This window comes from Chiroxiphia lanceolata, chromosome 4, assembly GCF_009829145.1.
Source record: "Chiroxiphia lanceolata isolate bChiLan1 chromosome 4, bChiLan1.pri, whole genome shotgun sequence".
NCBI lineage: Eukaryota > Metazoa > Chordata > Aves > Passeriformes > Pipridae > Chiroxiphia > Chiroxiphia lanceolata.
Genome location: NC_045640.1, coordinates 43,619,008 through 43,679,955, shown reverse-complemented (window position 1 = coordinate 43,679,955; position 60,948 = coordinate 43,619,008). Strand labels below are relative to the sequence as shown.

General features: G+C 37.6%; 1 protein-coding gene and 1 long non-coding RNA gene across 5 annotated transcripts in view; one reads left to right on the top strand and one right to left on the bottom strand.

Moving 5' to 3' along the window:
• Nucleotides 1-521: 521 nt before the first annotated feature.
• GLRB (glycine receptor beta) lies at nt 522-52,710 on the top strand. 4 transcript variants are annotated; one of them, XM_032685420.1, is made up of 10 exons: nt 522-618; nt 2,100-2,253; nt 13,046-13,152; nt 15,689-15,756; nt 21,654-21,883; nt 24,962-25,044; nt 27,705-27,845; nt 31,185-31,337; nt 37,174-37,466; nt 47,940-52,710. In XM_032685420.1, the coding sequence occupies exons 2-10, from the start codon at nt 2,132-2,134 to the stop codon at nt 48,234-48,236; spliced, it is 1,494 nt and encodes a 497-aa protein (XP_032541311.1). In that variant the 5' UTR covers nt 522-618; nt 2,100-2,131; the 3' UTR covers nt 48,237-52,710. The 4 variants fall into 4 exon arrangements, with proteins under 4 accessions (XP_032541311.1, XP_032541310.1, XP_032541313.1 ...); XM_032685419.1 differs by lacking the exon at nt 522-618 and adding an exon at nt 638-739; XM_032685421.1 differs by lacking the exon at nt 522-618 and adding an exon at nt 995-1,080.
• Nucleotides 52,711-57,079: 4,369 nt separating this feature from the next.
• LOC116785603 overlaps nt 57,080-60,948 on the bottom strand; it is an 8,064-nt gene continuing 4,195 nt past the window's right edge. Inside the window, exon 3 of the long non-coding RNA XR_004356608.1 lies at nt 57,080-58,741. This is a non-coding gene — a long non-coding RNA (uncharacterized LOC116785603). The remainder of the gene's footprint in view (nt 58,742-60,948) is intronic.

The following is a 60,948-nucleotide window of genomic DNA, read 5'->3' as shown; positions in this document are numbered from 1 at the left end:
TCACTTCCCTGGTCCTGCTGGCCACACTATTCCTGATACAGTCCAGGATGCCATTGGCCTTCTTGGCCACCTGGGCACACTGCTGGCTCATATTCAGCTGCTGTTGACCAGCACCCCAAGGTCCTCTGCCACCAAGGCAGTTTTCCAGCCACTCTTCCCCCAGCCTGTAGTGCTGCATTGGGTTGTTGTGACCCAAGGGCAGGACTCAGCACTTGGCCTTCTTGAGCCTTATACAGTTGGCCTCGGCCCTTTGATCCACCGTTCCACCGATCTGTGCAAGGTGGCATTCCATCTTCCTACCATCCTACTCAGCCCCTGTCCACTAATGTCCTCTTGTTCTTGCCAACTCTATCAGTATCTCTCGACAACACATCATCGAGCGCATTCTCCTCCCGCCAGAGACCGGAGGATGCTTCCCTTCCACCCCTTCCGCATCTCCCACCGGCCCGCCGGTGCCCCGTCCCCAGTGTCGGCAGTGCCGGTGAGGTGCGGGCGGTTCGGCCGCGCTCGCCCTCCCTGGTGGCGCGCAGTGCCCGCGTGTGGGCGGGCGGCCGGGACATGCTCACTGGGGAGCGCCGCGGCCGCACATGCTCACTGGGCGCGGAGGCACCGCCGGAGGTAGGGGCTCGCTCCGCCGGCGGAGGAGCCGCGCTGTCGCCCCGGCCGGGCCCGGCATGGCCCGCCGCCCGCTGCCCGGCCGCCGCCGGCGCTGAGCGCGGGGGGATCGCAGCGTCCGGCGGTGAGCGGGGGCTCGGGCGGCGCGGCCGTGGCGGCGGCGGGGCCGCGTGTGCGGGCGGGGCCCGCGTCCCCGGCGGGGCGGGCGGGGGAGCGAGGGTCCGGCCCGGCAGCCCCGTTCCGTCCGGCGGCACCTCCGTCAGCACCTCGGCCAGCGCCCGCGGCGGCTGGGCCGGGCCGCGGCGGCGGGGCCGTGCGGTGAACCCCGCTCGCCGCCTCCTGCCGCTGCCCCCCGGTGCTGGCGCCGGCAGCGCTCGGCTGCGCGGAGCGGGATCCTTTCCCGGTGCTGAGGGCGGGGGGAGGCCTGGGCCGGGCCGTGCAGACGGAGAGGCGGACGAGGGGCAGGTGGGGCAGGGGCAGCTCCGCGACCTTTCCCGACCGGGCCGAGGGGGTGGAAGGGGTGGAAGGGTGCTGCGGCTCCCGGGGAACAGGTTGCTGAAGCATCTCGGTGCCTCCCGGAGGTTGTGCGAGGGAGAAGGAGAGGTAATGCCTCTTAAAAGGAATGGGAAAAAAATCATCTAAGTAAATAGAAGTGGAAAATGCAGCAGGTTGTGAGGCATCTGCGAGATTTACGTTGGCCCAAGGAAGTGCCTGGGAATTATCCCTGGGATGGGAAACAAATGGAAAATATCGGGAGTGTCACGGTGCTCTGACCAGAGGCAGGCGGGGCCGTCTCTGGCCAAACACGAATTCAGCTCCTGGCCTTTGGGGTACATGCTTTGGCCCCCGAGAAGTTAAAACATTAAACTGAGCACTGTGCAATAAAGCACAGTATTGCAGGTTCTGTTTAGTCATCTTTGCAAGGCCCTTTCAGTGCTAGCTCTGCAGCAAGAATGCTTCATGCAAAATAGTTGTGTTTAAATTCTGTACTTAAAATTATATTTGTAATCCTTTCTCATAACTAGCATTGAAGCAATTGCTATCGTTATTGAAATGATGTGCAAGGTCATAGAGGGCTTGCAGTTCTTCACCTTGCTAGATGACTGGTTGACATTATATTTAATGCAGCTGATATGTGACATTTCTGGTAAGGAATCCTCTTTCCAAGTTTCTGAGTATTTTGGGTTAAGCAGCCTTTGAAGGGCATAACATTTCTTTTCATAAACACTCTGGAGCAAACTTGCATTTAAATCCGTTCCTCACTGTCAGTCTCAACTTTGGGAAGGTACTTGACTCTCAGAAAATTGGCTGAGTCAGTTCCATGCCAGAGATACACCTCAACAGACTCTCTCTCCCAAGGCAACTAAGAACAACAACAACAAAAAAACAGCCCACCAAAACTTTTGCTTACTTTTTGTAGGTGTGTTCCCTTTTGCCATATCTGGCCTTACTAACATAAACCTGTTTCTTTTCTTTTGCCACAGACTGAAGGTTTCTCTGAAGCTTAATCTTCAAGATGAAGTTCTTACTAGCGGTTGTATTTTTCATCTCATTCTCCTTATGGGTTGAAGAAGTCTATTCCAAAGAGAAGTCTTCAAAGAAAGGAAAGGGGAAAAAGAAGCAATATCTATGTCCATCGTATGTTCCTGGTTTCTTTTATGCTTTTGTGTGGTGACAATCCTGCGCTATTTTTTAACAGTGGAAATTATGTGGCAATTGAAGTAGAAGGTGATTCTTTCTGCCGAAAGAATGGGGTCAGTGGTGGCAATGAGAGGAAGAGGGTTTGACCAGCATCATAGCTAAATTCTGTCAAGTCTTTCTTCTGCAGAAGGTCCTCTGTTTTAATGAAAGGAAAGATCTAAACCATAGTAAATGATTTCTTTCCTTGTGGTGGATTACAGCACAGTGTCTTGCTGTTTATGGGGACACAGTAACATAGTACCATAGTGCTATGCTGTCCAGCATCATGTTGCAGGTGTATTGAGGAAAGCAAGGAGGATGCAAAACCATGATACTGAAATTCAGTTTCTGCTTAGCTAGTTATAGGAGAAGGTTTGTCCTATGCGTATTATTATTGCATGTTGAATAGAACTAAGGTATTCAGCACCTTCCATCAATGATTTATAGTTGTATAACTTTTGTGGAGGTGGATTGATTGTTGCTATAAAATGTACCCTTATGGAATAATCTCCCTGTGAAAATACAGAAATTAAAATCTGTGATTGCCCAGCTGAAAACAGAATGTGTTCTGGAAACTTATAATTATTTCCCTATTATTATCCCTTTTTTCAATGCCTACCATGTTTTAGGTTGTGATCCATAGGTTAATGCAGAAGTTTTATTTGTAAGTGCTGTTTTTATCGTTATCTTGGCCAGTCTTGCTCATTTTTTAGTCTTATGTTGTAAATATCTGAGGAAAAGATTGAAGAACTATGAGGAATTGTTAGTAAGTGTAGAAAAGCACTATGTCTGAAATAATAAAATTGTTTAGACAAATGTAAAACATGTTTCTTCTTTGACCATAAAAGAATAAGTATGGACTATTAGACTGGCTATTTAAGATTAATCAACTTTTTCCAAAGAAAAAATAAAGCAACCCAAAAAGTAGAATAATGAAACAGAAGCATTGTTCAAATAATACTTTTTAAACTTCCCACCATTTTTAAATATTGACAGTGATGTTTATTTGTAACCCAAAATTTTTAGGAAGTTTCTATTTCTACATATGATCCATGTTTTTCTTCTTTTTTTTATGTCAAACCTAAAAAATGAAATTTGTCTTTGGATTTTAATATATTAAGATACAAGTCTCAAATGTGATGACTTATCTGAAATGACTCCTACCCATTCTTTCACCTTTGAATAGTTGAGTTCTGAATTAGGCGTTTGGTCTGAGTTACCATGAGGGTTTATAGCAAGGAGAAAAATGTCATAGTTCCCGGGACAGACATCAGCACAAAAGCCCTTGGAAAGTGAGTTATGCAGCTGAATCCAGATTTTCCATGGTCTTGTTTAAGCAGCCAGCATTTCCCCCTGCTCTTGACTTCATCTTAGTAGAATTCAAAACATCGATGTCATTTTATCATAGTAAGTAAGTAGATTTTTTTGTTTGTTTTTCTTTTAAGCGCAGTATTTCTTGGTACCCATTAAATATGATGTCATTTGTCACCAATGTACTTGAAAAAAACATGGAGTAAATGCTATGATTTCAAAGTGATACTTTTGCCTTCCATGCAGTTGAAGCTTTCTGCAAAAATACTAGTGGAATCCAGTATTTGTCTGATGTACCTCGTGTGCAGTGTTGCTAACTAGAATTGCTGTAGCAATAAGTCCTGTTCAATTTCCTGAATAATGAACAAGTTGTCTATATCTTACTTGGCTGAAGTTCACAGCTTGAGAGACAACCACTTGTAATAGCAGGGTTGCAAGACTGCTGTTTCTGTAGCTGGCATCTAGAGGACCTCTCATGTAACTGAGCAATGAAAGTCAGTTCTATCTTGCAGAGAAATTATCTAATGCTCTTTTAACTCAGGCTGCTGTTGGCAAACTTTCAATCATCAGCATTTTTAAATGATCTTTCACAAAACTTCTTGACTTGTTGACACTCTGTGTTATATAAAAGGCTGCCTACTTTTAATAATTTTTTCCTGTGTGAAAAAAGTGTAGAATCTTTACTCAGAAACAAACCAGAACACAATGCGGTGGAGTGGGAATTAAGCGACACTATAAGGGTTGACTAAAAATAATCAAGGAAGTGTGTGAATGAAAAATTTCCTAGAAAAGCATAAATGAAATATTTTAGAAGAATGCATTGTATCCCTTTTAAATAAAAGAAATAGGATTTTGCATAATTTATAAAATTGAATGGTACAAATTCCTAATGGAAAGGTACATTTATAAGTTAAAAATCTTAATCTACCTTTAATTTCCATTGGCTACTGGTGCAATAGAATTTAAAGCTTAATTGTAAAAATTATTGCCTTTTATTTCCTTACGACATCTGAAAAGCGAAATTTTACTTCCTCAAGAGAACAAAAAAGCAGCACTACTAATTGTATAAGGAACAGTTTTCTCTTGCGAACTTGCTAAGGAAATTCAAATCTATGCAAATAGCTTTCCAGGAAAGATTTATACTGAGTCTGATGTTACTACCTGAGCTCCTTAATTTGACGTTAAGAAATTATTGGCTATAAGACTGGTTTGGGACTTTAGCATGAATGTGTTTGTATGAAAACTAAGCATACTTGCACTTGTCCTTTTATGGCTCTGAGAATACGAGGCTTTTGCCAAATGCGCCCCTCTGGCATGAAATTAACCACTATTAGGATAGGCTGAAAACAAGCTGATTAGAAATCCCATAAAAAGTTCATTATTGTGTCATAAACAGACACTTACTTCCTTAAATTAGGACAATTCTATTTTGTATCTTAGAGCAAAACCTTTTACTTGTGATTATTCATGATGTTGTACTTCTCAGTGCATTGTGTAATAGTGGCTCGATTTGCCATCTTATTTTCATTTATTTCTGAAACTGTTTTTCCCAGCTTTTTTATTGAAGGGTTTCTTGAAGCTGATGCTTAATCAGTCGGTTCTTACTTTGATTTAATGCTTGCTCAGAACAGATGTAAGATTTCACATCTTATATTTAGATCATTTGCTTTCTTACCTTAGGCTTTCCAAATGAAACATGGAGTAATTATACTTGTGTCTGATTCCCGAATCTTTGTTGACTAACAAAGAAATTTACATAGCTGGCCTAAAATGCTGTAGTAGAGTTTTGCAGCACAAATCTGAGAAACTGGCTTTCACAGATGTGTGGTGCAATGAAGTATAAACCTTTAGTGTAACAAAACTTTTGCCTTTTATTTCTGTGGGAAATCTTAAAAAACCCCAAACAATCAGGCCCACGTCTTCAAAAAAAATTTTATGGATTACATTCTTCTGTTTACAAAGATTATTTTGAAATTTTATATACTGAATACAGATGATTTTGATATAGCTACAGATGGATTTAGTCACTTGATCTCTTTCCTCCTCACAGACTACCCATACCTGTATTACCTTTGTTACTTACTTCTTATTAACTTCTTCGTAATTCCTTCTGATACCTGTTTCTGTTAAATGCATTGGACAGTTAGCTGTGACTTTTTCTAATAGCATTGCTGAAAAATATTTTTCCTTTTCTTACACCACAATAAATACTTCAGTTACTTTATAACATTTGAGCTGCTGCTGTTATCCACACAATCCTTAGTAGCCCAGAAGGTCTCTACTCGAAACTACTTGCAAGATCTCCAGACAAATGAAATTATAAGGAAAGGGAAGTTTGGTTATTACAGTGTTGTAGAAGTAAGAGTGTTAAATAGCAACTAACAAAACCAGTTATGACCGTGGTCATTGTCACAGCTATTCCTGTTAATTATAGTTTTAGTATGACTCAGCTGTTCACGTGCACAGGGTTCATTTCTGAAGATCCCTCAGCATCCCTAATGCTACGGCAATGCTGAGAGCATAACCTCGGTCACTAAATGTCATTCTTTTGTCTGGATATCAAGACTGTGCTTTTAAAACAATATCCCTCTTCACCTTTATGCATTTGTCCACATGGAGATTTATATCCATGTAGATGATTAACTAAATACTGTATGATATCTATAGAGACTTTTTTTACCCATGAAGTAGGAGTGCAAGTCATATTTTGGCTTGTATTCAATAAAGCATATCAGCTACTTCAGAAACTGTGAAATGGCCCTCTAAGCCCTCCAGAAAACAAGGCTTGTGCCATCTGCCAGGGCAGAAGCTTAGAAAGGTCACAGATGTGAGGGTTCAGTAAACAGCTTCTTTTAAAAAACAACAACAAATACAGTGGAACTAGGGAAAAAAGCCTTTGATGTGTTTTAAACATAAAGTTGTATGAAAGTCTGTCTTGGAATTTGTCTCGGTTAACTTTCAGCTTCTGACATGCCCTTCCTTTAAAGAGTAAAGTAGAAGTTCAAAGACTATCTTATACCTTGGATCCTCTCCACTTTTCCACAGACTAGAATTTTTTTTATTGAGTGTTTGGGTATACATGGCATCTCTATCTGTGGTATGTGATCATCCCCAAAATGTAAATGATGAGAAAGTGGAATCATGTCTGTCTGCATTCCCGTCATGCAGAAGACACTGCTGGTAGTCTGTGAATATTTTCATTTGTAGGTATGATGGGAGAGTTAATACAGTTTATGGGAGAAGGTGGAATCATGTTGAAAGAAAAGCCTGAATTTGGTTGTGGAGTAGGCTACATCTGAGAGTCATTCTGCTGATAAGTACATTGTAGAACTCAGGTCTGGTTCCTATAAAAATTCTTTTGCCCCATAGTAACAGCAGCTGGTCAATGGTTTAATTATTCTCTATCATGTAACTCTCATGGAAAGCTGTGATCCCAGACAGATAGGGCCACATTCCAGGAGGTTTGGGGATTTGTTTTCAGAGTGGATAAATGTGCTGGGGAGTAAAAGATAAAGCTATATAAGCAAAACCTAAGTTCTCTTGTAAATCAGTAATTAAGTATGGTAGACTGGTTCTCATTCAGTAATTTTCCCTCTCAGTGAGCAGTGTTTACTCCAATCTGAACAGCGTAGTGGTGGGACATTACAATTGCACAGAAAATTACAGACTTGGTATTTTGTATACAGCTTCAGACTGAGAAAAAACTTGGATCTGTAGATTAAATTGCACCACCTAAACCTAAGCCCAAAGAAAACTATAGGTCTAAATCCTGTTGTCAAGACAAATTATGTAAATTGTATCTCAACTTATACTTTCCTTTTATATCGCCACTTATACCACCGTGCAGGTGTTTAGATTTTAGCAAGATCCATCTATTGTCTCCATACTTAGCACATTTGGGAAAAAAAGACTGGGACAAGGACCTGCTGTGGACAAATTATTTTTAAAATTTCTGTAGTTTTGCTTAAACATTTGGATGCTTATCATGTTTCATATCTGTGTGCTATATCAGGACACAAGAGGATTCCCATTATGCACAAGGGTCACAGGTGGTGGCTTTGGCAGGATGCAGAGAACTGCAGGAAGGTTATCTACATGTCCAACATTAGGAGACTATGCTCTTTGGTCTATCTTCAGCATAGGGTGAAAGATGAGTTATTTCACCATTATAACTCGTGGTTCACAATTTGGGGTGCCTAATCTGGTTTTGTGTTTCAAAATTTGCTATGAAGGAACCTCTCTGTTCATCACACTGTGTTACCTCCAAATTTAGGTACAGAAGCTACATGTCTAATTTTAGGTGTTTAGCTGTCAACTGCATTTGTGAAGACACATAAATGGTGACTCAGAGTTCTGTAGTTTTAATGTAATTAGTGATACCACTTTTCATTGGAGGAATTGTAATTAATCTTCCTAGTAATAGATGTGTCACCCAGCACGATTTGAAAATGTAGCTGTTAAACACAGAGAGATCAGAGTTCAATCAGAAGAATTATATAGTGTGTCATTGATCTGTATTAACCTGTTGTTATGCTTTGAGTTATTGCACTCAGAAAATAAAATGCCTGCAAATCAGAACACTGATAGTTTGTATCAGGAAATAGTACTTAAAATATACGGTGAGATAATAGGTATTATGTTTCCCCAAACTTATTTTTACCTTTCTCAGATATACACAGCTGTGTTATATGATTAAAATGTCACTTTCCATGATGTGGATTAAATAAACTGCACTGAAATCTCTTGTTTCAATATCATATAGGAAATTTTGCTGGAGGTAACAGTGTGAGTTGGAATACATATTTTTATCTGTCAGACAGTAATCTAGAACTATGCAAAGGTTTTCCATCCCACTTTGTATAGAATATTGTTTATATTCTTTTCTGCAGTCTGTAGAACTGCGTGTGGTAAGGACTCTTGTAACTTCAGTGAGCTCTGAGAGACTAAATGTCATGATGACCTATACAGATATAATGTCTTCTGACACATTTACCTAACACAAATGTAAGAAACTATATAAATTTCAAACTAAGTGTAATATATGCTTCATTTTGTCACGCGTGTCTGCTTATCTAAAATTCCAGATTTTGATTAGTGAATTATGAAAATAACTATCTGTTGCCATCAATTCAAAATGTTGATTATGTTCTTCAAAAGCAGTGATAAAATGTGTCAAGCTGCAGTGGAAGAGGAGATGGACACCTTACCTCATATCCCATGAAATATAGTATTTTAAGTAATTCTTGTATTCATCAGTGACACCAGAAGTAAACTCCCAAAGCCCAGAGAGCAGCCAGTCATATCACATGGAGATGTTATGCCAGAAGACTAACCATAGTTTGTTTTCTTTCTGGCTTTTGATGACACTGTTTGTAGAAGCAAGAATACTTTTGAGTACACAAGAATTCCATTTGTTTTCCTTTTTTTTCATTCAGAAAAGGAAAAATCCTACTTTGGGTATGGGTGTTTTGTGTGTTGGTTGTTTGGATTTTTTTAATTGTTACTTAGGTAAGATTTTTGTTAAAGCAATTTCTATCTTTACACTTACTTGCTTTTAAATTCCCTTTATAGCAACTGTGAGACTTCTGTTGCCTTACCTTTTGGTATTCACCATATGTTGCTTAGGACTCATCAATTACTGTGAAGAGCGCTACATTTCCATTTCTTAGTGCTTTCCATCAGCTCCTCATATGTTCAACACTAGTTAAAGTAAATGCATTAAAATTTTAATGTGTACTGCAACTGGTGGAAATCTAAGTTACCGGCTTTTTTACAAGTGGGAAAACTGTAGGTTGAATTAGAAAAAGTGGTAAGGAACTTCTCAGCTGGTGTGAGTCTTGTTACATGGGATCTAGACAGCCTTCAGCACGCTGAAGTAATGCTCTTCTAGGAAGGCAGATCTCAGCTCAAATCCTTTTTCTCTTATGTAGTCTACAGATATGCCTTATATCATTCATTCATTCCAGAATGGCCAGTTAAGCAGGGGTGGTTGTAGCTTTAGGTAAGTATCTTACCATAATAGGCCCAGCTGCTTTATCCAAGCACCTAGCACATGCCATTTACTGTTCCATTAAGTTTTTCTGCTCATCTGTCACTCTGAAAGTGTTATAACTTCTTAACTCATCACAAGGAACACGTATGATGTGTTTATTTGCAGGTGAAATTTTGGTGTTTTGGTCAGCAAGGCTCTCAGGAGGAAATCCAGTTCTGATGATGTTGCATTGCATGTGTGCTGATGAGTGATGGGAGTTCAATGACAGCATGCTGTAAAAGACCTCAGTGAAAATATGACTGATACTCAGCAGAGCTTTTTTTCCCAGTAGCTATTTCAACCACTTCATTCAAAGTGACCTTTAAAAGTAGCAATTACTGAATCCCTGTGCTCCTTCTCCTATCTCAAAACAGCCAGTGCCATTGTATTTCACTTAGTTCTTAGATAAACAAGGATAAATGCACTAATACACTTCTGTAAGTCCAAAACACAACCCAACAACTTGCAGAAGATATGATTGTGGTGCTCCTTACCAGAAAGCTGTGCTGCCACCCTTCTTCCCATTGCTGACTTTCCAGTGCTATAAATCTCCTTTGCCCCATTCATGGATGGCTTTTGAACAAACAGCTTGAACAGATATTTATATTTAAATACTTCTGCAGTGCAATTCAGATCTCAAAAAGCTATTGCTTTACTCCTCTTACTTGAAGAGACAACCTGTCTTATTGGCTTTCTTTTGCTGTTTGTTACTCCCTCGTTTAATTTCTCAGACTTTTTTCCTGTTTTCCTCATTGCATTTTATGAGCATCTGTGTTTCATTTATGTGTCCATGTTATCCTATCTGGTTCAGATTACTGTTCTCACTATTTAATGAACTTCTTTATATAACCCCTAGCAGAAATTTAAAAAAAAAGGAATTTAAGTTTGATCATTAGTTGTCGCTTTGTTTTGTTTTGATATTTCATTATATTGAACATATATAATTTAGAAAGAAATCCCGTTGTGTGTATTAAGGACATTCTTCTTTTATAAATGCAGTTTTTGAAGACATCTGATATAGATGTTTTAGATGTTAATACGTGTGACTTGCCATGAACCTTTCTGTATCAAATAAAATAGTATACAGTGTCTTTTTAATAGCTAAATGAGCATTCTTTTCTGAATTGTTCCTGCTACAAAATGGAAAATAATCTTAACTTTATGGTTTTTTGTTGTCCAATTAGTGGTAACTGCAAAAAATGCATACAAAGCTGGTTTATGATATTTATGTAGCAGCCTTTTCATTGGTAGAGATTGTCACTGAAAACGGAACACAAATCTCAAAATTGAAGGAATAGAATAGCATAGAATAGAAGAGAATAGAGTACTTCAGCTGGAAGTTACTTACAATGATCATCTAGTCCAACTGCCTGACCAAATAAGGAAATAAATTAGTTCTTTTGCATAATGATCCACTTCGAAGTCAAATATAAACTCAACTCTGTGAGAATTGTTTGAAGGTGAATTTATCAATTATTCAGAAGAGTTAGAACACATATTGCTTTTTAATTTCTCTTACATTAAATTAGCAGAGGTTTATTGTACACAGAACATACTAGTGGAAGTTAACATATGTTACTAAAAGTAAAAATTTCCTTATTTTATTAGAAGACCATTTATCTCTGGATAAGTTCTGCTGGAATAATTAGTTCACCTATGTCGTCATGACACGTCACAGAGGTTTTACTGTGTTTAGTGCGAAGATGGGTGGGGAATTATATACTGCAACCACTTAATGCTGCTCCTCAGTTCTTTTTTCTTCCTGTATGTTAGTTTGTGCTATTGTCATGGATGCAAACTTCCTGGTAGACTATCTCTGGGTAGTCCTGAGAATGCATACTTATGCTGCTAATTGCTGAGGAGTAGCGCAAAATTTCAAGGAGGGTCACGTGGTTATTTACTGCCATATTTTTTTCCTTATTTATTGCATCAAGCAAATACAAGAAAATAGGTAAACAGATATGCAGCTTCGAGTTTCAGAAATTTCCCGAATGTAACAGAGAAAACAGAAATCAGATCTTTTTTTTCCTGAAGGATAAAATGCTCAAAGGGTATCATGGAGACTATAATAAATACGGTTATGTTATCAAAAATTATTGACATGTTTTTAATAATAGGGAACTCCTTCACAGTTTTGTTTGTAAATGTTTTAGCTGTTAAATGAGGAGATTCAATCTCATTGGGAAGGCATAGTGAGTGCTACCAAGTCAGCAGATCTTATTCATTTCCTCCTGTTTCCCGTATGGTCTGAGTAAAACTAGTTGTTTTTAAAGGCGACGTTATTCATGAAAGCTTTTCAAGGGCTGGGATCTGGTCTGATCTCCACTTTTCAATCAAATAGTGGTATCATGCAATGCTGACCATTATTTATTAATTAATTAATTTATTTCCCGGTAGTCCATAAGAAAGATGCTGAACAGGAGCTGCTATAGCTGGACATCTTAAAATCAGGAATTCTAATATATTCATGCAACTTTTTTTTTTTTAAACTGGCCAAAAGCCTTTTGAAGAATTAATATTTCTTCAATAAATATTTAAATAAGACAGAAATCCCAGAGGACATGAAGGAAACTGAAGGATGAGAAGAAAAAGCAGTGAACTGAGATGTTTCAAAGAATAACTTGTAGATCTGTCAAGCTGACATTGGTATGAGAGAGAATAAAGGAAAAAAAAGAAATTAAACAGGGTAAAGTGCTAGGTGTTTAAAATACCTGGGGTGGGGACTGATGAACCCATATTGCTTTTTATTGCACTCAATTTCATATACTCTTGTAGCTACATTTACCTGTCACAGGTTCTTTTTAATTGTAGCAATGGTTTTAATTTAACACCCAGCACAATATTAGCAAGGTAATTGAAGATGTTTAAATTCCCCCTGCAAAAGCAGAGGAGAGTCCAAGGCCTTGTTTTTCTATGTTTAATAAAGCTTTTATTAGCACTTGACAATGAGGTTATGCAATCCTCCAGCTCTGGGTGGAATAGCTGGCACTGGCATGTGAGAGCAGGAGACTGCCAAAAGCCTCTGCATGGTTTGGCACCTACAAAGTGGCTGTCAATTTACTGAAGTTCCTAATCTGACAGTCACTAAAAATAGATCAGGTGACTGCTTTCTACTGATGAAGAAATCCTGCTGGATATTTATGTTAGGAGGCAAGGGAACAATTTGTGAATTGCAGTTTATTTGCTTCCAAGATTATAGTTAAGAGTACATAGGAATTTGTGTTTATTACAGTTTCTTGAAAAATACTAAAACATCTCAAGGAAAGGAAGACTATACAATGTGGAACCTGAAAATAATGAACTTATTTTGCTTGTGAAATGACATTTATGACATTACTTTAAAATTGCTTCAGTTTAAGCACACAGTCGTTTCTGTCTTGATAGTAACTAATGAACATTTTTTTACAGGCAACAATCAGCTGAAGACCTTGCAAGAGTACCTGCTAATTCAACCAGCAATATCTTGAATAGGCTATTGCTCAGCTATGATCCCAGGATAAGGCCTAATTTCAAAGGTTTGTCAGATATTTCAGCCTTTGCTTTAATCTTTGGAATTTAACTTTTGCTCTTTTTATACATAGAAAATTTATGTAGAGATAATATTCACAACCTAAAGTTCTGGTTTGGTTTATTTTGAATGAAAATTTCCCTAGATAGTATAAAACTGCAGAAGATATTTACTCTTTTGAGCTGAAAGATACCATGTTAGGATTTCATTATCATAATAGCCTGGGATGCTTTATTATTATTATTTTTATAAGAGACTTTTTAAATGGAGGAGTAGATTTTACAGAATAAGTTTTAAAAATATCCTTTTTATGCTTACGTTTTAGTTAGACTTTTTGTAGTATCTGTGCTTTACAGTATTTTAAAACATCAAATTTTTCTATAGACATCCTTTAAGATAACTGTAAAAAGTTGAGATCAACACTATAGTTATTAAATCTGTTAAAGATGTTTTAGTTATAAAGCTTATGCACTTCAGTAATGCATTTAAACATATTCTCTGCCTTTAAAACATCTCTCTGGTCATCAGTGTTGTAGGATTCTTCCATGTAGGCAAGTGTGACTTCATTACATATGCAGAAAAGGTTGGAATACATAGTCTCTGCAAAACCTCTGATAACTCATAGAGCTGTAAGTTACACTTTCCAGGAATTATTTCCCTTCTGAAAAAATACATTTTATTACATACAATTTTACTAAATACAGACTATGCAGTTTGCATAAATCAGTTCTTTAATTTTAAAACTCCAATATAATTATATGTGCACTGAGGTATTTAAATATGCATATTACTAGTATGAAAAATTTGGAAATCTTTATTGTGCCTTTGAAGAGACTATTTTCAGATGTTCTGTTTATCTCTTTTATTATCGTATTAAACTCAGTTTTCAGCAAGTATACTGCTTCTTTCTTATTCTTATTACAGAACCATATTTATACATTTTCAGTACTGAACCTTGTCACAAAGAATAAACACCCAACCTCTTCACTACCTGTTCTTCAGCATAATCAGCTTGTAATTGCAAAGCATATTGCAGATTTCTTTATAATTTTTGATAACCCTGCTGGCAGCCTGGTAAGAATCCAGACAGAAGGAAAAAGGAGGACACGTAATGTTAACTCACAGGGAGGTGGAAGAAAAAGAACATTTTCTGACAAGTGGTTTGCCCACGTTAAAATGTTCCTCACGCATGAGTGATTTTCTTGGATGGCACTTTCTATTGAAATCTGGAAGAGGGAGTACACTCTTGGCTACTAGTGATGTGATGGGTACTCTGTCACATGCATCAGGCATTAAAAAAATTATTATGCTTATTGCATAACCAAAAGCATAATATTCAAGCAGTCTGATTAAAAAAAAAAACAACAACAACAAAAAACCCACAAACTGGTTTAACTGAAAAAAGTGAAATTTTATCTTTGTACATTTCTGGTGAACCACAAGAATGAGTTTGAATTTATATATTAAATGTACAACAAAATATTTTATGCAGACAAGCAAGCTATTGGAAGAGGCATATATATATTACTTTGCACTGTATCTGCTTACTCTGTCAAAACAGTCTTCATATATTCTTGTTTATCTTTTGTTGCTGAAAGAAGGAAGAAACCCACTGAATTAAGTATTTGTAACAGTGTAAATGAGGTCAGATCTAATGGATATACTGATACTCACAACATAGATAATAAATAAAACTAGTGAGCCACAATTAGTTCTCACAACCGTCAGGCCAGTTCTCCTTGCTTGGTGATAACTCTCTGTTAACACCATATTAAATGACTGCCAATCAATTCCTCCAGGGTGACAGAGGGCAGATATAGCAGCTGTCACACCATCCTTCTGCAGCTACAGGAATCCTGGCTGTGGAAAAGAGAAGAAAATCCAGGCTATCTTAATATCTTCACAGCTGCTGGCTTCTAGAAATTTTTCTTGGCAAACTGGTAACCGTTGTAAAATGGAGCAGCTTTCCAGCTCTCTCGCACCAAGACTAGACAGCTGGGAAAGCTGCATGCAATAATTTTTACCTGCCTGTACTCGTACTTTACCGTTATGTACTTGACTTGCACAAAGAGGTATCCTCTTGCAATATGAATAAATGTCTCATCATAAATCATAAACAGGTAATTTGGGATGATAGAGCATCATTATGACCTTGACAATTAAAAGTGTCTGCTGCTAGAAATGTGAATTGCCTCTATCGATTACACTGTGTGCAAAAGTAATACTGGCTTATGCATTCTGTGATAACAGAAAATCATGGAATTCAAAAATTATTCATTTAGATATATGGTCTGTGAAACTCTTTAAGATTAGCTCTCTAGACTAAGGATTTTTTTTTCTGTTTTCTTATCACTAGGTTGAAAAGAGGTTTTGTGATTACCCTTGGTTTTGAAAACTCTGTATATACTAACTTGAAAAGATGAAGTTGTATGACCCTATAAAAAACATTTTACATTGTGATACCAGTATAAAGGAGCTTTAATTGAAGGATGACATACCTTTACTGGATTGTGCAGCTCACTAGTATTTATTTTTTTTTAAAGGAATTCCAGTTGATGTTGCAGTTAACATCTTCATTAACAGCTTTGGGTCAATTCAAGAGACAACTATGGTAAGACTGAAATGAAATTGTTGTAGCATGCATTGAGATTTTCTTATTAAATTTCAAGTTGAGGATTATGAACTATAAAGTAGAAATAATTGTTGTGGTTGTAGGCACTGAGAATTAAGTTAATGGGGTTAGTGATTGACTGATGGTGCTTTATGCCGTAAAGCTATTCATCTATTCCATTTTATATGTGTCCACAGATTATTGTAGCTTTAGAATCTGATTTACATGAAAGGAAATCCATAGTTTCTGAGATTCAAGAGATACACTTATTTCCATAAGTTATTAAGTTCAGTGGAAGAAACCAATTGGTGGTATGAATTAAATAATCTTCCTAAGAGTTAGTATATAGGTTGCTTGGTGTATTATTCAAAAAAGTACACCAGGACATTCTGACTCATAATGGCAGAGAAGCAATAAACCGTAATACCACTATTAAACATTAAAACACATTTTGTTGTTTTTGTAAGTGCCCATTTAAAATTCAGAACCAGCTTACATGTTACCTTAATGACATTTCAGTAGGACTGCAGAGCTGCTCAAAGTTGTACATACATTGTAGCTGAAACAACTTTTGAATAGCTCGACCAGAAATTTCTCTTTCTTTAGCTAGCAGTGAATAAAGATTTAAATTTGATTGCAAAGGATTGTAAGTCAACTAATGGCATTACAGGGAAGTGATATGAATACAAAAAAATTCAGTTTGCTGAAGATGCCCTGAGGTTTATTTCTGAAAACAAAAGGAGGACTCAAGTTTAAAGAGGGGTAGGGAGGAAGAGCAGGAAAGTAGCAGTGAGATAAGTGTCTAAGATGTCAAGTATATTAGGCCAGATGGTGCTTTCAAGTTTCTGAAATTTATTGCATGCTTTAGAAAGTGACTTTTACAGAGGCTGTTTTACAATTCACCCAGATTCAAATAGTAACAAAACATGAATGTAAGGGATGTGCTTCCCCTTACCCCCTCCAAAAAAAAATAAAAAAATTAAGTATGCTCTCTCCAGCAGTGTATGTATGCCTGCCTGTGACTCCCTGATAGGATCACTCACAAACTTACTGGGATATTCTGTAAGATAAGTCATACTCTCCTCCATATTTCAGAACTTCAGACACCATCCTTATTGTAATTTATGCTTTTATTTAGATTTCTATCTCCAGCTGAGATCACCATGATAGCTAAGCATGTTTATGTGAAATTTGGATTACGTCTTGATGGCCTTAATATTTCACAGGAAGCACTGACAAAATAAACGGTCAATCTATTCTTCCATGTGTCACTTGGAAAACTCTTCCTGCTGCAGTGGGAATTAAGTCCTGTGGACAGTCAGGAACCACTGCTCTCTTTGGGAATAGGTTGGTACTTGTCTTCAGAGTGGGTAATGCACCAGACAGTAGAAGTGGGTCCCTTAGACTAGGAAAAGACTTGTACCTTCAGAATCGTAGGAAAAGTATTTCCTGGAGCTGAGGCACCGAGTCTGTGAAGGACCGGGGGGGCCTCTTGCCTTGAGAAAAGGAGACATTTGCAGGAGTACCAGAACTACTGAAAAAAATTCCTCGGTGTTGGAGAAGAGAGTGGCTGTCTCCAGGATTGGTGAGAATAATGAGGAATGTTGATTTCTTGACTGTCTCTAAAATTAACAGAAGCTACTAAAGTGGTTGGAGTGATATCATTATTGATACAAAAAATCAGTGAAATTTCTAAGTATTTCAGTCAATTAAGTATATTGTGATGATTCTTGGCTCTGTAGCCACTTCTAGTGCCAATGATTGAATTAATAAGTTTTTGCAAAATCTGTGTGGATTTAAAGCATCCTGTTATAGCCATGCCAAAGCAGTGATTCCTTCTCTTGGGTGATGGAAGTGTGGGGAAAAATAACCATGGGTGCCAGATGACCAGAACTGAGGTGGTGGTAGAAGGCCCAACAAACATGTAGAGTGCCAGTGAGAAAAGGTCTTGTTTGCTGTCCTTCTGGTCACGTGATAATTGCATTCTTAGTTATGCAGTTGGCTCATCCTCAACAAAAAAGAGTAGAGGTTACCTCCTATGAAGGTAAAGTCTACTTAGTTTTAAGAGAGAAGGGAGTTTATAGAAAAGCATCAACATATTTGAAGTTGTATTGGTTTAAAGCAAATAGTACCCATACTGTGGATCCTGTGCCGAGAAGCCTGTATTGCTTTAATCAAGCCCTTGTGAAAAATATGAAGGGCAAATGTTTGCTCTGTGTCTAGAAAGAGTAGTGTTGTTGAATACTCAAAAGAATTGCAATGTTTCCACACAGTTAGGAGACAAGTTACCTGGAAAAAACTAAACAAAAAGGTTAGTTAACTAACCTTATAAGAAAAGCTTAAGCCAGAGCTACCTACTAGTAAGCTCCCTTTATCTTGAATCCTGTAATTTGTTTCCTTCTAAATCATTAGACCACTTGTCTAGTATCCCCATGCTAACTCTCCTTCTGATTTTGCACATTTTTTGATAATGCAGATCTGTGGGATAATATGGTGGTTATGTCACATTTAGAAACTGTTTTAAACTGGATGACCAGTCAGGGATTCCTAGGGATAGAGAGTTTCTGGTATAAATACCGACAGGACTATAATATTTTAGCTGTGATGGTGATCTGACTGTCTACAGAATCTATATTCAAGGTTTTTGCAGTGTGACCTTTCTTCACTGACTCAAATGACAAAACACCACTTCTTCCTTCTCCTTTACTTTAAAAGCTTGCAGAAAGGTCTTTGTAATATTTATCTAAATAAACAAAAATTCAGTTTTATTATTTTAATCTTAAAAATTAAATTTGCTACTTTGTCAAAAAAATATACTTTATCAAGAAAAAGCACTATTATTCTTCCTTTCTTTGTGTGACTGCAGTTTACGTAGAAAGTCTTTCATGATCTGCTGTGTGCTCCATTTTGCAGAGATGTATAGGCAATGCGTGATTTCTGGCCTGAGGAGGTTTTCTGGCCACATGCCCACTATTTAGTAGGCTGCATTTGAAATATTTCCTAGAATGCCTCCCCTTTCAACCTTCCTGAAAACAATTTGCCTTCTGTTGAAGTTACATGGGAAAACAAAGCCCTGTAGAATACTTCTGTGTTTCTTTCTACCTGACAGGTCTCCCAGCTCTAATGCTGATGAATATCTCTTCCACCCTCTGCTCCTAGTTTCAGGCTTTTTAGTTCCTATTTGACTCTCCTTTATTATAAAATGCCAATCACACTGCAATATTCAAAAAATGTTTGTACAATATACAGCAGGAAGACCAGTTGCTTCATACAGACTGCTTCTTCAGCCCCTGTTGAATCTAATCGTAGTGCACTTACTGAATCTTAAAGTCCATGGTGCAAATTTGAGACAAGTGGTTGCAGACTTCTTTCAGAATGGATGTATACCAGGTCGTAGTCTACACTGCTGCCAGATGCTGTAGTAGTTCATATTCTTGTAAGAAGCAGCCCTTCTGCACATTGTTGTCTGGTTAGCCAGTTTTTTACCGTGACATCTCTTTACTTCCTTCTACATTTTCTGTATTGCCTCAAGTATGTGGTGGCCTTCCTCTCCAAGTACCCCTCTCACGAGTCTCTAATCTAGGCCTGAACCTACCTATTTTAGATTAATGGGATTTTTCTTCCATTGAGTTAAATGGGAACAGAATCAAGTTCTTGAAATGTCACGACATCCCATTGTTTGGTCTATTTAAAGTCATTTGTAATAGAGCAAGAAAGGAAATAAACTACTATCTTTGTAATAGAGCAAGAAAGAAAATAAACTACTATCTGCCTGATCTTACTTCCAATTCTTATTTTGCCAGTGCATTCTGCTTTTCAGTGATGTAAACAATTCCTTCTACTGAATGGGTAAGCTGAAGGCAAGTGTTGGACACTGCTTGTCATTTGCCTATGGCTTTGAGAAGGCATCTTATTTTGTTAAAATTAGGGTAATGCACTTGTTTATGGGGAAATTGACTTTTGTGCAACAAACAGTGTAATGCTTGTGAGCATGAATGATATGCAGTATTTCTCTTATATGATTTAGAGTAATTTTTTTCATTGAGACAAGAAGTGCATATGGAATGGGAACTTCAGTAAGAAGCAAGTAAAGTAAATTTTCAATTATATACATATAATTGAAAAGATGCTTTCTGAGATAATTACCTGAATTCCCTCTGGTTCTACAGCTTCTCTGTGAGAACCTTCCAATACAAAGTCACTTCATATTAACTATTATTTTTTGTTTCTTGTTTGCTTTGGCAAGACAATATAGGTCTTTGTATAAATAACAGTCAGAGTACGTGTATTTTTTCCAAAAGAGGCTACCAACAAGTAACAAGTACTTAGTTTTGATGTTCTGCTTTTTCTTATAATGCAGTAAGGAAGAATATTACACAGTATAGTGTAATAAAGAAATGTTTGGACCGATTTGACTGGTGGACTGGACATGGAAAAATGAGCACTGTATTTCAATTTACAGCATAAATCAACAGGCTAAATTATTCTGCATGAGATCTTAGCCAGGTGAACTCCTTCCTGTTGAAGTTAGCATGACAGTCTCAACATGGCACCTGCTTTGGAATGTAAATGCAGTAAATGCAACAGAATACTTCATGTTGTATCAACAGCAACAAAAAAAAGTATAATAGGGCATTAACATGTAAAATAAACAACTTCATAAAAATAGTTTCCATGCAGATTACTTTCACAAACCAAAAATACTTTGAGAACCTTCACTCACAGATTTCTAGCATTTCGCTATAATTGTACAGCAGTAACAGTATTTTCACTACTGAAGGAGGCTTTGCACGTGATAGACAATTATGCAAAACCAAAGCACACTGTAGAAAGAACTAGGAAGACTGGAGATAGAATTTATCTTACATATAGAATTTTGGTTTATTCGGTTGGGTTTTTTAACTTTATTTCAACAATACCCTTATTCTTTTTCTATATGTGATCTGCCTAGTTTACATATACTTGAAAAAGGAGGCACTGGCTTAAATGTAAGTGTAAAAAGCAAGAAGACTTAGAGATAAGACTGAAGAATCATGACTGACATGCTGGGTCATATTTTTCCTTTGGATTCACACAGCTTTCACTAAGGACAGAATGCATGCAGGGTATCATTCTGCCTTGAAACACATACTACTCCAATTCCCGAAAGCAAAATTAGGTTCTCATTGAGCATGGCTCTACTACTACTGTCCATCCTTCTGCAAGAGTCCTGCTGAATCCAGAAGGAGGTTTCCTCTGTAAAGCCTTGATTTTTTTCTCTTAAAGACTGATTCTGTTTCTCCTTTCATACCTGCTACCTCAGTACTTATGTTGCAAGCTGGCATCAGTTTTCCTGTTACCAAAATAGCTCCAGATCACTGTTAGAAGGTCTGAGGCTGTATTCTGGGTGTGTAGTGTAAAACCTGCTATCTACCTGGTCTCTTTTCTGCTTTTAAAGTGTGATATTTTGCCATCAGTGTACCACTTAACCAAATGGAGAATAAACTGGAATTGGCACTCACAGAATATCCTGATAGAAGTGATATTCTGTGCTTACTGCCTGCAGCCATTTAGTATAGTCAAGCTATGGCCTCTCCCTACCCTGCTGCATGCTTCTCTATGCCTAAGTAACAGGTGGCCACTATCGAAGGGATGCAAAAATTCTTCCAGGGGGACCAATTTGGTCCTGTACTTAAAGAAAATTACTATATTCAAAGCATGAGTGAGACATAATCTACCTATTTGTAGTGAAGTCTATTAAATGTAACACTTATTAATATCATTGGAATAGTGATTACTGTCTTTGTGATAGAAAAAATCAGGGCATAAATTGTTTTTCTGATAGAATGGTATTCTTTCTCTGTGGTTTTTTTTCTAGAATTTTGACTAGTCTAATATTTATTTATTCTTCCCGTCAGGATTACAGAGTCAACATCTTTCTAAGACAGAAGTGGAATGACCCCAGACTCAAACTGCCCAACGACTGGAGAGGCTCAGATACACTGACGGTGGACCCGACTATGTTCAAGTGTCTTTGGAAGCCAGACTTATTCTTTGCAAATGAAAAAAATGCTAACTTCCATGATGTCACACAAGAAAATATCCTTCTTTTTATATTTCGGGATGGAGATGTCCTAGTCAGCATGAGGTATTTTATTTACATCTTTCTACTATTTTTTTAAATGACTTCATATGAAATGTGTATGCTTATTAGACTTAGTAACGTAATATGACTTATGACTAATATTGAAATTTATATGACAGTTTGTAAACAATACTACAATAAATTAAATATGTGTAAAGAAATCAGATGAAGATATTTTAAAGCATGTCAGTTGATAGCACTGCAGGTGCAAGAAATTCAAAGTGTGTGTACTTTTTCATGTCATGTTAAGTTAACACACCAAGTAAAACTAACATTATTGGAAACACAATTTAAACCCCTTTTTTGTGGTTTGAGTTGGTTTATCAAAGGTATACACAATGCCACAAAGATAGTCATCCACTGAAACCAGCAAATTGATTGATTAAAAAGGGTATCATAGTGAATTACAGATCCGGAGAGTTTAGAGAACCAATGGTTTGTAGAGATCAGGCTCAATTTTCTAACAGCAAATGAATTTTCTTCTTGTGTGAACTGGAACATATTGCCCTGATAGAGATAAAAATGATTATCTGAATATACCACAACTTTAAGAAGGAACTACTTCAGAAGTTAGGGCCACATGAGCTATTTCTTCATGTAGTAGAAATGGATAGAAAAAGAAAGAAACAAGATGGGAGAGTCTGTGTTCTTTCTTGCCCATTTCAAATCAGGATGAGAAAAGTCTCAAGACTATTGCTGACAGTGATCAGAAAAGAAAATACATTGGGCAATCAAAGCATTTCATTTGGCTTGCTCTGAAAGTCCTGGTTTTGATTTCAGTTCCTTCTGTAGAAGGTTTTGAAGTGTGTAGAAATTAATATTTCGAAGTAGAAAATCACTTTCAGCTATGAAAAAATCTTCTCATTTGAAGCAGCAAAAGTTAAATGAAACACTGAAACCTTTTTCAAACGTTGCAGCTATTCATAAATGAGCTCAATAGGTTAGGTTAATGATTAATGAATATTGAGTGAATACTAATGGAAGTGTTTCTGATGGAAAAATTATTCTCTGAAAACTTGCAAATAACAAAACCAAATTCAATAAGTTTGAAATTAGTGTCATCCTCTAAAAGTACACTGTTTATTTTAATAACACACTATGTTCTTAGATGATACATACGCAGATAAGAATAATTTTCTAAGACCTTGTGCTTTGGCGACATTTTTAAAATATATAATTTCTATGTCTTGTATTTTTAGTTTACATAGGTATTATCATGTATAAATTAAAGAATCTCCAGTTATCAAACTACTTGAATGACAAAATGCATATGAGAGAAAGCTCTTGTGCAAATAGTTAAGAATTAGAAAACTGAAAACAGGAATAAACAGCTAGTGCTCACATCAGAGACAGTAAACAGTGGAGTCCCACAAAAAAAGTTTCAACTAGGTTTTGTGCCTTTCAACATAAATCATCTGGAAAACTGTGAATTTCCAAGTGCTTTTGATGATACCAAAATATACAGAACAGTAAAGGTAAGAGACAACGTAAGAACCACAAATTAATCAAATGACCAGGCAACAAAGCATGAGATGAAATTCAAAGTAAATAACTGAAAATTATGCACGAGGAAAAAAATTATTGTGACATCACATAAAACCTGATTGGTTTTGAGGTGGTTATCAGCTAAGAAAATTATCTGTGAGTAGTAACAGCTGATTGTCTGAAAATGTCAGCTTATAGCTCAGTACTGTTTGAGAAAGTGATTTAAATTCTAGGAAGTATTAGGGATGAAAGAGAATATTATGCCACTTCATAAATGAATGCTATACTTGGATCATGAATACAAAGTGCAGTTCTGATCTTCCCACTGGGAAGAAGGGAGGCAAGGATGGTCGAAGGTACGGAACAGCTGACGAAGCAGAACTTTTCACGCCGGAAAGAACGAGATAATTGAGGTGGTGACATAGAGATCTCTAAATCACAAATGGCACAGAGAGAATGGATGGACATTGGTTTTTTTGCCTTCTTTTCCAGTAAAAGACCTATGAGACAGACTCAGGATATATGTAAGGAGATTATTAGAGTGTGTGCAGCTAAGCTATGATGTTCTTTGCTGCAAGATGCTGTGCATGTTAAAGGTTACGTAGTGTCATGCTTTAACCCCAGCTGATAATTAAGTACTACATAACTGCTTGCTCACTTCCCCGTTGCCCCTGGCCCTGGTGGGATGGGGAGGAGAAGCAGGAAAAGAAAGCCCATAAAAGTCTTGAGTTGAGAACAGTTTAACAATTGAAGCAAAGTAAAACAAAATAATAGATGTCATAATGCTAATATTAATTGTAATAAAAGGAGAGGGAGAGAGAGACATAAAACCCAAGAGAAACAAGTGATGCAGAATACAATTGCTCAACACCTGCTGACCATCCCTTCCCTGCTGCCTCCCATCTTCTTGTGCACCTGCTCACTGGCAGAGCATGGAAACTGAAAAGTCCTTGATTTAGGGTAAGCACTACTGAGCAACAACCAAAACATCAATGTGTTATCCACATTATTCTCATACTGAATCCAAAACACAGCACTGTGCCAGCTGCTAGGAAGAAAATTAACTCTGTCCCAGCCTAAACCAGGATACAGATTCCAGAAAGCAACCAGAATCAAAATAGCTTCTTGGAGACAAAAAAATCTGTCAAGGTCCCTTAAATACTGAAGCATCACTTCTGGTTTAGGGAGTCCTTGAGATGCAATTTTTGAGATGTTGCTGAATATCTGGAAAAATAACATTTACAGATTGCCCTGGTATCATATTCTTTTTTAGGAGTCTGACACTGGCCACTGCTGGAGACAGGACTCTGCTCTGTATGGACATTTGGTTAGGTTATTCTTATGACCTATATGTATTTCGTCTTGTATTAGTAGTTCTCTAATTTGTGAACTATTATGTGTTTAAAGCCCTCTATAATTTTTTTCCCTATTTTATACAAGAGATCTCAATTTCAAACTGCTAATTATAACTTTTAATTTTGTTTCTGCTATTTTAGAAGATGAAAATCAAATGCCTGTGATTTTTTCTTTCTTATGGCCATCTACTATTTACATGGCAGCTCACACTGTTTTTAAATACCATTTCTGTATTTTCAGGTTGTCTATTACTCTGTCATGCCCTTTGGACTTGACCTTGTTTCCTATGGATACACAGCGCTGCAAGATGCAATTGGAAAGCTGTATGTAAATTATTCTGTGCATAAAAACAGTTCTCTTCTAGGCATGCATGAGAATCAAACAAAAATTATCAGTTCTGTATTGTTCATGTCAGCATTTTTAATGAACTGTGAAACTGATACTCACTGGTTCCTACCAATGTACATTTCCCTATCAAAGATATTTCTTACAGTTATGGCACTGTGCACTCTTGGTTTTAGCTTTTGCTATCAACCATAATGACAATTGAGGAGTTTTATAAAAACATTTACAATAAACTTAGTCAAATGGAAACACATATCATTTGGAAAAAAGAATGGCTTCCCCAGGTAGTTTTAACTTCCACAACCTGTGCTGCTTTGGAGGTTGTTAGGACCCAATTTATCCCCTTGCATTGATGATGCATGGTATTGCTTGAAACCCTTTTAATATGGTACCAAAGGAAAAGTATTTGATGCCAAAGCAGTGATATCATTTAGGGTGAAATGTTTTGAAAGTGGTTTCAAGATGTGTTGTGGCTGTAGTCAGGCATCTGTTCCTTACCAATCCTACCCTGGTCTCCAGGTGATTTAGTCTTATGATGGGGCATACAGGTCTCATCTCTGAAGGGCATCATGCAGACAAAATGTTTCTGAAACCCATCTTCTTTCTCATGCCCCAAGTACACGAGTGTTTACTCAACTATAGCCTTTTTCCAACACTTCAATCCCTGGTGATCCCACTTTCATAGTAATTCTGTTTTCCTGAATAAGGATTAGTATGGAGCAGAGAGAAGGAAGGTGACTTGCTCCAGCCTGTTCCTGCTGGAACGCAAAAACTTGTTCAACTTTTACTCCACCAGCTCTGGTGGGAAAGGTGAGGTTAGGGAAAGGAAGTCACAAGTGAAGAAAGAGCAAGGTTAATCAAAACTGGGCAGGGTATCCCAGTGGGGACGAGGGTAATAATAATAATAATAATAATGATAATAATAATAATAAAAATAATAATAATAATATAATTGTATTAGAGTTTTCAATTTGGTTTTTGATTTCCAGCATTTATCTTTAGAATTGTAGTATGTCCACAGTAGTTTTGCTCGTCACTACATGTACATTAGCTGAAGTAAACTCTTATGGTAAATGGAAATTAGTTTAGGGTTAAATTGGAATTAGACAGTAATATTAATAGAAGTTTGCTCAAGCTTTCTCAGTCCAGGTTGCTTCACAAGCATTTCAAGGAATAGTTATTCAAGAATGAACTAAAATGCATGCTATGTTGATTTATTCAAATTCAGCATGAATTTACTTCTTTAGAAAGACAGTGTGCTTTCTTCTAACTTTTAATTCAGTTGTCAAAAGTAAGAATGGCACCTACGACCTCCTGTCTGCCCCTCCAGTTCTTTCCCTTTTAGCATTTGGCAGTTTTATTCTTCTTAGGTTATTTTCAAATCAATGTTTTGTTTCTACTTGCTAGATTTCAAAATCAAAAAAGGCCATCAGTTTTTACTGAGCTGTTCTCATACCCACAGTTATGATCCCCAGTTCTACACATTCTCTATAGACACAAATTTCACTGTCCAGTAATTGTTATCATAAAGGATCTTGGCAGTTTTGTGATATGCTAAGTGTTGGAAGGGGATGAGACTGATTTTATGAATGAAGCATTAAAACAACTCATTTTTTTTATATTATCTTACTTTATGGAGCTTTGGGACATTTTGATTTTCATTAAATTGTTAGGAATCATAGAGACACAATAGAAACCTTATGAACGGTTTCACTTTTTTAATTACAGCTGCTTTTAAAAAGTTAAAAAAAGTAATCTAATGCCTCCAGGAAAAGAATGGCTGTTTAAACATTTTTAAGGGCTTTGAACTGCAAAAGGCTGCATTCCAACTCCATCTTTTTTATGTTTCCTCATCTCTGTTCCCACGTAACACACATTATCTCTGTTTGAATTAAGTTAATCTTTAATAAACAAAAGGTAGCAAAAAATGGCATGTAAAATCATGGTTCTGATTATGCACATTTAATCAATATTGCTTTATGCTTGAATATTGTGAGTCTAACTTCCACTACCTCTTGCTCGATGGTGGTGTATATATCATGATTTAGACACTCAGAGGTGTGCTGAAGTCTGTCCATACTCAGGAGGTCATGAAGGCACTGAACTGATTTCTGTAGGACTACACATCTGCTCAAATTCCTGATCAAGTATTTCCTGAATGGAAATGCTTTCATGAGTCAGGGCTTTTAGTCTGAAAAAATAAGCAGAGAGGCTATTTTACACAAAACCCAAGATCCATCACAGTAATGGAGTTGTTAAATTCTTTTGAAGTTACTTGGATTCGTGAGTCCTGTTAAAATTCAGTACATTTTTCATGCTTTGCTGAAGTAGAGTGTGAATTAATATGGAGGCTTGAAAGATGTGGAGAGTAGAGCTTTGCTTTCTTTGTTTAAACAGTACGAACTGTAACAAACACCTTTTCGTCAGCTGATAATGTAATGTTCCACCCATCAAATCCTAATTTAGGCCTATGTAAAAATTCAGCTGTGAATTATTTAATTTTTGTATTTATTTATTTATTTGAACAGGAACTAGAAATAAAAAGACTGAAAGGAATATGCATATGCTAGGTTTTCTTGCAGAGTTTAGTCTGATTGAGGTGGTTTTTTAAACAATTATTATTATTTTGTTCTTGTAGTTGGTTACACAACTGATGACTTACGGTTTATCTGGCAGTCTGGAGATCCTGTACAGCTAGAGAAAATTGCTCTGCCTCAGTTTGATATTAAAAAGGAGGATATCGAATATGGTAACTGTACCAAGTATTACAAAGGCACAGGTAGGTAATCTAAGTGATTGCCTTGGTAAAACCCTTTTAAGCTTCCTTCAATTACTGTTTATAATTAATGGTTAATATTCCAGTCCATGTCTTACATTTCATGGGATAAAATAGATTGCTTTTAACTAATAGGTACTTCATATAATGGTAACTTTCATATGTGATTACTACAAACTGATTCAAATATAGAGACATCTAAACTGAAGACAGGATTAAATGTTTGTTTTGGTTTTGTTTACATATCTTATCATCTTCTTATCAGCATTCTCTTTTTATAGTTCTATTACCTGTTTATGCTGGTAAATGTCTAACCTTTCTGAAAGAGTGTTCACACAGAATCATGCCAGTTGCAGCAAAGTGGGTAAATTTTGATTTTCTGGTTCAAATTTTGTTCCATAAATGGACAGTATTAGAGTGTAACTTCAGGTGCTTCACCCTGCAGGTTCTTCCTTTCTCTAAGAGTTCTGGAAAGTCTGTCATTATAGAAAGCTGCTTAAAATCCTCTGCCTGTATTTATTTAATCCTACAATTATTTTCTGAATGTGAGCACAGATTTATCCAATGGTTTCTGTACTCTGGCTTTTAATGATTTATCTTTTCTACTTGGATTCGTTCCTGCTTATGATTATATCCAAACTACTGACATACTGTGGCAACCACAAAACTTTCTACAAGAATGGAAGTCAGCAGGTGTATTTTAGGCAGTGCCCTTGCATCATATAAATAAATCTCCCATTAAAACTTAGTGAGGGGAACTGTGGTGCTGCAGCTTCTGAGGACCCTTTGCAAGTTTCTTGTTGACTGTTCAGCTGAAGTGGAGAGTCTGTTACTTGTGATTGCTCCTGAGCTTGATTTCAACTCTGAAGAGATCTCAAGTAACCTTAGCAGATCTCAGATTTAAGAATTTAACTTGAAGAGATAATAAAAATTGAAGTGGAGTTTGTCTACAAAGTGCAAAATGAGTGAGTTCTTAGCCTAACTACATAATTCAGCATCTCGGGTTATTTAACATTTGTAAATAATAAGAAATTAGCTCTCTTCAAGAAAATTCTACATTTGTGAAAGCACATCCAACAACTGGCAGTGATTGCATTCAAATCTAAGTCAGGATATGGTAGAAACTTACTTAGTAATGAGAAAATGTTTCTTTCTTAATTAAACAATGAATTTACTGAAAATAAATAGGCTATGAAGTAGTGAAAAATTAAGGAAATGGATCTTGCATTTCCTGAATGAAATCCATACAAATTAGATAATTGTAAAACTTGCATTCTATTTGAGGCAAAAAGAAAATACTCAAGATTGCTATCTTGTTGTTGAAGTTATCGTGATCATTTTGAGTTTTGCCCTAGATCTGAAATTAAATGTCTAAAAAAAATTAGATATTTTAGATATTTTTAGGAACCTTAAAGAAAAAAATGTAAGAAAAATCAGTGGTGTTCTCTCAAGTTTTACCAACTTGTGACCACAAGTTAAAATGACACTCTGCAAAATGCTCAGTAAAATGCTCACATTTTGTATGTGTGTGTGCTTTGGAACATTGAAGAAAGAACATGAGAGAACCATCAGTTAAAAAATTAATTTTTTAAAGTTTTCACAACTGTTTTATTGCAAATCCTTTCTGTTAAGAATATCCATTTAATCTCATAATCAAAACTGGAATTAATACTTCAGTAATGTGAAAGGAATATTTAATATTTTAATACTCTGAAGTATTTTTAAAGGTGTTTTAAATACTCCATTTTTATTTACTTTAAATTCTTATGCTGAAGGTATTTTAAAAATACCTTCACATACAGAGTTAAAATTAATTCAGCTATGGATTTTGCCAGATAATCAAGAGAAGTGTTGCATGAAGGAGCAAATTTTCAAAATTATGGCTTATGTAGTAGATTCCTGCCTATTGCAAAGAACTCAATCTTTACTGCTTATTTTTGTCAACTGACATTTTATCATAACTAAGCTGAAAGAGAGTCACCAAATTTGGGGAGATTTTGTGGCAATAAATTGAATATATATATTTGCAAATTGCTTGTTATTCATCAGTTGTGTGACAGATTCAGAAAGGTCTTTGTGAGCTGAATGGTGAGGGCGATAGATAGTATACTCTGTCTGATGAAAAACTATTTAAATGAAGGCATACGGAATACATTTCCTACATAACACAAACAATGATTTTGAAGGTCATCCCTCATTTGAAAATAAAACCTAAAAGTATCTGGAAACTATTCAGAAATTATAGAGGGATAACTTTTCAGCCAACAGATCACTGAAAATGATAGAATGGACAATAAAATACAGCACTGAGAAGACACTAGTCTTCTACACAAGGATGTTTTTCTTTAATGTTTTATTATTTTGTTGTTTTGGTGTTTGTATGCCTGAACAGCTCTTTTATGTCATTGTACAGCACTTACTTGATAAAATATGGAAGATAAATGGAGAACTTTTTGACAGATTCTAGCTTCTAAATTAGCTTTGCACCAACTGGATTGATAAATATGGTCCAATCAGAATTTTGAAGTTGTTGTAATATAACATAGGAATACTCTTTCTTTGTGATAGAATAGTTTCTGAAGGTTTTTTTTTTACAACACTGTTGTGTTTCTATTAATATAAAAATGCCAGTTCTGCTAATTGAGTGAAAATATGAACAGAATTTATTTTCTGGCTATCAGATTTCTTGATACATTTGTTATCTCCAGCAAAACCTCTTGTACTACAACTTTATTTTTTATTGAATTATCTTAAACGGATATCTTCTGAAATATTTAAAATACTAATTTTAAAAGATTTTTTGCAGTATTCCTTGTTTGCAAAATTTACAGCTTTTCTAGAACCTGTTTTAAAAAGTCTGTACCTATATCATCTTTCAGTATAGGGGAAATCTGATTAGAATCACATTCAGATCCCCTCTTTCCATTCCAAACTTTCTAGACTAAGATTTCCAAATTCCACCTTTTGCACAAATTAATGCTGAGTAGGATTTTCAGGTGAGCTTAAGCTAGTAGGACTGCTAGACTCTGTGGTTTTTATCTGGATTGCATACTGCATCTTGAAGCCAGCATCAAGACGAGAGTCAGTTTGTCTTCCTGCTACTGATGTACTTTGAGAAGATGGAGGGTTCCTTATAGAGCACAGATAATACTGCAGCCTGACCACACTTTGTGGTTATGTAGATCTGCGTTTTAAATTTTTTTTTCAAATTAAACTCTTTGAATTTATAGAGACAATTGAATTATTGAACTTTTGGTCTTAAATAGAAAAAGGCCTGGAAGATATGAATCAGAGGTTCACTTGCAAAACACGTTAAACATTAATGCATTTATTTCTTTAAAGGTTATTACACTTGTGTAGAAGTAATCTTCACTTTAAGAAGACAAGTTGGATTTTACATGATGGGTGTTTATGCTCCTACACTGCTAATTGTTGTTCTATCCTGGCTGTCATTTTGGATCAATCCTGACGCAAGTGCTGCAAGAGTCCCGCTGGGTAACCTGTGTTTTCACATATGTCACAATCCGCTTTAACACCGTTCTGAGTTGCTTTGACTACATGACACTGGACCCTGAAAGCAACTTCACTTCCATTATTTGCTCATCATTTTCACCGAAATCTCCTCATTCCTAGTCTTCTAAAATCCACCTCCACATTAAGACTTCACTTGACAGTAGTTCCAGCATTTGTGTGACAAGCACACTGTGTCTGCTCCTCTCAACCTGGACAAATCTGATCTTATCTAAGTACAGGTGATGCTGCAAACACTGTGGCAATATGCGGTTTATAGGAATTTGAACATTTGAATAATCAGTAGGAAAGCAGGATGATAAGTAAGGCTCTAAAAAGCTACCTATTGGAACAACTTTTCTGAAGATTAATAGAAACATAATGATGTCTGGAACATAACTAGTATTCTTGTTACCTGCTTGGCTTTATTTCATTAGAGACTCAGTTCACGAGAGTACTTCAAGCTCATGTGGTCATGCTGCTCAGCACAACATAGTAGGCAGACCCTTAATTTATTACGAAATAGTAGGACACAGAGTTACTAAAACCATTATTATCTTGACTAATTGTATTGTACATGGGACTCCAGTTCTAAGGTGGCCAAACTTGCTGACCCCAGTGAAATGAGGAGCCAGGCTCTTCCATCTTGACCCTTCTATTTGGATTCCATTCCCCATGCTCTGACCTCCCCGTGCTCCCCTTTTCCCTGGCACTCTCACCTGCCCAAGCCCATACTTTCCAAATCTTTGCCATGTCCCAGGAGGTTTAGTACATCTGTTTTTAAGATCTCAGTGGTGCAGTTGCAGAATCCCTCCGTCTGCTTCCTCAGAAACCTCTTATGCACACTGGAATCTCCACAACCCCACAGGATGTGACTCCTGTGCAGCCTCGTATGCATTGAATGTGTGCCAATGAGCTCTGGAGACCCTTGGAGTCAGGACCTGCCACATCACTTTACCAATTTGTGTCTGTGATCTGCAGAGTCTTGCAGCAGTGGGTAACTAAAATCTCTGTGTTAGGAGTGAGCTGGAGCAGGAACAGAGTTTTTTATGTGGAAAAGCATCCACATACCTCCTGGCCTGAGCTCCATTGCTCTCATCTCAGGTAATCTGCCATGACTCTTCTTCCAGTGATATGACAGAAAAACAGAGCTGCAAACCCCCCCAAAAATAAGAAGGGCGTGAAGGTCCTTGAATATGTTCAGAGGAGGACGATAAAGTGGTGAAAGGACTGGAAGGCGTGTCCATGAGGAGTGTCTAAGGACTCTGTGTTTGTTTAGTTTGGAGAGAAGGAGTCTGTGGAGCAACCTCATTGCTCTCTACAGCTTCCTGAGGAGGGGAAGTGGAGAGGGAGGTGTTGAAATGTTCTTCCTGGTGTCCAGTGACAGGATGAGTGGGAATGGTTCAAATCTGCATTGGGGGAAGTTCAGACTGGATTACTGAGAAACAGTAAAGAACAGGCTTTCTTGAGAGGTGGTCAAGCCTGACAGGGTTTAAGGGTCATTTGGACAATGCCCTTAACACACTTTAGCTCTTGGTCAGCCCCTGAATTGGTCAGGCAGTTGGCCTGGATGATCTTTGAAGGTCCCATCAAACTCAAATAGTCTGTTCTATTCTAAAATCTGGAGAACCGTAGTAGGAGCTCTACTTCTGGTTTATGAGCCACAATTGGCTACTTTGCTGTAAATGAAGTAAACCACATTATATTCAGTCTATCTTTTTTCTAGAGCTCTATTTCAGAATACAAAGAAGCTTTTTTTCTTTTGACCTTTAAAAATATTAATAGTTACTTGGAGAGGAGTCTCAATCTGTTTTTAGTTTCGTGGCAAGTAACAAATACAATCTTTTACCTTGAAAAGTCGCGAGGATGCATTCCATAATGTGAAACATTAAGAGAGCATTTTAAGAGAAGAAGAATGGGGAAAATGTAAGATGCATTAAATTAAAAGGAATGAAACAGGAACTGGAAATATTTTTCACATAGGAAATTCAAATACGATTGAAACCAAGCTGTATTGCCACTTCTGTGATACCATGCTTCACATAGCAAACCAGGCAGGCTTATTAATTACGTAGTAGATTTATAAGAGTCTTAGTGCTGATTCATGTCACACAGATGTCTTTGTGACTAAATATGCATGCTTATTTGTCTTTTATTTGTTTCATGCATTGTAAGTGTTTATTGGATCCTTTTATGTATTAGCATTTCTGAAATACTTCATTTTTAACAATACTATTGGCCTAGTTATGTGACTTTTCCTGAATCCCCAGAGAAGCAAATAAACCCTCTAAATCTGACCATTCTCTGAGTCAGTATTTAGTAATGAAGGTTGTTAATACTTTCACTGGGGTAAGATTTATGTTTCTCCGGTGTTCAGGAGAGCAACAAACTAACTCTTCTAGCTACATCCTTGAAGATAGTTGACCTTGAAATATGGCAAGATTAAGATTTGTGTGTCAAATGAATGCTATCTAGCCCAAAACCATTGTTACCAATGGCTAGATACAGATCTCATCTTGTGAGAAGCTACTTCAGATTTACCTACTAATATCTTAATGCAGTCATCCCTAGAATTAAGTGCTGTGGGCTACTGCTCCCCATGCAAGCCCTATTTATACCTGTTTCAGTTCACCCAACTAAATCATCTGGTGGTAGAGAAACCCACGAAGGACTGGGGTCTGGACAGCTGTGGCTGAGCAACATAAAGGCTGATATCACTGAATGCTTCTTTCTAGTTCGATGCTGGTGTTTCACCTTTTAGTGAGCCTGACACAGGACTCTGCTGTTCTTTACAGGTGGAAAGGATGCCAGCATCCTTTCCTTCCTTCACTGCTGTGTTATCCCCAAAGGGAGTAAGATCTTCCCTGGAGCTATAGGGATCTGAGGGATGTCAGACTTCTGTCCACCCACAGTGGCCTGGCAAAATGAAGCATTGGTCCAGAGTGAAGGTGGGGGTACAACAGGGTAACTAAAAGCTTGGAATAGTGATCAATGGTGTGTTCCCCCCATACAAAGAACAGCTACATCTGCGGCCAGGCACAACCCACTCGCTGCTCATCACTCTTGTCCTCAGGTCTGTCTTAGTTCTAGTCATTTATTTTATCAAATTGTAACAACTGTAGGGTTTCAAAGGAAAGGCATAAAGATATATGTTACAACTCTAATATGAAGATGGATTGGCAAGATGATGTCTTTTAGTTTATGGAGATTAATGAGAGAAGAGAATGTACTGGAGATATCAAATTTAACGGAAAGCAAGTCAGAATATTAGCTTTTTCAATAACATTAGTAAGATGAACCCAGGCATCAAGAGGGATGCCACACTAGGGGAAAAAGTGCAGAGGTATTTCCTAAAAATGCCAGCTTTCCCTTTACTTTGCAAGTGTGGAGGAAGGAGCTCTAGGTCCCTTCTCTTTAGTGCTCTCTAAGAAGAAAAGGGGATATTTTTTTTGTTTCCCCTTTTTTTTTTTTTTTAATAACTAATCTTTCAGTTTATTTCTTCATGCTCCTCACTCACATTTCAGCGTTAAGCTTTGGACTGTGCTAGGTAGGCACCTGCTGCCAGAGGCGTGACTTACAGCTCTGGTACTAGGGTCTCCAAGGCCATGCCAACTCTCATCAGGCAGCAAATGGTTGCTTAATAGAATATTTATGTGTTTCTGTCTCACTTTATTGTTACCTTGAAAACCTAGAAGCTTCTTAGACTCTGAGAATGAACCTTTCATTGTAAGAATCCAGGAAAATGGAATTAGCTGCTGGTCACCATGACCTCAGTTGAAATGAGTAATGAAAATTCATGAACAATGAAAGCACCACAAAAATATTTTCAGCTACTAGAACTTCTAAGTTAGTTCTGTAGAATTCAATCCAATAATATAAGATATAGTATTTTAAGGTCTAAAAAGTTAGTGTACAATTTTTTTTTGGCACCAGGCATGATAATAAAACTCACATATTAAGACAGTAAACACTTCTAAAGTGAGTAGGAAAAAATAGCCATATCCAAGATGTTGAACCAGTCCATATCATTGGTTAATTTGGTTATTCTGAGCAAGGGTTATTCAAACAGCATGCTGGGCATAGGCAGATGTGTCATGTATATGTTAAGAGGCAGTACAGCCTTATTTGTATTTGTTATTGAAGTTTTTTTTGTGATCCATCCCCAACTAGCAGGTGTTGGCAAGTGAAAATAAATTTTTTTTTGAAAGAAGTATTCTATGCTTACTTTCTATCCTTATAGGCATGCTTCAGATACAATAGATGGAAAATAAGCCAGAGTGGACACTGAGGATTGTCTGTTTAGTATTTACCATATCGTTCTGTTCTGAGGTAACGCATCTGCCCATTCTGTATTATCCCCATGGACAAAAAAAAATCCAGCTTTGCAGTGGATCCATCGATACTACACATTTATAAATAAAACATCGTAAAATTCTGTGGTTTAAAATTGCATGACTGTAAACATTTCTTTACGCTTCAGTGTTTTAGCAGGTAGTGAATTGCTCATTTGAGATTAATGCCAAATAAAGTATCATGTCAATTTTACTGAAATCCAAATAGGAACAGTAGCAAAAGAATGTGTTGTTTATGATCAACTAGAATTGAATATTTTCATAGGCAAATACAGATATTTTCAATATAATTAACATTTTCACATCCTCAGTTACTTAAAATCTATCTGAAGAAAATTATCTCCCTATGAATGACAAAATTTTTTATGCTTTGGATAGCACATGTGACCAGTATAAGAAATGTAGTTGAGACTAACTGAATATCTCTTTTTGACCAACATTTTCTATGGATGTCAATTATATTTCATTAAACTGTCCACTCATAAGTAAAGCTTTTTATCATTAGCATTCACAAAACCAAAATGGGACATTCTGAACTTGGAGGTTGAACTAAGTTTTCCCCCTTGACAGCCATTTCTAAAGTTAGCTTCTTCCAAAAGTAGCTGTTCATACTACTGTTCTCTTTTCATAGGACCCTGTGAGAAATCTTTCTGTGAGATCAGGCTTGTATTTTATCTCTTGGGATGTGAGCCTTTTGTGGATGATGAAGCCTTGGAAGCCTTATTAGGAGAAATGCTTGTTGAAATCCACGATGAGTGTGACCTTTCAACAGCCTTTGCACATGTGCGTTTTTGTACATGATAAGGGCTTCATGAAATGCCCTTTATCTAGAAAGCTTCCTCTAGATCTTGGAAGCTCAAATAGGAAATGATTGTAGACCCTCAGTCACCTCGGTGTTTTCATCTTCCCAGTGAATTGGGAACACAGACTTTGTGATGTGCTCACACAGCTCTGCTCTTCAGCAAAATTTCCCTTTCACCTAAGGTTTGAATATCACACCCGTGAACAGGTCATTCAGAGAATTGCTCCTGCTGCAACACAGTTCAGGTTTCTGGGACAATGGTAGTCTAATTTAAAGGACTTGGAGTGTTTTGGTTTAAGAGTCATATATTTCTTTTCCACCTTCCCAGACTTGCACATTGTAAGATAAGTCTTTGGAAAGCCCATTTCCCAGCTGTGTGTTGGGGCACAAAAACCACAACAACCAGTTAGCCTCACTTACTTGTTTCTCTATTTATAAAATGAAGATACTTAATAATTCACCATTAACTGCAATATCCTACATAAGTGTTCAGTTTAATATGTTCATGAACCGAAGGCATGTGCACTTTGTACACCTGCTGCACCAACCACATTGTGAAGTCCCATTACAAAACATCATTCACTATTGTCTGTTTCAGAGGAAGAGCACAGCCAGTATCACTGAGAGGAAGTTTTCTTAATCAATATGTTGTTTTTTCTTTTTGTAGGTATTTTCTCAGTGCTCAGCTTGGCATCTGAATGTACCACTCTTGCTGCTGAACTTCCCAAAGTGTCTTACGTGAAGGCCTTAGATGTCTGGCTGATTGTTTGTCTTCTCTTTGGCTTTGCATCCCTGGTGGAGTATGCTGTGGTTCAGGTAATGCTAAACAATCCAAAGAGAATTGAAGCCGAAAAAGCAAAGATTGCCAAGGCAGAGCAAGCGGAAGGGAAGGGTGGAAATGCTGCCAAGAAGAACACTGTGAATGGCACAGGGACTCCTGTCCACATCAGCACTTTACAGGTAGGAGCTGCAAAGATCTGTACACAAAATCAGCATTATCCTCTATTAAATTAATTACTCTGGTAATAGTTGTGAATAGTGCTTAATTTTAGAAGTGGCCAAGACATTAAAAATGTGCTGGTAACTAATGACTAGAAACGTGACCAATTGGTCCCTAGTGATTTGGGGTCAGATGTACTAAATGAAAAATTTGTCTTTTAATATCCTAGCACCATGGTTGCTACTAAGCTTCAGGTAAATAAAGTAGCAAGCAACTTTACAGTTGCTGTTTTTCTCATAATAAATAGCAGCTGTCAAACTGTAACTATTCAGAGGACAGGACTCTTAGACAGTATTTGCTGAGACCATACTCAAATAACGCCCAGCTCATTGCTTTCCCCAGGATAGCCACAGCTGCACTGCATTGTATGTCAAGCATCTATGAAGCCAGGAATCCAGAAGTCTTTGCATCTATAAACAAAAGTCAGGTCTGTTTGTCTGTCAAGCAGTTCCTGCATTTCTTTTGTAACCAGATAGCATTTATGCGTAAATCAGTCAGATATCATTATAAGGACAAAGATGACGTACATCTTTGCTCAAGCCGAAGTTTTCTATCATGTTGCTGTATTCCTGTTATTGTAGAAGTCCTTGTTTGTGCTCCAAGAGTTATCAGACATCCCAGGCCAACTGCCCTCGGTCCTCAGTGATATTTATTTGACATTTATTCTGCAGAAGAAAATACATTATGCTACAGTATGTGTAGTATGAATTTGGCTTGTCCTTTTCAATGACTCAGCAATTTTTTTTTATAAAGTAAAGCTATGAGGCCAGATCCAAGTGATACTATTGGTACAATTTAACTTTTATCTTTCTTTAAGGAAGAAGTGGTTTATGCCAGAGTGGCCAAAACCCTGTCCTAGTATCAAGCTGGGATTGATAACTAATTACCCCCAGTCCAGAAGAGCTGCAGGTATTGCAGGGCAGTGCACTTTACCATAATTCTCATCTGGCAGAAGAATCTCTGGGAACTGTTTTGGCAGGCAACTAGACTCAGCTCAGAGAAACCCCATGACTGCTTTGACTTGTGTCACAAGTAATTCCCCAAGCCCAGGCAACATGGGAACTGAGTAGAAGGATGACTTTGCTACAGATTTGCTTTCCCTGAACTGAATGTGATATTTTAGTGTTCAGCAATTTGCAGGTCCCAAATTCAGCTGTTTCTTGTGACAAAATAGTTGCAGCAATCCAGCAAAGCAGTATAAAATATATTTTTCCTATTTCAAGTATTTAAAAAGTGCTAAGTGTTCAGCTTGATCAATGGCAAATTTAACAAAAAATTATAGTTTTTCAGTAGTGCGAACAAAACGAATTGCTAAATTACTGATTCTCCTTGGTGTGTTCACCCTTTCAGGTGCTGTTGTCATACCTATACAGGGAACAAAACTATATCTTTTATTATGTCTGTTGTCCTTTCACCTTTTAATTTTTTTTCAAGAAGGCACTGAGTGTACAGTGCATTTTAAGACTTAGAGGAATCACTGTCCACAGAAGTTCAGCAACATTCCCCATGACTGGTGTCTAGCAGCAAGCTGAAGGTTCTGAGAATTTAGACTTCAATCTGCCTTCCAAGATCTCATAGTGTCTCCCCTCCACAATCTTGAAATGTCAGTGTCAGCTTTTCATGTTTGACCTGCCCTTTTCAGGGTCTTCCCAGTTTGTTATGAGAGACCTTTAACATTCCAATACCTTCTGATGATCTTTATACAGAGAATTACAAAAAAATTGTTTACCAAGACATGGTGAAAATACGTATTCATTGCTATAACAGTCAGTCAAATGGCTGAGTGGCTCATAACTAGTCATCCAGCTGGAATTCATCCACCTGCTTTGAAACACAACCTACCAAAGGAAAGGTATCCTGGGCTGATAATTTCTGGGAAGATGACCAGGCTGAGATAGAAAAAGGTCCCAGACCAATGAATCATTTGACATCAGGATGTGATAGGATGGTGATGCTACATTTTATATAAAGCTATAAATCTGCCTAGCTGAAAATTCCCTGTCTGAACCAGCTACCGCGTAGGAGTACTTTGAAAGTTCTCAGCCATGCAAAAGACTATACTAAAGTCCTAAATCAAAGCAGGTGTAAATCTTTTGGTAGTTCTGACTCCTAATCCAAAACTAGGCCTGCCTCAGAAAATTTGGATTGCTCCCATACAGACCTAGCAGTGATCAAGTAGAGAATGCATTCGTCATATGGCAAATATGCAAGGGACAGAAATATTAAAGAAACAGGTAATGGAAAAAACCTGTATGTTGAAAGGTATAAAGAATACGAAACAAAAAGAGGCCAGAGTGCTGTACCAGAATTTCAGGAGCTGTTTCTCATCAGGGTCATATAGGATTGTGTGGGAGGAAAGAGAAAATACTTTGCTAAATGTCTGGAAAGACTTGGGTGACCTGGTGTGTAGCTTTAGGACAACTAAAGAAAAAGGACAACTGAGAACTGCACCCTGAAATGAGTATGCATCCTGTAGAAATATTCAAGGGTGTTCATTTTCCACATAGGAGATGGTACTTAGGCAAAAGTGACTGAGGGTGTATCTGGAAATGTCAGCTTGAAACAGTGAATAGACCAGATGGGACTCAAAAGTAAAGCCAACAGAAAAGACATAGAAGCAAAAAACTTCAAGTGGGAAAAAACAGAGAGTATAAATAATTCCATTTGTAAGTGTTTCTGCAGTTTAAATGAAGCACTTACATATTATGAAACATTAACTGAATGGTACTGATATATATCTGTAAGTTATTAAAGGGGAACCAAATTTTAAAAGAGAAATTGCTTTATTTCTCTTTAAAATGTCCTCTATCCCAATGCCGTGGCAGTTTGCTACCAGTCCCTGAGCAGCAAGTTGGGCTGTTGCTGCTTTTGCAGCATTGCAGCGGTGATGTCTCCGCAGGAGATTTGGGGAAGGGGCCTGTATGTAAGGTACAGGGGAGTTGCTGGGTTAGGAAGGCCCTAGGTGGGAGGGGGATCAGAGGGAGCGCAGGGAAGCAAGTGGAGTGATCAGTTGTTCCTGATTCTAGCCTTCATGAAAGAACTTGTTTTCATGTGCTTGGTCCATCTGTGAAAGTTAAAATGGCATCTGATTTGGAGACCTGGCATGTTTGATTAGTAAAAAAAAACCGTAACAAAACCACATGATAATACTTAAAATGCAGGCAGCTATTTTTCCATATTTATGACAAGAAATTGGGTAAAGGGATAAAATTTTCAGTATATCCTAAACATGAAAGGTTAATGTAATTCGTGATGGAAGGCTAGGAGAAGAGATCCTGTGTAGCAGAACCTGTAAGGGTCCACTGGAAGTTTTCACTTTCGGCACTGTGTCAGTAGAGTCAGTGCTCATGGTCACCAACAGTGGCAGTGAAGATGTCAGGGTGAAAACAGAGCTCACAATTTGCCAGTCACCTAAAGATCGAGGAAGGCTTCCATGGATGTGTACCTGCTTCTCCTCTACACCAAATCCTGGGTACTGGCTTATGTAAAAGCTGCATGTTGCTAGTGTTCGCCAACACCCCGAGTCCATGCTTTATGAGTCATGCTCCCTGCAACAGAAACCCTTGAAATGTCAGTGCCATTTTAAACCTAGAGGTTTATCAATATGACTGTCTGATTAAAACCAAGTGGTCTGTCTGTCAAGATCACCCTGAATCTGTAGAAAAAAAAAAGAGAAAATTCAACATAAGCACTTCTGATGTGTTTTTCTAGAAGCAGCAATGGCTATGCATTTACAGACAAAAAGCCATGAAAAAGTACAGCTTGGCTCCCTTAGCTCATAGCGGCTGCAAGTAGATGCTGTTCTAAGCAGAGGAGAAAATTATGCAACCTGGTGATAACTGCTTTCAGTTGAGGCTTTTTGTTGGGAAGCCTCAGTAGGAGTTCGCATGTGTTTCCTAGCAATGCAACATCATACAGTGAGAAAAACAAGCAAAAAGGGAAATGTTTTGAAGATGAATCAGTTTCTTTTTGCTTTCACTGCTGACGTGATTACAGGGAGAGATTGCCCTGTTAACTATAACACCCCTCGATTTGAAAAGTCACATTTTCATCAAGCCCATTTATAGAAGCTGTCCCCCACAGATAATGTGCTAATGACTGGAGAGAACATTTGCTAAAAGAATGGTTCTGGCAGATGATGAATAGCGCTATGCAAGTGGTGGTAATAGCCCTAATCCCAGTTATTTTTAAAAAGAAGCGGTTCTATTGCTTGCTTTGTCTTGTCAGAACCACATCTAGGCTCTGAAATCTGATATGGGTTATGTTCATCTCTACTGATTTATAATACACCTGACCATTGGTGTTGAATTGTGGTGACCTGATCTTCCTGTATTGTCTTTTACCCTTGAGTGGCACTCCAGACTCAAATTTTTATTGCAGAACCACCAGAAACCCATTTTACATTTTACCTTGTACACAAAATCACAGGCTGCAGCCTATTTTAATAGTTCCTGACAGCATTTCAGGTACAGAGTAGGTACTTTCTGCTCCAGTGACTCATGTATTCATCCTTGGAGATAATTCCAAACATGGATGTAAAAAGACCCCGAGCAGTCTGCTTTGAGCTGGGGGTTGAACTAGATGGTCCCCGGAGGTCCCTGCCAACCTCAGCTATGCTGTGATACTGTGATATTTTATGCATTAATATTTTTTCTGCTGTACTTTGCAAGGAGTGTTTGGAATGTGGTAGCAAATTCTTGCTGTGCTGCACTGGAAAATATATTCAGTCTGACTAAACAATCATTATATTATTGATGATCTACATCTATCATTATGACAAGAGCAGGAGAAGAGCTCAAGACAAGTGCAAGAAAGATTAATGACAGAGCTTGTTAGAAAACTCCTCCTTTATCTTGTATGGAAGACTCTTACACAACTAGCAGGATTTGTCATAGATCTGCATGCCAAAAAGAGGTACAACAGCAAAGGTGGCAAGGAAGATGTGCTGTGTAGGGCAGAGAATGCAGCATTACAGTAGGAAAGCACGTCAGCCCGAGAACATGTGCTGAGCTTGAGAGGCTGCTGTAGCATGTCTGAAGCTTTGCTGGGAATAAAGGACAATACATTTCTGCTCTCAAAAATTCTTGAGTCGAAAATTAGGGCTTTTTTATTACACTTCATCCTGATGGATGAAGAGGACTTGATCACAGGAGGAACAGTCAGTTGAAAAGGATCTTTATTCTAGTTGCACAAAACAAATTGAGTCAAGTCCTGGTATTTTTGGTGCTGTGAAATGTCAGATTTCACAAATTTGAGAACTATCTCATCTAGCTGGAAGAATTTAATCAAAAAATATGAATTATGCTGGTGAACTATCTAACACTGTTCAAAATAGCTGCAGACCAGAAGTGAAGCTATACTAATGGAAAAAAAAAACCCAAGACCTATCAAACGGCACAATTGAAAACAAACTGCCCAAATTTTTTAAACTAACTCAGCTTCAAGCATGTCTCTTTTCTTCTCACTGGCAAGTGGAAGGTGATAGCAATTAATGTAAGTTGAAATCAAGAAAATAGGTGTAGATAATAGGTGTAGGTAAGAAAAAAGATATATGCTTGGCATAACTGAGGACAATAGGAAGTTACTTTGCATATATAGCAGGAATACACAACCTAGTAAGAAGAGTAATGGTCCTATACTAGGTAGAGATGCTGTAAGAATCAAGAATTAGCTGAAAAGGGAAAAGTGTTGAACAAATATTCTGCTTTATGTTTGTGGAAAAGCCAGATATATTCAATCCAATAATAAATAGCTCTCATTCACAGTAGCTAAAGAGAATGTTAAACAATAGCTATTAAAGTTAGATGTTTTACAATCGAGATTTCAGCTTAAGTTGCATCTAGGATTTTTTGAAGAGCTGGTCTATGAGTACTGTGGAACATTAAAGTTGATTTTTTAATAAATCCTTTAAAACTGGGAGAGTTCCAAAATACAGCAAGAAGCTAACTTTATGCCAGTACTTTTAAAGGCTAAGTGGCAAAACATGAATAATTATAAGTATGACATCAATCAGTGGAGAATATTGCATAGCATACCGGGGGCTGACTAATAATTATTATTTGTAAGTATTAATTATCTTTAATATTACACATCATTCGACCCCATGTTAGCTAATAAATTTAAAATGGGTCAGTGAAATTAAAGCTGATATGTGTGTTTATTGATTTAATCAAACTGAATATAATTTTTTAAAGTATTATCAATTAGGTTTACAAAGATAATGATGTGAAGGTAAGAAACTCTTAAGAACATTTGACTTGGCTTCATATGTCGGCCTGGATTCATCATCTGAATTATGCAAAATCAAGGTTAGATTTGTTACCATCTGTAAGTACCAGCAGTTAATAGACTAACTATAGTCATGCCTCATGACTGAATATTGAAGCCAAATAAATTCAGGTTAGAAATAAGGTACATATGTTTGTGGGGAACGAGGTCATGGAAAAAATTCTCCATCCTGGATGTTTTTAAAGGAAAATCTAATGTAACTAGTTTGGGCAGTAAATGTGGGAAGTGATGAGGAGCACAGAATCAGCAGAGGCAGCGATGGGGAGTTAATTCCCTCTGCTTGCCACTCTGCATGCACAGGCAGCAGGTATTCTTCCTCCTCTTTCTCCATTTTCTTCTCACATTATTCCCCTGATTTTGCAGACAAAGCCTTTCTGAGCCCCACTGCAGAGGCACACACGCTGTAGCTCTGGAGCAGTGGCAGGTTCTGAGCTTGGCAGTGAGCACTGCTCAGCCTGAATTTTGTAAAAGGTGAGAAAGGATCATCACATTTTTAGGTACTTCGGAGGTCTTCATCAAAAGACAGGTGTCCTGTCCATCACTCCAAACCTAGACAAGGTGGCCCAATCCTGGAAGAAACAGGGAATTAGGTCTGTGTTTTGGTCCAAGCCCCAAGAGTCACATCATGTTCCTGTGTCCTCCTCGGCCCCCTCACCTCCATGCCAGATGGACAAGTAATGGATGCTGAATTCTTTCTGGGGCATGGGATGGCCCTACAGTATCCCAACAGCCTTCCCTTTCCAAACAACTGCTCCCCATCCCCTGCAGGGGAAAACCCATAAATCTGGTGGAAGCATCAAACCCATGGGTCTGCCCACAGGTCATGGGCAGGATAAGACAAACAATATCAAATATTTTCTGTGTCAGGATGAAGTCAAAAGGATATATCATTTAACAACACTTTACTTTCTTTACACATATTCAGTGCAGTACTCTAAAATCAAGCCCTGCAGTATCATTTTTCACAGAAATGGTTCCTGTAGCCTTTGCTAAGTGTTTGGGCAGTAAATGTGGAAAGCGAGGAGGAGCACCAGAAGCAACAGAGGCATTGTTAGGATTATTATTAGGCTTCTAGCACAGACTAAGACAAAATGAATAAAAGGCAGATAAATATATGTTATCTATACTTAATATATATTAACTGACTTTGTTTAGGGAAAACTGTAGGTCAACTGCAGCAAATTTAAATTAAAACAACAGAAATATTGGAGAGTTGAAGAGATGTATGAGAAGAAATTTGAAAGTATGGCTAGGCAGTAGCTGAGTGTAGAAAATGGAAGCATGACAGATTTGTAAACCCAGGGAAATGAATTAAATTATTTTCAAAAGTAATATATACTTATTAAAGAAAAATTTGGGCCAGGCTGCTCTTACAAGGAAAATTGTGTCACCCTGATAAATCGGTACTCCAGCTGACACTGAACTAAGCAGAGTTCTGTGTGAACATGCTGTGAACACTTCTCTGCTTATAAGGCAGAGGTGACCTAGAATTCATTCTCTCAGGCCTGCAAGTGAATGAGAACTGACTTGTAACAGCCTTTAGGGGAGCACTCTCTAGATACTGCAGTTGGAACAGGAATATTCTGTGTTGTAAATGAGAGCACTTAGGCTACAATTAGCATCACTGAGTTTTACAATTTATTGCTGGTAGTATGAGGAATGCATTACAAGTTTACAAATCCAAAAGGAGGCTTATAATTTCATACATGATTCTATTTCTTGTAGTGGCCTTACTAAATCTTATTAGTTTTGACCATGGAAAAAATGTAATATTCCTGTGACTCTTCAGTTAACATGCACCGCAATCTTGCAAGTTCCCTTTTCATTGCACAAGGGTCTGCTTTACATCTTTATTACCTATATCCTGGGTTATGATCTGATTGGAAGGAACATCCTGGATCAGTGACAAACAGCATCATGTCACCCAGGGCCACATAATCATGTTTATCTGTGTGTTAGTGACCACCTTAATAGACAGTTTGCCCCTGCTACTTCAATAATGAACACTGTCCCAGGCTGTCAGCTCTTTGATGATTGGAAAACAGTTGCAGGAAATTTGTATGTATAGTTTTGCCTTACCATCAGGGAATACCTATCTTGTTTTTATTTTTTGTGACCTGGAATCTTAATTTTGTGTGTAACCTTGCTGAGGTTTAGGAATGGTATTCTTCAACTTAGTAGTCCCACTAAAACCATGCACCACTCCCCCTCCCCCCTCCAATTGGAGGCACAATTGGAGGATCATGGGTTGAGATAAGAACAATTTACTGGATACAGCAATGAGATAAGAAACAGCAACAATATTAATAACAAAAGGTATAAGAAATTATTCACATGGAAAACTTCCTATGACGCTCTCTGCCATGTTTTGTCGACCAGAAGGAACCTCTTCTTCCCTTTACCCCACCCCCAGCAATGATGTGAGGTGGTACAGAATAACCTTTGTGCCCTAGCTATGCCCCCTCCCACATACTGCAAAAAATTAACCCTGTCCTGTCTGTGATCAGGACAAACTTGAGCCTCAGTTTTAGTGTATCAGTTTCAAAATTTACTGTTTTCCTGAAAAATATAACTCTGGCAAATCTGGGGAGGTGTGTCCACTGTTTGTAGAGGGAACAGTGCCATGCTTCTCTTCCACCTTGCATCAACATTGTCAATAATGAGAGTAAAAACCCTAGTCAAAGTTTAGGTCTCTTCCTCTCTGCCTTAGTTCTTTCCATGCAGAATACTTTGTCAGTTATCATAGAGAAGCTGATTATATTCTTCTGAATGTTTTTCATTCATCCATAAGTCTGGTACTGTATTTCACTATTATTATTTTACAAAAATGAAATTATGTAAATATCCCAAACTATCAGCCAAAGACTGCAGAAAACCAAAGGTGGAGACAGCTGAGCGTAAAATACCTGAAGGCACTGTGGAGGAGAGACAGACTAATGGAAAGAAGGGACAGGCAGCTTTTGGAAGAACCAACTTTTAGTGGACCAGTGGCTCTAGGAAGCCTTAGTTAAACTTGTGTTTATGTCAGTTGCCCATGTGTATAGCCTGATTTGTGAACCAGCATTTTTTTGACTAACTATCAGGTTATATATGTGAACAAATTCATAGTCTGTATTCTTTTCCCTTTTTTTCCCTACTTTACTGAGTAGTCCAATTGAAATGAAACTTTGGGAGAGGTTTACCCAAGTCACAAAACACAGTGTCTTGCAAGTAGTCTTTAAATCACTTCAAGCTCCCTGAACAGTGTGAGGCTGGTTCTCCTAGAGATGTGTTGAACCTGAGATAAAAGCTTTATAAAATCTAAGGAAGGAAATATAGGAATCTTTTTTTTCCCCCACAAAAAACCGCACATGAGTTTGAAAGGCACCAAATAATTTTTTTTTCTGAATGTTCATTATCTATGCCGGAACTGTTGTCTGGTCTGTAACAGACAATGATTATCCCATAGCACAGTAGTACTTCACCCCCAAGAGTACTGATGGAGCTACAGGAAACATGGGTATTCTGTATTTGGATTTAGATTTCCTGGTTAAACACAGTATATGGATGGCAAGTGCTGAGAACGGTGTCAGATCTGTGTTACTTGTCTTTAGAGAGGCACCAAGTACCGCAGGCACAAAGTGCCTTCGCGCTATGCAAGGCAGTCACCTTAGGATGAGGTATAGGATCTGTAGCTGGCAACTATTTAGAACCAGAAAAGACTGCATTTAATTGCAAACACTGAATTTTAGGGTTAATTCTGACTATGGCTTCCAGACCTTAGAAAAATGCAAGTATTGAATAGTATCTGTCCTGCAGGTTCATCAGCACAGAACTAATATCCAAAAATACTCCCCACAGAAATATTCCCTCCCCTTCTATCATCCTAAAATGAAGGAGTCTAACTATAGCAGATTGCACAGCATGAGGCATCTTGTGCATGAAAAATTACACAATTATGAATGTTTGGATTAGTTTATATGATTGACTGATCATCTTTAAGTACTTTATAACGTAACCATTCCGCAAATTAGGCTGATGTAATGTATCCCTATCAACAAGTAATTTCCTGTATGTTTGTTTGCAGTGTTCTCTAGCAGCTGCATTAAGTTTGTTAATGGGATGTGGTGAGTACATCATGATTCCACTCACTCTTTATTTCATAGGTTGGTGAGACCAGATGCAAAAAAGTTTGCACTTCGAAATCTGATCTGAGATCCAATGATTTCAGCATCGTTGGAAGCTTGCCAAGAGATTTTGAATTATCAAATTATGACTGTTATGGGAAGCCCATTGAAGTCAACAATGGGCTCGGGAAATCTCAAGCCAAGAACAACAAGAAGCCTCCTCCTCCCAAGCCTGTCATTCCATCAGCAGCAAAGAGAATTGATCTTTATGCAAGAGCACTGTTCCCTTTTTGCTTCTTGTTCTTCAACGTCATATACTGGTCCATATATTTATGATAAATCTTTTATTTATTTTTTTCATATGTATAAAATATAACCCATTTCATTATCCCTTCCCAGTCATGAAGGCCACTGTGTGAAATTATTTGCATTTGCAAAGCAATATGTTGCATCTTGATGCCGTGCGATTGTACTGAACATATGGCATCTGAAATTTGAATGAAAGCATGACACTGCAATGTCTGTGCTCTGACCAACGTTGTATATAAATGTACAGCACACATCCTGCTTTAGGAATATATATGAAGGACAATGCATACTACGTTATAAAGCTGAATAACGCTCTTCACTTATTAGTAACATACAGAAATTTAAAGTGTTTCTGACAATGAAACTGATGTGCACGTTGAGTATTATTAAAATCAGTATTCTAGTATATGTAGTATTTAACAGCTTTTCTGCTGACTTCCAGAGGGAAAAAACCACCCACCAAACATCTTGTTCTTGTATAATTTTAGATGGCACTGTTGAAGAAAAAGCTAAGATGTAATTCATATTATTTAGACTTTGTAAGTAAAGGCAGCATCAAATAAGCAGATCTTGTCTATGTGGAAAAATAAAGATCAGAGAACTACTAATTTTGTAAAATCAGCTCATTTAGGAAAAAACCCCCAACAATTGTGTCCGTGAAGCAGGCACACTTAAGTGCGTGAGAATATGCTGACAATAAAACATTGGGCCAAATATTGACTGCTGTTTCTTTAGGCACAAACTAGATACAATATCTCAAAAACAAACAAGCCACTTTCTAGACTAAAGGTATGAGGAGGTTTAGGGAGGAATCACAAGATGCAGTTCAGCATGAGGTTTGTTATACATTTTTACATTACGTTTACATTACTTTGTCCTTCTATAGCATCTGGCAAGTGTGTAAGTCACTTTTTTTTTGTTGTTGCATTGGACACATCTTACTTGACTTGTTTTGTTTATCCCCTTGAAAGCTTTCATTTTAAACAAATCAGTTGTCAAGAATGAAATCCTATTTTCACCATTAACTATACCTTTTTCATTTGTGTGCTAGCTAACACGTAGGAGTGAAAGCATGTCCAAAGGTCTAAGGGGCTAAGACTCTTAAATATATCATGAGCCTCCTGTAGATGCCAGGGTACATCTGTTGTAAGGGCAAGTCATACGATGAAATGCAGCCTGAAGGAAGGTGCATGTATGTAGGCATCTGAGTAGCGTGTGTTCTCTCAGAACACAGGGACTTGGCCTCGGCCCATGAGAGTGTGCGTAGAGAAATATGTCTCTGCTTGTAAAGCTGGGACACCACAGCTAGTTACAACATGTGTACATGTTACTAATTGCAATATGAAAATAAGGCAGTTCTCACTAACTTTGCAATTCATAAGAGGAAACATGAGTTACTGGCACCTCTTGGGCTCAGAAGGGACTAATTTAAATACATGAGACCTTCCATAGTGTGGCAACAGAAACAATCCCACTTGTGCTACATTTCTGGCATGTCCAGGATGTATTGAGCCAATGCAGGCCACCACAATCAGACTGTTGCATCACTTGGGTGTTTTCTACCATGAGAATGTTGTCCACATGCGGCAAAGCCTGCACAACCAAAAGGTCAAAAGTGGGAATATAAGAAGAGCAATGGCATGCCACATCGGCTTCGCTTGGACATCTGGCAGCCCTGCACGTTCCCAGGGCCTCTTCTAACCGCTGCCATTTGTGATCCACAGGCTGGTTGCAACTTATCATGTTTGGGTTGAAGAGATCTGCTCCTCAGAGTATGATCACGTGTTTTTCACCAGCTCCCTGGCCACTTTCTTGTGAGGGTTTCAGGGAGCCACTCTACCAGGTGGCCACAGTTTGTCCTTTGGATTTCTTTCTGATCCAAGGAAATGGAAGAAAAATCCCAGCTGTTACTGAGCTGTCTTGAACCAGGGCTGAGGGAAGGGATATCTTAAAGGTCTGCTTCAAAATTTTAATAATTCTTTTGGTTGAAGGTAATCGCAGAATTGTCAAAGACTCCTAAGAAGCAATAAGAAAAAGTATAGAAGAGGAAGGAAGGGAGAGGGAACTTTTATATGTACAGAGTGCTATATTTATAGACATTATTTATTCTCATACTTGTATTTTTTCTTACAGTACTGGAAGGCAAGAAAATAATTACCCTGTGTTGGAAATTATATGAATTTTGGAAGATAATTTTCTTGTTGGAACTCTTATGAAGTGATTTATCTGTAATTAGTGTCCACATTCTATCTGTAAAATCTCAATTATAGATTTTATTGTTAAATTAATCTTTGTTCCTTCTTGGTTTCCTGCTTACTTGATGGCTTTTGTGTTTTATCATAAAACATTTAATCAATAATACACTGTAATTGCTTTCCAACTCACACAAAGGGAAGAAAAGGGAATGCATATTGTTCAGATAAAGGTTTTTTGTTCATTATAGCACAAAAACTAAGGCCAGAAGCAAAGTTTAACAGCAAATTTGAAACTAAATTTAAAATGAACCAGTATCAGCGATAAAGAATTAATTTTCTTTTTACTTACATTAGATAATATTGCAGTATTTGTATTACCTTGGAACATATTAGCTTGTCCTACTGAGCAGTAATAATTGATTTATTTTATTTTTCCTCTTTCCACTAAAGGTCATTGAAAGTTTTGCATGCCATCTTACATTATGGTCCTCCAGCACCCTCTAGTTGTAAAATTCTGCCTGTTGACTGATTTCAAGAATGCGGTGCAAATACAAAACTGTATAGGCAATATGGGATCTCACCTGATTGTGATAATGTGACAGGAAAAAAACTATTATTAAATTAAAAATAAATGTACATTGAATCAATGTACAGCTATAGAAACTTGCAATGCAGTATGAATTTAAAATTGAAGAAATTAAGACATTCCAGTAGTAGCAAAGATGAAGTTCATGAAGTACACACTAGTAACTAGATTAACCAGTCATGATGTCTGAACAAACCGCATGACAGCAAAATCTGTTTTTGAGGGAGAGGCCATCTGTGTTTCAGCTGACATTTACTTTAAGTTCTGCTGTTTGCTGGTAGGAGAGTTACAAATTTTTGTTCTACCCTTAACATAACCCTTGGTATTTTCTTGGCTCTTAAGCCCTTTAGTTATCTTTCTGCATTTTTCAGGATTTTAGAACACATTCAAACACTGCATCAGGAATTTCCGTGGAGATTAATTAATTCATTTCTTAACTGCATCCACAAATTTAAGGTAGACAATAAATAAGGATGTGATTTGAAAAGTATATCTGCTGCTATGTGTTAATTCCCTGTAATCCATACCTCATGTTTGACATCCTGTTTTAGGAGCAGCTCTTTAGTGGCTAATGGCACCTCCTCTTTTTTTTCAGTTAATTCTGGCTGAGATGGTGTATGTGAGCAGTCTGTCCTTTGAGTGAGGAAAGGAGTTTATTTTTGTAAGTGCAGTGTACAGAAGATTGACTGCTTGGAAACACTGCCAAGCAGCTTTCATTCTTCAAAGTCTTCAGATTAATTTGGACTTGGTAACGGGGTAAAGAGAGAGTGTCTTTAGCACCCTATTACCCTTTAAAGAGAAAGTAGCAACACTGCCTTCTGGAGTAGTGCCAATGGGCATGACCACAGTCATTGATCTGACTCTATAATCATTTAAAGGAAATGCACTTACAAGTAATCTTTATTTAAAATTATTTTACTCTGTAGAGAGACAATACCTTACTTAAGCAGTCTGTTATAGCTGTTAAGGGAATCTATTAAGAGACGTTATAATACAGGTCTCTTCTTCAATTAAAGCAGCTTATCATTATGGTTACTGAGTGACTTGCAATAAGGATATTTATAGAATAGGTAGCATTAAGTTATTTATTTCCAAGGGAGTGCAACCTGAATATATGCAGTGCCAAGTGATTTTTCTGGCTATTGAGATATCGTAGTGCTGCAGTGAGTACAAATGAGGTGTGTAGGAGATAAGGGAATGATAGGACACTCTTACTGATGCTCTGGTATACTAATTCCGGGATTACAAAAGATAATGTGGAAAGAAATTCAGATAAAAAGAGATTGCATAATAGTTTTGTTTGTGTCTACAATTTAATTTGTGTCTAACAATTTAATTGTTTTGTGTATGAGTTACCTTATTTTTATATAACTATAAAGAATAAATTTAAAAAAAAGGAAAATTGATCTCATCTTTGGTGCCCAAAAGATACAGAAACTAAGTCTTTTCCTATGAAGCTCTACACTTAAGTAAACAGTGGAATATACAGGAAAAGAATGCACAGTTTTAAGGACATAAATTTCTCATCATTGTGATTTTGTCTACAACATTGTATCAAATCAACCAGAAGCAATCTGGGCTGCTTGCAGCACTCCTTTGTATTCTGACTTATTTGAGAGAGGTGCCTACCCCATTGCCCTGCCTTGCACCTATCCTCCTTCCACCAGTGGGAATGGTGTTGGCAGACATTTAAAATAAAGATTACCTGGCTATTCTGAAATCTTTCTTAAAGCCTTTCATTGCTATGATTATGTCTGTGCTGCAGTCACTGAAATGCCCACAGCTAATGCAGGCCTATCCAAATTAGCCTTAAACTAGATGTTTTGGGGAGGGCTGGAAACATCACCATGGTGATGGTGAGCTCTGGCTGGGAAGCCTACCTGCTGGCTAGGACAGGAAAAAATATGCTTGGTGTTAACCCCCACTAAGCTTTGTGCTGCCTTGGCTGTTACGCTCAAACGGTTGGTTTAAAGTTAGCTGGTGTGGGTGTTTATCAGCCCATGCCTGTGAAATGTAGGTGTATGCTGGATGACGCACCATGTGCTAGGACAGAACTGATTCTTCCCACGGGTGATGTGAAAGATGCCACTGTAAAATATTCTCTCCGTGGGTCTTGATGACATATGGGATTTCTGACATGTTTAATTTTGTGTACTGACAAGAGCGTTCACTGGCAATTATAAAAAAATGCCAGTTTATTTTCCTGAACCAATGCACACGTGAATGAATGAGTTGGATTCACCCACCTGAGCATGAACGAGGTTGCCTCCTGAGTCTAGGTCATAAGACTATCCCTTTTATGAGCCATTCTGTTTAAAGTCCTTAACTCTAATAGAGGATATTAGATCACAGTCTTTTGAATGAATAATGAGACTAGAGAAACTAGTGAGACTAACAAGACTAAGACTGTATAAGTCTTTTTTGGCTTCCGGATGCCCGTGGATGTCAACCCTGATCTTGAGGGGCACTCCCTGATTACTTTTCAACATGGGGTTTCTCAACATATCAGGTTCTGGAGAACAGCAACCACTGACTCCCTGCCAAGAGGGGATGTGTTTGAAGGGCCTTCAAGTTTGTTAGTCAACTCATCTTTGGAATATTGAGATACATCTACAAAGTCTGCCTGGCACCATTAACTGTCACGCAGAGACAGCAGATGCATTAAGCATGTCTTTTAGTACAAGAAAATTAATGGTCTTTCCTCTTACTGCATGAAGGTATGATTTACTGTGACGGAGACAAACCAGTAAGACAGTGTGGGTTACTAAGGATTTCTATCCCACCAGGCAGTTGCTTAGGCCACATATGATACTTTGAAACAAAGAAGTATGGGGACTATGGAGTACAAAGGATAAGGTATTGCATAACTGTTTTCCACCCGATGAGTTCCTGAATCTGTGGCAGTGGATAGTGTGGAGTTTTTCATATATATCTGTGTAGGTCTGTTTCTTTCTAAGAATATTCACAGTGGGAGTCATTTTTCACTTGAGGTAGCAAACTCAAGGTTTTTGGGGCCAAGAAACCCTCCTGAGTATAGCAGGTCAAGTTGTACCATTGCCCCCCGCAAAAACCTTTCAACTCAGAGGAAACCTTCTCTAGCACCGTAAATTGCAAGAAAAACCTCTGCTGAAACTGAGACTGCTGCTGAGAGGAAAAACTGTGTGTAGGCAGCCCCTGTGCTTCCACCTTCTTTCACTGTAGCATACATCATGATAATCAACAGCACTGTGTAGCTTTTCTGTTCTGCGAAGCACTCCTTTTATCAAGCTTGAGTGATTTCCTTGGCAAAAACTTCATCCATCCTACCTTTCATCTCCTTACAGTCAGAGCAAAGACTGTGTGTGTGACTCTAACAGTGTTCATGAAGGCAGGCCAGTGCTGATGTTCAGGAACAGAGGAACAGTAATATATGAGAAGACCTCGAATACCCTTATTTCTCAAATTTTAGCATTATCTGTATTATACCATTTCAGTTATGCCCCTATAACTCAGAGTATTGTGATATTTGGATAACATCTCACTACATGCATTATATTTTTGGTTAAGTGTATTGAATCATGAATTTCCTGTCAAAAGCAGAATACAAAAAACAAGAGTAGTCCATGTGACATTTTTTAAAATGTTGATTTCCTCTATTAACCTTAAAACTTGCATTTGACCCAAAGGCTAGAGAAATAATGTTTCAGTGTTTAATAAGCCTTACATTGTCATAACAGATTTATCAATGTCTCAAGCAGATTCATTCTTCCAGATTAATTTATTTGTTTCTTTGACTCCCAAAGGCCAGTTCACTGTAAAACATTAATTTAAATACTGGCTATTTCAAAGGCATAATACTGACAGGAACTGACTGTAAAGACTAATGTTTTTGACCAATACCACTCCAGCATCAGTTTCTGCTTTTGACAAAGCCTGTCTTGCTACCTGCTCCTGCTTCTGACAAATCCTGTTTTGCCCCAACCTACTGGAGGGTGTAAAATCTTTGTTGGCTTTTTAAAATATCTGTCTGACTGTGTCAGCTTCTGAGGCAGCCCTGCTCTCATTATCCTTCTGGATGTGCTTCAGGACCAGTATATTACAGAAGCAATCTTTTTTCAAGCAAATACAAATGATATACAGCATCCACTGTGAGCTATCATCTGCTTTGTGGAATTAAACTTTAGTCTTTATTTAATAATTCTTCATATTTTCTAGTTGGTTGTTTCCCGAGGTGAAAACTTCTTAAATAAATAAATTCCTTAAAAGAATAAACAAATGTGCATAACGACAGGAGAGAATCGCATCAACCTTGCATGTTTTCTCTGAACTTAAAGCTCTTGCCTTACTGTGGTCTTAAAGCCAAGAAGGTTTCAGAGGATCTGCTGAAGTCATGATGGCTGCCCTACAGAAGCCTGGACAAGGACAAGAGCCCCTCTCCTTGTAGGACCTGCCCTGTACATCTCTACTGAATGCAAACTGGCCAGAGGAGAACACAGCTAGGTTTCCCAAGTCCTGTGCCTTTGCAATAATGTGTTCATCACATTCGCCACTTGATGAGTTTTCTTACAACAGAGAGGCACTTTCTTAAGAAAAATAACAACATTGATGCCATAGTAATATTCCCAGACACTACGATTTCATGGGAGTGTTTTACACCACTACTGTAGGATATTGAATGTTACGAATTTTACCATGGGAGGTTTTAAACAGCAAGGGCATATCCAAGCTGGCAGCACTTTATTATCTGTTACCCATAAACATGGCTTTATTACTTTATTTGTCATATTTTTCCATAGTCTTCCTATTTCAGGAAAAGCATTTTAAAATGGGAATTTTTCTAAGCATACCACAGCATATTGTGGTTTACTCTATTTTTTTTCCACAGGAGCATAAGGAAGAGATACTGTGTTTTACATTACAGTGCTCTTGCAGAAAGTTTGCTAGTGCCTGTGAAGAAAGTCTTGATGAAATTAAATCGGAAAAAAAATTCATGCAGTGTGCAAATGAAACAGCTAGGAATAAACCCATTTATGCAAGCCTCATGCTGAGAGTCTGATGAGCTTTGACAATTGGAATAAATTATTTTGTCTGAAAGGAAATTCCAGTCTTAAAAGACAGGATAACGTTGAATCTTTCAACAGTTTTCACTTCTCATCTGAAAAGAAAAACTTTATGGAAAAGACCAGGTAGTCTTGTCCATATTGATGTCATATCTGCACACAACCATCATGCCTTCCTGTTATATGGTCTTTCTGCCAGTTCATGCTGCAAGAATTCAGTTGATGGACTTATTTCTTCTCTGACCAAGCAGTAAAAGAACTGCTGTTGTCTGACTGTGCACAGGGCACAGCTGAGGGCACGGCTCCATGTGCAGCCCAAGTCCAGACATCATACGTAAGTGATGGTCTGTACTAAACACAGTACCCAGTAGGCAGAGGCAAGTGTCTCTTCCCCAGATCTCCAGTGCAAGTTTGGCAGATTATTTCCTCTATTTTCTTATGTTCCTCTGCACTAAGTGACAGAAGACAACAAGGTGGCTTTCTCTTGCTCCAGATTTCTTTTGTTTAGATTGGATGTGGCTGGGGCAAAAAATTTTCTGTTTCTATAAGTTGTACAGCACCTTAAGGCACTACTTTAATGCACACAAATAGTAATAAATAGTCATTATTAATCAGAGATTCAGTGACATACAGCAGTGATATCTGGATTTGGATTCTCCCAGTCTTAACATTTCTGAAAGCAGTCTGGCTCTGATTTCAAGTGCCTGATATTCCCCCTCGTTTACATTGGCTTTACACTATAATTTTTCTGATTTATAGTCATAGGAGAATCAAACCCATGTGCATGTGCACATTCTTTCCTTTAATATTGCTTCTTTCTGATATCTAAAGAAGATGTTTAAAATAACCTCACAGTTCCTTGCTTGCATCCAAATTCTGCAGAAGATTCTACAGAGTAACAAAGGAGGAAGTTGTAGCTTTTAAAATTATATATTTATTCATTTATAATTTAATTTACACAAGCATAAACATCTATATTTAATATAATGACATTCTTAGGAATAAACCTTCATGAAAATAGCACGTTAGGATTTTATAAGTTACCAGTATTTCCCCCTTCTAATATTACTATTGTTTAGTTTGGCAAGTATTTGCAAAGTAGATCTATATCATACCGTGTAAATAAATCATCCCCTGCCATGACACAGAGTGAGCTATGTGGGCCACGAGATAATAAATCACGTACTAGAGTAGCTCCTTCAATTGCAAATTCAGAACAAGTGTTGTTACATACAATGTACAACAATGTACTCTTTTTTAAAGAAAATGGATGATTATTTTGTATCTAATATTTTATTAGGTTACTAATGTGAGTAATTATGTATAGTAATTAATCAATATCTTAATTACTAGGAAATAAATTAATAAAAGGGATACAGAATAATACAGATATGTTTCTGGGGTTTGCTAGCTAAATCCTTGAGGTGGGAAGTTCCTGTTAGGCACTACAGTCTGTCATTTATGGGATGTCATCCAACAGCAGTGTAGATAGAATCACCTGGGGATTGTTTTATACACAGAAAGTTAAAAGCGAGTGCCACACACCTGTCTGACTCACAGATTGCTTACTGCTGGGTTGTCTTTCATGGTTGACATTCAAAATGTCAACCCATTTGGAAGGTTGGAAGCCCATGAAGGGTGGTATTTTCAATCCATTTAGCTTCACTGTCATTTCATGGGATATTACTATAATTGATTATCCATATGTGTCACACAACCATTTGTCAATAACACCAAATTGTCTGTTCTTCTAATGAGGCACTGAATTGAGATGAACTATAATTAATAAAATTATAAAATAATCAGATGATGAATGGAGAAAATTCCACTCTGAAGCGAAACATTTGTTCTGCAGACTATTTATGTGCAGTGCTGCAAGAAGCAAGGAAAGAAGCAATATTGCAATCTGCTATCTTGTTCAGCAGTAGTGCTTGGAGTGCTGGTGTGATCTGTGATTTTCCTTAACTGCCTCAAATAACTGCACTCTTCCTGTTGTGAAGAAAATCTGAAGAATATATTGCTACTATTCTGGTATCAAAACATCAGTAAGAACTCGATGATTCTGGATACATGTTTGAGGCAAGAAGTTTCTGATCTTTTTATGTTTCCCTAAGTTTTTCAAAAGGAAATCTTGTGTGTTTTCGGTAAGCTCATTTCATTGCTTTTGACGTTTATTTGCTACAGCTGACCAACCTCTAAAATTAAGGTTCTATTTTGTTAGTATTACTAAAACCACAGGGAGCCAGCAGAATGCAGGCAAATATTGGTGAGGGTTCTCCTGCAGAAAATGCCTTTCAGTGTTCTTATTTATGTCAGATACCATCAACAAAGACTTTTTAATAATTTTAATTATGGAAAGTGAATTCATTAGATCACAACAGAAGATCTGCTTGATTTAACAGAAAAGCATGAATGCTATATGCACAGTAGCTGTAACTGGTACTGACAAGTTGGGTACAACCAGGATTTGGGAGAGATGATGTATCCCTGTCATTGGCCCACATATTCCCTGCTGTGGCATAAATCCTCTCTCTCTCCATGTTATCCTCCGTAGCTAGTTTACACTTAGGACAGTGACGTTTCCAAGTTCAAGGTTAGGTTGTTCTTATGTGCTTTTAACTATGATTTTTGAACTGCCCTGGAGACTGCAACAGCTCATCTCTTCATTTTTTAGCCCCTGATGCATTTATACATTGTTCTGCGTATGTGGCCCTGTAGTGGAAGGAAACCACAAATTTAAAATTGTTCAGAACCCAGCTACCTGTGCACATCACCTCCACGCGTGCGTCTTATTAAGGGCAATGCAATTTGCAAGGAACAAGGTCAGTCTCAGATTAAATGGAAACTCCATAGACCACCGGTAATGGCTAGCACTTAATCTGTATAACTTTCCAGTATAACACAAATGAAGTTTCAGTAAAGATAAGCAGCATCATTTTTTTTGTCTTTAATGTCACAGATATTAGCTGGAACTTTTCTACTATAAGCTCTCATATTAAACCCTATATTTAAAGCAATTATACAGTTAGAAGAATGCTATTTCCTGCACATTTACTATGAAGAAGATGTATTTCATTTCTAGTACAAAGTATGTAATTAAGTGCCTCGTAAGAATTGATTACTTTTATCTTAAATTTCTAGTTTGCTTTTTTTTCCTTCTGTAGAAGCTTGCCATTAATGCAACACTGTTGCAACTAATCTCCGGGAAGATATACCAATGCAGAGGTGAAAGTAAAAATAACTTTGCTGTGAACTAGTTCTGTGACTGAACCACTGAAGTGGTTTTTCAGAACTAAAAATATACTTCTGTTGAGCAGAACTCTGTACATTTCCATGATAACTCAAGCAAGCTGTTTCTTGACAAAATTGTTTTCCTAAAATAAAAATTACTGATGTCGAAAAGGTACATGGTGAACCCAAATGAAAATTCTGTTGTGGAAAGATCATAATGAAAAGGATAAGGGAGCTGATGTTTCAAATCACAACAGTCCTTTTAATCTTATATCCGATTTTGATGATATTTTTAAAAGCATAGTGAAAAATGCCTGCAGTGAGTAATTGGACAAAACAATCTTTTGGATATTTCCTGAAGGAAGAAATTATTATCTTGTCTCATGCAATTCTATCTGTTCCTTCAACTTACTTTTAATGTTGCTAAGTACTTGAGCTCCATAGTATAATTTCTGCCACAATATGTCTCTTACTAATTTTTGCCATAAAATACATTATAACATTTGCTGGAGATTTTTTTGTATTATTGATATATTTTTAATTTTTTTTCCCTGAAAATTGTAGCAAAGACCATTTGACTGATCGATATCTAAGCTCTTACTCACTGTATCTTAAATTTCACTCTATTTTCCCAGTGACAGAAGCCCTGACAAAATTATAAAACTAGAAAAGTGATCTAAATAAAATACACTGTAATAACATAACCATTTTTAAACTAAATCCATAGCATGAACATGTGTTTTTATAAAAGAAGGTTTGTGGGGCATTTTTTTATTTTTAAAATGAAATTTAAAAAAAAAAAATGAAACTTTGCACAATTTGCTTATAAATGAATTTTATAAGCCCTAATTCTCAGTTACCAATGGACACATTGAACCATGTTACATTGCCAGTTCAATGTGAATTGGCTGACTGTGACTAGTGGCATTGATACAAGTGGAACCTGATGCCTGTGTGCCTTCTGATACTGTTGTAAGGTTCAAAAGGGAAACACCCCTACAGAAGAAGAAAAATGGAGCTTTCATTTACTCTCTTGGTGACTGCAGTGAATTTTGTTCTCCTTCACTGTGGAGGGAGCAGAAAAGCAGCCTGTTACTCTCATATATCTCCCCATGCTGACAGCTAGCCAAATTGCCTGTGCTCCACCGAGCAGCCTGGAACCGGGCTCCCAGCACCAAGGGATGGAGGGAGGTGGCACATTACCCTCTCCCCCTCCCCAGTGTTGGCCTCTGATGGGTTTGGTCTCCAGGCCAAAATCAGGATTAGCCCTGGCATTGTCATTGCAGCTTCCCTGCTTGTTCAAAAAGCTCTTGGTCTCAAAGCCTTGTGCAAAGGATGTCAACAGGATTGTACAAAAACTGTTTCAGACAAGAAGTTAAGAAAGAGAGATTCACTCCAGCACTGTGGAATGTTATGAGAAGCTGTCTTCCTTGGATTAAGGAGTTTAGCGTTTAGTTCTGCTGTAGTGGAAAGCATCTTTGCAAAGCTAATGTGAATACTACCCTGAATCCTGTGCGAGGTCATAAAACAAATTATAGTGTTGATTAGCATGCAAAGCCACTGTCAGAACTTCCGTTCTCAATAGGAATCCAGTGTTCATGAACTAATTTTAGATGTTGGGATACAAAAAGAAATCGAGTAGCTGACGCTCATCAGATTTGCAACAGGTTCAAATTTGAAAAAGTTCG

Bases quoted from the DNA above. Each gene is read 5' to 3' on its own strand.
- GLRB (XM_032685420.1), top strand. From the start codon at position 2,132: ATGAAGTTCTTACTAGCGGTTGTATTTTTCATCTCATTCTCCTTATGG. The intron at 13,153-15,688 runs GTTTGTCAGATA...TTTTTTTTAAAG, and splicing joins GATAAGGCCTAATTTCAAAG to GAATTCCAGTTGATGTTGCA. The intron at 37,467-47,939 runs GTAGGAGCTGCA...TTTATTTCATAG, and splicing joins TCCACATCAGCACTTTACAG to GTTGGTGAGACCAGATGCAA.